The sequence below is a fragment of the Mustela erminea genome, chromosome 6 (assembly GCF_009829155.1).
Source record: "Mustela erminea isolate mMusErm1 chromosome 6, mMusErm1.Pri, whole genome shotgun sequence".
NCBI classification, from domain to species: Eukaryota; Metazoa; Chordata; class Mammalia; order Carnivora; family Mustelidae; genus Mustela; species Mustela erminea.
In genome coordinates, this window is record NC_045619.1 from 42,199,815 (window position 1) to 42,271,903 (window position 72,089).

At 40.8% G+C, this 72,089-nt stretch overlaps 1 long non-coding RNA gene and 1 pseudogene across 5 annotated transcripts; one reads left to right on the forward strand and one right to left on the reverse strand.

Annotated features, from left to right (window-relative positions):
* Positions 1–4,780: 4,780 nt before the first annotated feature.
* LOC116593465 lies at positions 4,781–6,214 on the forward strand (annotated as a pseudogene).
* Positions 6,215–8,665: 2,451 nt separating this feature from the next.
* LOC116593112 lies at positions 8,666–32,158 on the reverse strand. 5 transcript variants are annotated; one of them, XR_004286755.1, is made up of 6 exons: positions 32,038–32,158; positions 29,592–29,723; positions 28,422–28,465; positions 28,005–28,133; positions 21,167–21,287; positions 8,666–8,831 (listed from the first exon to the last, which is right to left on the reverse strand). It is a non-coding gene; the product is annotated as an uncharacterized LOC116593112 (long non-coding RNA). The 5 variants fall into 5 exon arrangements; XR_004286756.1 differs by lacking the exons at positions 28,422–28,465; positions 29,592–29,723 and adding an exon at positions 20,075–20,178; XR_004286754.1 differs by lacking the exon at positions 29,592–29,723.
* Positions 32,159–72,089: the final 39,931 nt, after the last annotated feature.

Consider the following 72,089-nt stretch of genomic DNA (forward strand, 5'->3'; position numbering starts at 1 on the left):
TTTCATTTATTCATTCGATCATAATAAGGATTATTCAGTATTTCATTATTTCATTTATTCAACAAATATTTATTGAACATTTCCTACTTGCCAGGAACTTTGATAAGGTCTGTGTTAAAAACTTGAGTAAGACACAATTCTCTGCTCCAGATGAACTCACTGATAGATAGATAGATGGATGGATATGTGTGTGTAGTGTATGTGTGTGTGGTGTGTGTGTGTTTGTGTATGTTACTAGAGGAGTCTTCAGAGGATTTTCAGATAATTAGTTCTCTACCTGTCAGCAGAGAGCATGAAATTCAGTTAATAGCAAACCATGGATTTTTGCCCCCAAGTTAGACATAGACACATAATATAAATATAATATATAAAATATAAAATACAAAATATATAATACAATACAATACAAAATATAAAGTACAAATGCTGTTGAAACAATGGGTTGAAAAGCATTCAGGATACTGTGTGTAACAGGTTTCTGTGTATGTAATCAGTGTGCCTGAAAAATGACTGACTTGAATCCATCTGATTTAAATACAGGACAGTGGGGGTGAATATGGGTGGACAGTGAGCAGTGGAAGAGGCTAGAGTGGAAGACAGACCTCCCACTTGGCCTTGTATGGCATCAGTTCTCCCTTGGGAGGGTAGCTCCCAGGGAACACTTCCCTCCTGCCGGACTCTATATAATATCCTTTTGTGGTGTTGGCACCAATTTCCTTCAAATAAAAAAAACACATAATTTGCTATAAAGTAGTTTCTAAGGATTTTTTAATCAACAGATCACTGTATTAATCTGTTGCCTGAGGAGTGCTCCTGTCTCATTATAGCCATTCCCCTAGGAGAAAGGAAATAAGAAGCCTTGGAACCTCTCAGATGGTGTAACATGTGTGGGATTTGCCCAGGTTGGTGAAATTCAAGCTTGTTATTTATTTTATAGAAAAGTAGTACTAAGTTTAGTGGAAGATGAAGAGATAGATTAACCCACTGAATAATTAGCTCTGACAGTAAGATGCAAATAAAGTCTTCCCTCCAGACTCTTGGGTTCTCACGAAGACTCCCAGCTGACTTCTGGACCCTCCGGGGGAGTGGGAGAACGGACAGGCTCTGGAAGGTCTTGGGTGCCAAGCACAGCAGCCCCTCTTCCTGGCAGTGTGTCCTCAGACATACTTTGGTCTTCTTAGTCTTGGTTTCTCATCTGCAAAATGAGGATAAGACCCATCTCCTAGATTCAGCTGTTGAAAGAGCCAAATGAGATCTTACCTACAGTTATGTAATCTTGGGCAAGTTATTTAAATGCTTTTATGCCTCAGTTTATCCACCTGTGAAATGTGGATAATGTAGCTAATTCACCTAACAGAGATCAGAGAATTAAAATTAGTTAATATACACAATATACATGAAGTGCTCAGAGCAGTCACTGATTGGCACATGATCAACATTATGACGATGATGGTGACCATCATCACCACATCAGAAAGCATCTGATGGTCCTCCATAAGTGGAAGTTCTTATTTTATTATTTTTTTCTTTAATCCCCAGCATGTCATTTTGTTAGAGCCCTGCTTTTATCCCACAGCTTTCTAACTAGATTACCTAGGATTATTATTTTAAACTGTGGTAACAAAAAAAACCTAAAAGTGTCAGCACAATGATTTTTTTTCTGGAATGGTCCAGGATGCATCAAGATGGGAGGCAGGGGTCTGCTTCCCGAAGTCACCAAGGGATCCATGTTCCTCCCCACCAGACTCTCCACATGTTTGCTCCAGATTCAGATTCAGCTAACACTGGTGGGCCTATTAGATGCCAGACACGTTTACAATCACATTTACAACAATCCTGTGAGGGGAGCATTAGTATATCCATGTTAGAGATGAGCAGTCTGAACTCAGAGAGGGGAAATCATTTGCTTACAGTCAATTCGCCCACTACCCTTCTCTTTCTTCCAGTAGCATTTAGAGTCTCTACCAAATCCGTTAGTATTCAGTCTCCCCTGAGTTTATTAGAACCCCTCTTGCTTCCCCAATAAAAATGGAGTTAAAGCTTCTAGGTCAAGCATGGGGACTCTATATGTTTTTCAGATCCCTGGAAGATTCATACACAGGATGGTGAATGCCAGGATTACTTGAACCTGAACGTAAGGAAAGTCTCACTGATGAATTTACTAATGGATCTTCATAACTTAGGCATTAGACTTCATTTCAGACCAAGCCCAAGACCGTTCGGACTCGAAGTTACCTACAAATGTTTTTCTTTTTCTTCCTCTTAGTGCATGTTGAAAGAAATGCTGTCTCCTGAGGAAGTATACGTGCACTTTGCCCCAAGTTTTCCACCCCTGTTCCCCGCCCCCTATTACATGGTACATTCGTTTTGCTCTTGAAAAATGAACCTTAAGCAGAAATTCACAGCTGTGATTTTTTGTTTCCAACTTCCCGTGTTTGACATGCGGTGTAAAGACTGGAAACGCTAGCTGCCTGGCCACTGAAAGGTACTTGCAGTCTTCCCTTTGTGATCCCTTTGGGTGCCGGAAAGTCCTCAGAGCCAGCAGCTGAGGAAAGAAAACCAATGGAACCTCAGATGGTAATGACCCCAAGGGCCAGGTCAAGAGCAAGGAAATGGCAGTGGCAAACTTTCTGGCTTTGTTGTGCCCCCACCCCTTCAGGGATTTTTATTATAATTCTTTAAAGCTGGTTATGATAAAACAAACATTATGAATGTTAGGAAGATTCTATTGCACTGGGGTTCCTTTTGGTTCCCTCTCTCTCACAGCTGCAAGTGCTGCCTCTTCCATGTTATTAATTTAGAGGTAATCAGGTTTACATTTGCAGCTGTGCAGCATATGTTTTCCTCAAACAGTCATGGCCATGGGCTCCAGGACAATTAAGACTGGAAAAAATGCCAGAGGCTTCTTCCCCCCTTCCTGTGATGAATTAATAATGTTTCTTCTAATGATTAGTTTTGTGTAATTTTATCCCTAGACTATGGCAAACATGTTGTGAGCACCTCCCATGTGTCTGAGCTATAGGCTTTTTAATAAATGTGATCACTTTGAAATATACCATCTTGGTTTTAAAAAAATGGTTTCTAACTTAGTTAGTGGAGAGAGAGCTGAGGGAAATACTACATGGTATGAGCCAAGATATGAAGTTAGACACAGTAAGATGCCTGTAATGCTCTAGTTGGACGGTTGCATCATGAAAAAGCTGATTAGGTATTTCCAGTTGGAAGTTGCTATTTCTTTTTCCAGTTTGAACTGAACTCCAAATCATTAGGTTACTTTGATAGAAAAGCCTGTGCTGCTATAATCCGGTTTCTGACTCAAACACAAAACCCGTCTTTACTTTTTTGGATAATCTTGTACAATTTAACAGACTACAGATTCCTTTGAAAGAGACTTTAACTGAATTATGGTGTGCAGATGACAGATAAGCCAGGAACAAGGTTTGCATCAGAGAAATTCTGAACCGCAGGATGTCCTTTTGGTGTCTAAACTCCCTTATTTCTTTCCCCATGCAGTGCAACCTGTTCTTTCTCTCCTATTAAATAAGACTATCAATATAAATTCCTTTGAAGAGTTACCTAGCTAAATTAACCCGTGAATGAAATGATACTTATTCAGCAAATATGCAATTTCATTTGACTATCTATCTATCTATCTATCTATCTATTTTTATTAGCTCTCACTAGCTTTCTGAACATCAGGGAGCAGGCCTTCCTGCTAAAAGATGATCTAGCTCAGGGGTGGGCAGACTAGAGCCCTTGAGCAGCTCCTGCCACCACCTGCCCATTTGTGTACTTGTCTGCAGCTGCTTCTGCTTACCGATGGTGCGGACACATAGTTGTCGAGTTGGAATTGCTACAGATGGGGCTGCTTCGTGGGGCATGACTTGTGTGGTGGCAAGGAGTCCCGGGCTCAGCAGGGTCGTGTGCTGATTTAATACTCTGCTGTGGCCCTCTTGAAGTCAATAATTTTTGAACAATTTTTGAGCAGTTTTTTACTGGGTCTCACAAAGTAGGTAGCTGGTGTAGATGACGGAGACTGTATGGCCTAAAAAGCCTAAAATATTCATTGTCTAGCCTTTTACAGAAAAGTCTGCTGATCCTTGATTTAGCTGATCTTCTGTTTTTATATTTATAATTATTTAAATCATTTAATGCATATAAGAATGAACTGGAGAGCATGCTTAAAATGTAATGACTCAGAGATTCTGGTTCCACCACTGTCTCTTGTGTGGCCCAAGTATCTACAATTTTAAAAAGCCCAGCACCCCTCAATAGACAGCCATTTAGCTTATCATTCCAGCTAGAAATGAACTTCTTGAAAGCAGAAGATTTGGATAACTCACGGTGCCTCAAACCAAGAATCTTGGATACCACACACTGCTTGCACCAATAATCTTGGCTATCTCAGGATGTCTTTTATCAGGAATTTTCCAAGTACCTCATCATCCTCAGATTTCTAGGGCTCCCAGGTTCATGTTGCTTGGGCTTGGAACAGGATCTCTGGCCTTACTAGAATTAGAGACATTGTTTCTAGTGCGGGAAGGAGTATTAGCAGTTGGCTTCTTGGATGGTTTCCCAGAGAAGCACACATTGCAATCTGACTTCTAGACTGCCATTCAGCAATTATACTTTTAAAAATTGTTGTTAATACACATAGCAGGAGGCTTGTATTTCCTTTTTTTGTCCTTGTCATCCTCTTGCCACCTCCAGGGCCATGACCACCACTCTCTGACTTATCTTGCTTCTGCTGCTTGAACCACTGCTGCTGGAAGAACTGTGAACTCCCTGTATCAACCAGAGTGGGGAAAAAAAGAAAAAAAGAGAGGGACCAGACGCTGCCAGCAAGGTGCCTCTGGTGACACCTCACATTCAGTGCCGGTTATAATTATTGAAGTTAGAGAGAATTAAAGACTCTCTTCTCATTGAGGAAGAATTCATTAGAAATCAAGAACAAATGAAGACTTTAGAAGAAAAGCAAGAGGAGGAAAGATCTAAGGTGTACGATCTGAGGGGGACCCCAATATCAGGAGGAACTTTGGAAAAGATCATTGATGACAATCATGCCATTGTGTTTACATCTATAGGCTCAGAACACTACGTCAGCATTCTTTCCTTTGTAGACAAGTATCTGTTTGAAACAGATTAGTCTGTCTTGCTCAGCCACAAGGAGCATGCTGTCATGGGGTGCTCATGGGTGACAGCAGATCCCTTGGTCACAGTGATGAAGGTAGAAAAGATGACCCAGGAAACCTATGCTGATATCAGGCGGTTAGACAACCAAATCCAGGAAATTAAGTAATCTGTGGAGCTTTCTCTCATTCACCCTGAATATTATAAAGAGATGTGTATAAAACCCCAAAGGAGGTCATTCTCTGTGGTCCATCTGGCACAGGTAAAACCTTATTAGCCAAAACAGTAACAAACCAAACCTTAGCCACTTTCTTGAGAGTGACTGGCACTGAACTTATTAAGAATTACCGAGGTGATGGGCCCAAACTTGTTTGGGAATTTTTTCAAGTTATGGAAGAATACGCACCATTCATTGTGTTTATTGATGAAATTGATGCCAATGGAACAAAAAGTTATGACTCAGATTCCGGTGGTGAGAGAGAAATTCAATGACCAATGTTGGAACTATTGAACCTGTTGGTTGGATTTGATTCAAGGGATGACATGAAAATTATCATGGCCTCAAACTGAATAGGAACTTTGGATCCAGCACTTATCAGACCAGGCCATATTGACAGGAAGATTGAGCTCCCCCTGCCTAATGACAAGACTAAGAAGTGCATCTTTCAGATCCATGCAAGCAGGATGATCTGGATGATGGTGTGACCCCGGACGACTTGATCATGGCTAAAGATGACCTCTGTGTGCCGATGTTGAGGCAATCTGTCCAGAAGCTCGTCTGATGGCTTTGAGAAAATGCAGAATGAAAGTAACAAATAAAGACTTCAAGAAATCTAAAGAAAATATTCTGTATAAAAACCAAGAAGATACTCCTGAGGACTGTATCTCTAGTGGACCACAGCTGCCTTCAAGGAAATAGTCAGGGGTGTCCCAACCCTGTGAAGGGATGAGGTTGGGGAAGTTGCCCAGAGGAACCCATGTTCCCATTGATCTTTCTTAGCAAACCCTCCTGCGTACCTTTTTGAGCAGCCCCCCAGGCTGCCTTCATTTGTCGGTCATGTGCAATGCTCCCTCCCCAATAAAGAGTGCTCCTTCTCAAATAAAAAACACATGACATAAAATTTACCACCTTAGCCATTTTTATAAGTGTACACTTTTGTACTCTTAAGTATATTCACTGTTGTGAAGTAGATCACACCCATACATTTTTTTTAGCCTCTAAAAACACATCAGATAACCAAAATAGGTGACAAACTGTTACTACTTAACAATAAAAGAAAAAAAAATAAGGTCGTTCAATAAAAAAATGGGCTCAAGACTTAAACTGACCTTTCATCAATGAAAATATACATATGACAGATAAGCACATGAAAAGATATTCAATGTCATGAATAATCAGGGAAATGAAAATTAAAACCTCGCCAAGATACCAAAGTTGAAGATACCAAATGCTGTCAAGAATGTTGAAGTAGGGGCACCTGGGTGGCTTAAGCGTCTGCCTTCAGCTTCAGGTCATGATCCCAGGGCCCTGGGATCGAGCCCCACATCGGGCTCCCTGCTCAATGGGGAGTCTCTGCTTCTCCCTCTGCTTCTCTCCCTGTGTGTGCTTTCTCTCTCAAATAAATAAATAAAATCTTTAAAATATTGTGGGGTTAATAGAACATCATCCATTGCTGGCAGGAATGCAAAAAATGACAACCACTTTGGAAAACTTATTGGCAGTTTCTTGTAAATTAAACTCATATTTACAATATAATCCAGCATTTTTACTCTTAGGTATTTACACAAGTGTTGACATATGTCCACGCAAAAACCTGCACGTGAATGTTTACAAGGCAGATTTATTCGTAAGTGCTCCAAACTGGAAACAACCGAATGTCTATCCATGGATGAATAGTGAACAAATTGAAGCATATTTATCCTATGGAAACCACTCAAGAAAAGAGAATGGGCTCCTGATCCACAAAAAAGCATGGATGCATCCCAAATGTCTTACACTAACTGACAGAAGCCAAGTTCGAAAACAACATTATGTAATTCCTTTAATATAACACATGGAGAAAGCAATGCTACAGGGACATAATAGGGTCCAGGAGAGGATTAACTAGAAATTCTGTAGTGAAATCTTCCATGTCTTGACTATGATGGCAGTTGAAAGAGCTTGGACAGCTTGTCATGACTGTCCAAATTCATAGAACTGGATACCTAAATAAAGTCAATTTTTACTGTATGTAAATTATAGTTCAGTTAACCTCACTGTAAAGATATATTTTTTAAAGATTTTATTTACTTATTTGACAGACAGAGATCACAGTTAGGCAGAGAGGCAGGCAGAGAGAGAGGAGGAAGCAGGCTTCCCATTGAGCAGAGAGCCCAATGCGGGGCTCCATCCCGGGACCCTGGGATCATGACCTGAGCTGAAGGCAGAAGCTTTAACCCACTGAGCTCCCCAGGCGCCCCTCACTGTAAAAATATTTTAATATTTCAAATAGTTGGCCGCTTAATTTGCCACGTTGCTATCAAAACCCAATATGTAAGTAGATCTTAGTTTTCTCGGGGCCATCCCAGTTAATGCTTGTTTACCTGGTGACCCGGTTGCTTTAACATTTGTCCCAGGTAAAAGAAACATGCTTCGAATGATACCCTAGATAATTATGGTATGGTTAAGTGGTATTCTCATAGTACTTCACATGAACTTTTGGGAGACCAGGCCATTAAGCAGAGTGGTCTGGGATATTAGATCAGCACTAATCTTTTTTCCGAGGAAAAGTATAAATTAGAGCACATTCTCACTGCCCCCTCAGGCTTAGACTGACTGATAAAATATATGGCACAGATTATGGAGTCCAGGGGATTTAGGATTAAATAAATAAGTGGCTATGGTGTTTAATTGAAATGACCTCACATGTAAAATAGACATTATAATAGCTGACTTGCAGAGGTGTTTGACAAAAGCGACTTCGCGAATTGTTGGTACAAAGTCAGTGTTCATTAGTTGCTATGATCGCTATTGTCACCTGTTGTCATTGTTGTTATCATCGTCATTCCCTGTGAGTAAGGAGAGTTTTCCATTTACGATGCCCCCCCCCCCCCCCCCAGCAAGGGCAGGTAGATCACGCCATGGAGGTGGACACCATTTCCGTTCACTTAAGTCTTTGTGCTTTGGCATCTGTGGCCTCTTTCCTTGCTCTTGAAGTGGACTTACCGAAAACTTGTTTCTTACTCACAATTGGGTCCCTCCCTGAAGAATGACTTGTTGTACCTTCAAGTACCTCCCCTGTCCATGGCTGCCCACTTGCTGGGTGCTTGTTGCCTGGCGTTTCTAAGACAGCGTGAAATCTATTTAAGTAATTTTAGGAATGCAGCACACCCAAGGTGTGAGACAGCAAGAAGCATGCTTTACCCGTGCCCTTGCTTTGTTACTAAGTGTGGTCAGATCGATGGTTAGCTATTTGAGTTAGTGAGTCAGGATATCTGAAGAAAGTGTAAAATTCAAGTATGATTCATTTGAGCCCACGGAGAAAGAGATTCTTGCTTAATGTTTTATTGAGAACCCACAATGTGAGCCGCTGTGAACCTCAGGCAATTAAGGAGTCAGACGGTATTTTCTTTGGGCCAACAAACGAGTCCTGTGTTATGGTATAGACCGGGCATAAAAAGAAACAAGATCCAGAACGTGCTTTGAAGCATTTATACTGGAGCTGGGAAGACAAAATGAAAAGACAAATCAAGGAAATAATAATACAGAATAGAATTTAATGCTGCTTGCCATGGAAAGCCCTAAAGTACTAGTAATAATAATAATGATAATGACACAAAGATGTGAGTTAAAGGAGGGATGAATATGAATGAGAAGTGATCAGGGCAGGTACTGAAAAGCTCCCTCCATAGGACGTTAGTGTCTCTTTACATGTGACTTAAGAGTTTAATTTCTAGGGATACTTGGGATCCCTAGAAATTGTTTAATTTCTAGGGATACTTGGGTGGCTCAGTCCTTAAGTGTCTGCCTTCAGCTCAGGTTATGATCCCAGGGTACTGGGACTGAGCCCTGTGTCAGGTTCCCTGCTCAGCGGGGAGTCTGCTTCTCCCTCTGTCCTTTACCCCCGTTATGATCTCTCTCTTTCTCTCTCTCAAACTCTCTCTCTCTCTCAAATAAATAATCTTTAAAAAATTAATTTCTATCATCAGCAAAGGAGATTTCAGAAAATCCAGTCTTATACCCAAGTTGAGTGAGAAGCAGTCAGGGCAGCTGGGATTGAAAACTGAATTCAGTTCATTGTTAACAAATGTAAGATTGATCAGGGTAGGAGATAGCTGGGATTGGGAAATCAAATAGTCTCCAAATGTTCAAAAGACCTATTTGTGAACTTTAAATAGCAAGCTGCTATGGAAACTTGTGCATGTGTGTGTTTTAATAAATTATGGGACTTCTACTTTGCCATGAGGGAGATGGGAAGAAGAGGTTAAGAAGCTTCAAAGGGCAAGTAAGCCCTTTTCTTTGATGGTTTGTTCATCGATGGATAAACAAAATGTGGTGTATACACACAATGGAATATTCTTCAGCCTTAAGGAAGGAAATTCTTATACATGCTATAAAATGGATGAAACTTGGAGATGTATGCTAAGTGAAATGAACCAGACACAGGAGGACAAATACACATGGTCCCATTTATATGAGGTACCCAGAACAGTCACATTCATAGAGACTGAAGGAAGGTTTATTTATTTACTTAAGGGGCCAGGGTGGGGGGTGGCAGAGGGAGAAGGAGATTGAGTCCCAAGCAGACTCTGACACAGAGCCCCAAACTGTCTTGAGCTCCATCTCAAGACCCTGAGATTACGACCTGAGCTGAAACCAAGAGTCCGATGCTTAACTGACTCTGCCACCCAGGCGCCCAAGAGTTTCTGTTTGAGATGAGAAAGTTTGACATGAGAATGTTCTGGAGATGAATGGTGATAATGGTTTCAGTATGACTGTACTTAATGCCACTGAACTGAACCGTTAGACACAGTTAAAATGATACATTTTGTGTTAATGTATCTTATTACAATTTAAAAACCCCAGACATTTCCTTAAAAAATTACATGTGTATGCAGCTAGCCTTTCCTTGAAATATCCCCTTTCCTTATACAGAGCGATTGAGAATAAAAAGTGCCTCTTCTACTTCAGTGAAACATTCCTGCATGAATCCTAGCTAATTAGATTACAGTGTCAAGCCAGGCAATGGTTACTGTGATGGGGACAAACGGGTCTTGGGAATTTTAGCCTCGCAAACCCAAGCCTAGAAGTGATAAGGTATAAAGTGAATACCTTCGCTGATACTTATGAGTTGACCTGAGCATTGAGGGTATTCCAGGTGTGTGGAAAACAATGGGTAATGGCATACAGGCAGGACTACGTATGTGAATGGAGCGAAGGGATTAGGTGAGGGGTAGTAGAGAAACCATCCTGATTGGAGGGAAGATTATATGAAAGCAAGTAGTGAGACAGAATGATGGGTTGTATGAGGTCAGACTTTGGAGGGAGTTCAGGTTTGGTGTATAAGTAATAGGCATCCATGGCAGATTCTTATTCTGGTTTCGTGTGCATTGTGTATGTCAAAATATAAATCCTTTCCAGTGGTGAGACTGTATTCTTGAGAAAAGATGGAAAAATATGTCCTTGAGCCTTCAGAATTCTTCATCCCTCTTCTCAGGGCTCTGCTATGTGCAAAGATCCTTTAAAATGCAAAGCTTTGTGCATGAAAAAAATGAAGCCATTGCAAAGAAGGCAAATTATATTTGCACAGTGCACAATGACTACACTCCAGTGATCTCGCTAAATGACAAAACTGATAGCTGAATTCTTGAAATCCATTCTTGTGACAAACTGTGCCTTCGTTAGTTTTCTGATCTGCTTTCCCTGAAGCCTGAGGCGAGGGTCACAATGTGTTGACTTGTGGCATAAATATAAATGTTACCTTCACTTTTTTCTTCTGACATCATCTACTAGCTGGAGAACATGGAGAGCTTTTGTTTGATTTGGAGAAGGCAGTGTATTTACCAATGGCTGAAGGGTGATTAAGAAATAATGTAACTTCAAAGAGTGTGTGGAGAGAGGCCTAGGTAAAGATTGCCTGGATCTCTTCTAGATATTATGGGAAGTTGACCTGGGTTAAATTTGAACAAGTCCTGTTGCCTAGGTCATTGAAAGTTAAGATTAAGCTTAACTTATTGTAAAAACATTAAGTTGTAAAAGCATTGTCTACAGTGGTAGTCCCTTGGACTGTTTAAGAGGCTATGTTGTCAGGATATTGTAATAAAATTGCAAAATCCCAGTATATGACAGCTAACAAAAGTAGAGAGAGCCATTCCAGTGTAATCAACAAATGCTACTAACCAGGGGAAAGACAGTGTTAAAACAACTGTGTCTACATGGATAGGTCATATGTTGGAGACAAGTGCTATCAGTTTTCAGGGGTAACTAAGAACCAGGCTGAGTCAGAATCATTCTTTTTGCCTAATGAAAAGCAAACATGAATTATACTAGTGCAGAAAAGGGCCAAACTGGAGCTTCCATTTCCAGCAAAGCTGCGCAAAAAATTTAAAGGGTAGAAAGTACTCAGCATGGGTCATTTGTCACCAAGCCCGCATTCTGTTTAGCACAACTAAAGGTGCTTTGCCAAAAAGTAAAGACCAAAAGGGAAAATACTCACTTTAATTTTCAGGCTATTGTGTTGGCTAGAGACCTACCCTCTCTAGTACCTACTCACATGGGGCTATTGAGCTCTGAAATGGGGCTAGCCTGCATTGAGACATGCTGTACATATAAAATACATATGGGATTCTCTATTTTTTAATACAAAAAAAATGTAGAGAATTTTATTGATGATTTTTGATATGATTTAATTGAAGTAATAGTATTTTGACTATATTTGGTTAAAGCTAAATAAATTAGAAAAGTTAATTTCACCTGTCCCTGTTTACTTTTTTTGTTTGTTTATTTACTTTTTAATACATCTGCCAGGAAATTCGCATTACATAAGTGGCTTCCATTATATTTCTATTGGATAGCACTGGTGTAGATGGTACCACATTGAGTTTAAGCACTAATATTTTTTATTGATGCATTTCATTTTGTTAGCATAGACATAATAAGTTGAAACTCAGTTAAGAAAGAGGAGTCAGGTTGTTTCTCTCTCTCTCTCTCTCAAATAAATAAATAAAATCTTTTAAAAAAAAGGTTGCCTGGATGGCTCAGTCAGTTAAGCGTCTGCCTTTGGCTCAGGTCATGATCCAGGGTCTTGGGATCAAGTCTCACATAGGACTCCCTGCTCAGCTGGGAGCCTGCTGCTCCCTCTCCCTCTGGCCATTCCCCACCTCTCTCTCTCTCATAAATAAATGAAAATCTTTAAAAAAAGAGAAATCAGGCTTTAACCCCTAAATTACTATCTTTCAAAAAATGAACTGTTTTATCTTACAGAGGCTTTAAAAAATACCCAATGTGGTTACGCTTCATACAGTTTCTTTCTCATTTATTTGTTTAATGATTTTTTTTCATTGTGCTGTCATAATGATAACTTTCTATTCTTTGGAAGAATTAGATCAGATGATTAAATCCCCTTCTGAGTATTTAGAAGGGGGCAGCCAAAGAAAGCTGATTTGAATACAGGGAATAAACAGTAATTAAACCGTAAATGTTGATTTTCTTTTGAAGTCCACTGGCGTGTTTGGTGTGAATAAAGAGCACATTGTCAGTTATTTCTACTGCCACAGTTAATGCACGTGAGAGTCGTTGAAAGGCTACGTTAAATTGGGGAGTTTCCCAGGGCTGCTGAACTGAAACTTCTCTTGTTTATATTAAAGCCTGGATAATTTTTTTTTCCCCTCAAACAGTACACATTGATTTTAGATAAAATCAGAGCAGCTTTCCCCCACTCCTTCAAACTCATTTACTTCACTATAATCTGGAGATGAGCTTTTGAAACCTGGAAATGTGGTGTCTCACTGAAAACCAAAAAGGGCTTCTTTCCACCGTGCAATTTTTGGGAAACTTTAAATCGTAGTTCTCAAACTTGGCTCTTTCCTAGACTCACCTAGGGAGCTTTTCAAACTCCCAGGATCCAGGCTTCTGGCCAGATCAATTAGATTCTCTGGGGTAGGATTGAAGGATCAGTAAGTGATTGTTAACACTCTCCACGTGACTTGAATGTGTAGCTGAGGCTAGGAACCACCGCCGCAGGAAGGCTAAGACACAACTGTGTCCCCTAGTTTGTTCAGAAACACTCAAGGAGAATGGTTTGGGGGTATGCGAATCAGAGATGTGCCTCAATGCCTTTTCCCCCTCCAGTTGAAAATTAAGAGCAGCTGCACATTGCTCGTTCTGAAAGATATAGCAATAGATACTTTTCTCATGCTCTAATGTAAACACCGAAGAAACTTTGATGATCATAACACCTTCATATGTTTAATGATTAATTGGGCTAGCATTATTCAGGAGAGGTGATGCAGGTTATTAATTTCTTAAAACCACACACACACACACACACACACACACACACAACCACATATATGACATATACATACATACAAAGTCAAGGTGTTATCTACTGCAAATATGTTTTCATAAGTTATTTGTTACAGCATTAACAGTTTCAACTGGATTCGAAAGAGAACATTTTCAGCAGGGTGAGTACGGCAGAAATTGGGCTGAATTATTTTGGGTTGGATTGAGTATTGTCTTTGCGAATGTAATTGCTATGATGAAAACCAAATTTTCCTCTTGTGAAAATAATTGGTCTTTATGAATCTGATTCTCTTGTATTTAAGGCCTTTCAAAGGAGTTCACGAGGTGAAGGTGTTTTGTGAGCTGTAAAGCACAGCAAAGTAAGTTAATGCATTATCTATATTTTATGACGTTTGGCATTTTCTTTAAAATCGGTATCAAACAAGACGATCTGTTTTGTGGGTAGCTGAGAAAGGTGATTCATTCTGGGGTGGCACTGTTGGAAACGGATGGGGTGGGCTTCTTTAGGAATCTCAACATGGATGGAAGGAGGAGTCTAAAAATCCTTGAATCAGTGGCAATTTGTTGTCGGCTGCTTTATTATGAACAGCTTTAAGAGGTTTGTTCATTCATTCAACAAACATTCATCAATGGTCTACTAGGTGTCAGGTACTGTTCTAGGTGCTAGAGACAGAGCAGTGATCCAGGCAGAAAAACAAACAAACAAGACACCCACCTTGCCCTCATTGAGTTTACATTTCAGTTGGTGGAGTAAATTATGTAAATTATGTTTTAGAGAAAAATAAAGAGAAAAAAGGGGATAGGAAGAACCCGAGTATGGTTTCTCATGTGACTGGGGCCAGCCTCCCCAAAGTGATGTCTGAGCGAAAGACTGAAGTAGGTGAAAGAGCGAGCCACAGAAATCTCAGAGGAAGGGTGTTCCGGGCGCGGGGACAAGTAGTACAAAGGGCTCATGGTGGGGGTGTCCCTGGGCTCACCAGAGAAAATACAGGAAGTATGAATTTCCGATGAACAACCCTACCTTTTTTTTTTTTTTTTTTTAAAGATTTCACCAATTTATTTGACAGAGAGATCACAATTGGGCAGAGAGGCAGGCAGAGAGAGAGGGAAGCAGGCTCCCCACCAAACAGAGAGCCCGATGCGGGGCTCGATCCCAGGACCCTGAGATCATGACCTGAGCTGAAGGCAGAGGCTGAACCCACTGAGCCACCCAAGCGCCCCTATTATGTTTTAAATAGAAGTATGTGCCATAAAATATTTGGGGGACACTTGTACTAAAAAATCACACTGTCCAGTTTTTTATTTACTAAATCTAGGAACTCTAGGTATACTTAGTATACCTAGTGAACGGGGGCCAGTGGGTGGCCTGGAGTGAGGAAAGGGGACAGTAGAAATAGATAAAGTAAAAGAGGCACTGGGGGTCAGAGTGTGTAGTGCCCTTTCGGTCACGGTAAGAACGTTCGCTTTTACTCCAGCTGCGACTGGACATCACTGGAAGGTCTGAGTAGAGAGGCGCCATGACCTGTGTCAGTTGGCCCACCATGTCACAGGACGGAGGACAAGGGCAGAAAAGCAGGGACCTGTTAGGAGGCTACAGCAACTCTCCTGGTGAGGGATAATGGAGGTGCTGTGAAGTGCTGAGAGTCTGGGTATATTCTGGTGGTGAACTGGTAGTGTTTGCTGATGGACCGGATGCGGGGTGCCAGTGAAAGAGAAGGGACTGAAGAAGATGCCATTGCCATCCAGTGAAAGGGGGACACTTCGGGAGGATCAAGAGTTCATGTTTGATGTCTTTAATAGGAGATATCCAGGTGGAGGTGTCAAGCTGGCAGTTAGAAGTGTCTTTTCAAATACCAAAATCTGGAATTGTTTCCTTTCACCCAAGTGAAAAGGGAAATGAAAACAAGGGTGAGGAATGGGTAAGAGCCTGCTTAGAATAAGATGAGGTTCATAGCCTTGCTTTGGGAGACTTTACTGGGGCACGTGACTGTCTTAGGGAGCTGAGAAGTATGGGAAGCTGCCAGTGTGTGGTAATCTCTTGAATCTCAGGGGAAGACAGGTCACCAGAGCCCTCAGACAACAGATGGACCAGCTGAGCTGCATATCACATCTCCAGGCTTCCAGCTGCCACAACCTAGCTGACTCAGCTGAGGGGGGGCCCCACTACCTCTCAGTCACCCCCTCCATGTTCTATTGCTATGACCAGGTTAACCCATTCATGTCATTTCCCTGCGGATAAGAGCAGCTGTGAAAGAAATATGTGGGAGTTATTCTCCACACAGATTACCTCAGAAGGGGAAAAAAAAAAACCCACCTCTATGCAGGGGTGAGACAAGCCTTTATTATTATTATGTTGTTCACAACTACAGTCTGTAGCCCACTGCTGTGATGAGTGAGGCTCTTCCCACCTGAAGCTCACACGGCGTGGCCTCTGCCCCATTTCCGGGAGCCCTCTCCTTTCTTCAAAGGTCTTCAGGAGACTCTTGATTCTTCCCTTCAGAGCTTAGGCGGCAACAGATGTTATCATTTCATCTCTCCCACCCACTAAAACTTGGCTCCTCCTCAAGGCACTTTCACATTTTCCCACACTCTCCTTCTTGAATCTTTTCCTGTCAGCTTCTATGTTTGCTCCTCCCCTTCTCTGTAGATGCTGTGAGAACTTGGCAATTGTCTCTTTGGCTCATTTTGTTCCTTATTCTTCTCCTTTCTCCTCCCCCATTTTATTTCTTTTGACTTGTATACTGAGATTTGGTTTACATTTTTGTTTTATCTGACTCTAATCAATAAGACTCAGAATGGAGTTTTTAGTGCTTTTGCTTTTTTCCTTAACCTTCATTATGTTACTTGTGGGTATCTCAGTTTCATTAGGAAATCAATTATACATCCCTAATAATGAAACTTAATTTGGGCAAGTTTTGGTGATTCTCCCCATGCCAAGTCCACGATACGATTGACAGCTGGGATAAAACATGTAACAATTGCCATTAATGTTTTGTTTTGAGATTATCAAACTCTTCTTGAAAGTTTCCCACCGGCTTTATTTTGGGAAGAAGTTATTTGATCCAGAGATCTGGATGTAAGCGATCTCCATGGTTCAAGTCTTTTGGTTTAAGTTGTTTAATGAATCTGGGTTAACTGGAACTCAGATTCCAGTTCCACATGGAACCCCGGCTCCCTTTGTCTGACCTGCTCTTTTCCGCCAATTAGCTGGGTTTGAATTCAAAAGGCTTTTTCTCTGAGCCAGTTATTGTTGATTATCTTGGTGAATTCTCACTCTGCCACAGTTAAGGGCAAGTTTTCCATCTTCATCCATCGGTGTCTCAAATGGGTTTCCCCTTTCAGGTCCATGGGGAGTGTGAGATGGGTGAAATTCCTTGGAAAGAAATGCCTCCTCCTTCCTTTAGTAAAATCTGCCAGGGTTTTGGTGGTGAGTCTTTATTGTGCGGCCTTATCTTGCACAGGCCGTTGCATCTTTGGCATCTAGTTTTCAAACTGGTTGACTGGAAAAATGCAGTGTGAATGTCAGTTTTTTTAAGTTGCCATATAGTGAGTTCTCATTCTGTGCTGGTCTTTTACATAGAAGATGCATTCTGTTCTCACAACCCATTTTATAGATGGAGACGGCTACTCAGGTTAAAAAACTTGCCCAAGTTAGAGATAGTAAGTGTGGGAAATCAGGGCTTGCACCAGATCTGTCTGATTCTAAAACATGTGTTGCTAAGGACAAAAATTCCTGATATGATATGGGGTTTAAACCAAATCAGCCGACGAGAATCAAGACGATTCCTTTCCCTTCTCCCAAAGATTTTAGTTTTCCCTGGAAGATTTCCAACTACTGCGATACTCATTTAAAAGCTAAACATTGAGTTGTCTTTGGAATGTCCTTTCTCCAATCCTGTAGCCAGAACCCTGATTAGTCAAAGGAAATCCTGAGTCACTAATCTGCTAATTTCTAAAAAATGTTGTTTTGAATATAGTGGGTTCTGGAATCAGAAACCAACTGTTCTATACTTTATGTCATCAATAGATGAAACCAGCTCCCAAGTGCCAAGCTGTGGGGAACACGTATTCATTAAAGACAGACTGTTTAATTCTTCCATGATTGCTACCCAATGACTGCTCTAATCCCAATGCATATGACAGATGCTCTGTACATTGTTGATAGGTTAGTTCAGGTTAAAAATGGAGGTAGAAGCTGAGAGAGTAATTTGTATTATCTTTACTGTTGTTCCCAGCAGAAGGTCAGAAGATGAATTCCAAATGAGAGGCTGAACTCAATTGGTCTCTTTCAACGTGTGCTTGATGAGGTGTTTCTGATGGGGCTTTTATTGGTCAAGCTTGAAAGATACTCTTTCCAGAAAGGTCAAATTCCCCATTATCCAGGAAGAGGGAAGTCAGGCTGCTACCACTTCTGATGCTAGGTTTCTTCCTTTCTCATTTTTTACACATAAGAAAGAAATATAGAAAATGTGCAGATGACAGGTAGGATGTCCGCGTGGAAATAAGACTTTATTATGTTTCCCCTCTACTGCCTATTATGATTACATACCTGAGTGTAAGGAAAAGGTGACCCAAGGCAGTGTGGCAACAAATACAGTTCACTTGTTTCTTCTCCTGCCCCCGGCCTTAGAGGACCCATACAGTGTGATAGTGAAGAGCTTAGATTGTAAAGTGGAAGAGCCCTAGGCTTAAATCTTGGTTCCTTTACCAGCTGGCTTCATTTTGGGCAAGTGACACAATTTCTCTAACTTATAGTCCCCACTTATAAGGTAGTGATAGAAATAGTACCTCTATGCTATGGTTACTATGAAGATTAACAGGATTAATGTCTATAAAACCGTTAGCAGAGTGCCTAGCTTACAGTCAGTATTGAATAGATGGCAGCTGTTTTAAAAAAAAATTATTACTGTAGTTACAGAAAATATACTAGCTCATTAGCTGAAAATACTGCTAGGATGGAAGTTCATAAAGGAAGTGGGAAGAGGATAGCAGGACTCCCTGATACCAATTGTATGTAAATCATTTAGCAGCCCTCAAAGGCTCATAGATCATACTGCGCCTCTGTGCTGTGAGAGAAGACTGAATCACTTCCATTTTCATCAGTAAATGCTCAGGGCAATAATAGGGTGCGGACCAAGGAATCCTGCCTGCCTACCTGGAAATGACTAAACTCCTTTCTCTAATTTAATGAAGTGGGCTAATGTTGGTGAGGATAAGAGGAGAGAATACAAAAGTGGCCAGAGAGGGAAGTGAGGGTGGAAGGGAAAGGAAAGGGTCTAAGGTTTGCCCCAACCTGCATTCTTGAGCTCAGACCTGAACACCATTTGTGTCCTAATGTCCTCTACAGTTTGAGTTCCCAGGCACAGATCAGAGCTCTGAGTTAAGCTATGTGGCATGTGAGCACCTAATTCCCACTCTCCTAACCAGCAAGGGCAAGGTTTCTTAGCCAAATTCACTCCAAGGGCAAAGGCCTGGGTAATTTCTTGGAGGAATGGTATATTATTTTATAATAAGGTATCTAAGACCCCAATCTATTTGTAGACCCATATAAGGCAATAAATTGCATTAAAAAGCTCACCTTGGAGAGAGGGAAATGCCTTTGACAGCGGCAGCTCACCAGGTGGTCACCAATATCCTGGCTATTGATTGGTGAGGAGAGAGGCTGTCGCAGAAGCACTTGTGCTCATAACCCTAAGCAAGGAGAGCTTTTCCTTCTCCTCCTGGGTGTTGGCTTTCTACTCTGTACACGTTTTTGGATGAACTATATTTGGCTTTTGGATTAGCATTCTGAAGGCGTGCTGAGTTTGTTTAAAACTACAATCACACCTGAATGTTGGACTGTGGCTGTGGATAATTCTTCGGATTGCATTAGGGCTCCTCCACCACTTATTGTAAACTCTACCTTTCTGGAGCAGACATTTAGCTCGCATCTGCTTCAGTGTAAATGAGTCTGTCAAATTCATCACAATTGGGGTGCCTGGGTGGCTCAGTGGGTTAAGCCTCTGCCTTCGGCTCAGGTCATGATCTCAGGATCCTGGGATCGAATCCCGCATTGGGCTTTCTGCTCAGCAGGGAGCCTGCTTCCCCCACTCTCTCTGCCTGCCTCTCTGCCTATAAATAAATAAAATCTTAAAAAAAAATTCATTACAACTTTCCTACTTGTATGAGTTTGGTCTACTTCCTTGAAGCAAGCCAAGCAAATTCTCTAAATACCAAACATAGGATGGGGATTCCAAGGGGGCACTGGGTCATTGATCCCCTCTATGGTGCTTTTCCACCCCCATCCCAGCTAATGGTGGAAGATGTTCAGATAACTGCTTAAGACAACATGCCAGTGGATACTGCCAGATCGTCTGTGATGGTAGTTCAACTTCTAAGTTTTCTCAGAAAATCAATTCTTACTCTGTATTCTCAGCCCCTCAGCTGCATTCTCCTGACCTGATTATCTTGCTTTCTTCTGCCAATGGATTTGCATCATTTTTTGTATGCCTTGTTTGACTGCCCTGTCTCCAGCCTGTTGAGACTGTCTGTGGGTGGTTTCCCTGTAGCGAGATGACAAGGGCAAAGGTCAGACGCTTCCATGATTCATTTCCTCTTTGCTGCATGCAGTGGATGGTTTTCTGGGTGAGTCACTCAGATGCCAAACACAGGAAGGATTTTCTTCACATGCAGGCCCCCAGGCCCCGCTATGCCCTGAATCGGAGCAGCTGAGTTCTTAGTAACTCCTTAAAATTTTTGTGTGTTTTTTTTTTTCTGATGATTTCATAAGCCCATTTGTATCCACTGTCTTTGTGCCTGATGACTCTGACTTGTGAATACTGCCTACCTCTTGGAGAACTTTCTAGTATCTTATGGAGCCTCACTGAATTCTAACTCTAGAATAATTGGACTTTAAAAAACCTATCCCAAACATACTCTAGTACTAAAACTGTCTGTGGTAAGTCATCTATTCTGGAGTGTTAATGGCAGTCTACTTGTGACTCCTCAAAAATCCACCTCTTCTTTCTCTTCCAGAAAACCACCTATGGGAGGAAAATGGATGTCAGCTGAGGAAGATGTTGAAATTACCTAGTGCTAAGCTCTGCAGTAAACTGGTTTTTTCCCCCCTTAATGATGGGAGGGGTATTATTTTCCTTCTTTTTTTAACCTTTTAAAAATTATGAAACAGAACATGCAAACAGAAAACATAAACGTATAGTATAATGAATAATTATAAAATGAACACCCGTCAATCAAGAAATGGACCATGGCAAGCCCAGAAGCCCCTCCTTTGTTTACCTTCTAGACCACACCCCGCCCCCTTATAGGTAACAGCTATTGTGACTTTTGTGGCAATCATTTCCTTGCTTTTCTTACCGCCTATGTTTTGCAAGGTCACTATTTTCTACTAAGGTCATATCTCTTCTATCTTCTGCTGGTGGCACTCTATAATTCATCTGTATTAAATAATGACCATGGGATGACACTGGGCTACAGCTGTGTACATGTCCTGTTCTCTCCCTCACTCTCAAATTCTGCAGAACTGCTCACCTGTGTTTACTGTGTCGTGAACTGTCAATATTCCTACTACGACACGTGTTTACAGTAAAGACAGTGAAAAGGTGAAACAGCATGAAATTTTCAGTGGTCTCTCTTCTGTGTTCTGGGTTTCCTGAGTTGCAAGTGAAATTAAACAATTTTGTAACTGGAGTGGGAACATTCCTCTTCTCCCCATACTCCACCCCCCTATAACTTTCCTGAGAAATAGCCAGGCAAGGTCTAAAATCTACAGAACTTGGGCATGAAAAGGACCCATTTACTGGCCCTGAATTCTCCCCCGCGTTGCCTACTCCTTTGAGAACATGCGTGCCATTTAGAATATTTCATCACACTCTTCATTGCAATTCCACATAAGGATTCTTTGACCTTCTTTGGTCTGTCATAGTTTCTGCTGAACTAGGAAAAAAAGAGAAGTGGGAATGGGACTTAAAACCTAATTCTTAACCATTTTTACTTCTTATTTTCCTTTTCTTCCTTGATCTGCTCAGATAGGTTTGTGGACAAGGGAAGGAAAATCAACATTTGTTGCACCCCTAATTTTGAATCCATTATCTTATTAAATGTTAATAACACTATGGGATAATAATGATGATGATTACTGTTTAACCTATTGACCCCCTTCACTTAGGGGTACTAGGCATCAAGTCACAGAGGTGGCCAGAAGTGTGATGTCAGAAAGCACAATAGGGATCAGGAGCCTGTGGTCAGCACCGTAAGCGCAGTGGGAGAGAAGCCAGTCGGAAGACGGTGAAGACTACGTGGTGTCCGATCGCCCCAGACACATCCCCTGCGTTGTAGTGCGACTCGTGCTGTGTGACGCTGCTTGCTGCCCGTTCAGCCTGGACCTGATGCAAGAGGTGGTTCAGCAGCACCACCAGGACTTCACATGTTGCCTGTAAGGCAGTTCCCCAGTGTGGCTCCTGTAGCTGGAGTTTCTCCATGAGAGGAGAGTAGGTTAAATGCTTGTGTGAAACAGTTTGGTCAGTCAGGGAGCAGGTGTTGGGAAAACAAACAAGGCAGGATTTAATTTTGGAGTATGTCTGGAGGTGGTATTAATGGAGCATGTTGAAGTTATTTTCAGAGGTGCTTATGAATGGTTCAAATCCATGTCCTTAACTTTGGGAGGGAGTAACATCTGAGTCACACTAAATGTGGAACCTGAACAAGGCCCAGAGCCTGTGACAGATGCCATTGACCGTGGGCCAATGGTTTTCATTCATCCCACGAGGTTTGTTGCCTGGTGTTAAAGGGTATTTTTTCCAAAGAGGAAGCTGGAGAGAGAACAGTGGTAGCAGCAACCCCCTCTACATGACTCTGGAACCTTTTAACCTATGTGAGATGAGGAACAATTTTTCACCTTCACCCTGGCCTGGTTCTATTCTGTAACTCCTTTTGGGTGATTATATTGTTGCTATCCTTTAATGAAATGCTTTTCCTTCTTTTGTAATGCATATGTTGAATGATTTGTTCATTCTTGATTCATTCATTTAATCAGCAAATATTTTGAAAAGCCTGGGTGGCTCAGCTGGTTAAGGTCTGCCTTCTGCTCAGGTAATGCTTCAAGGGTCCTGGGACCAAATCCCTCATCGGGCTCCTTGCTCAGTGGGGAGCCTGCTTCTCCCTCTGCCTGCTTCTCCCCTGCTTGTGTGCACTCTCTCGCTGGCATATCAATCAATCAATCAATCAATCAATCTTTTAAAAAAAAATCAACATTTTTTTGAGCTCACACTAAGTGACCTGCACTGTCACAGACCCTGGTGATATACAAATGAACGATACACCCAAACAACACAATTTATTTCACTTAAAAAAAGTTTTCATTTTTTTTCATAAACACAATTATGTAATTACAAGAAAAAAGTTGCTTATCTTTGTAATCCAAAGGAATGACACAAAAAAATCCTAAACAAAACAAAAAAAAAACTCTACAATTCCACATGTAACACTCAAATGCAGGGAAATCATGAGAGTTTTACTAGGAGATGGAAACACTAGCCTGACAAGAAAATAGCCAGATATGTCATTTTCCTTACTTTTTCTCATTTCTGTTTCTATTCTGGCCAAAAATTCGTACATTATGCTTTTGTGAAAGTCCCTTCTTCAAGTCATTGTAGGAGCATTATTGATTTGTTCCCTGACTTAGTGGGAGTTACCAAATTTTTCCATATATCTAAGACAGGTTAGTGTCACACAATGTTAGAGTCGGACAGACCTCCAATGTATATCCACAAGAAACAGTATTCCAGATGGGGACATGATTTGCCCAATATTGGTGGAGCAGCTGTCCTGTGCCTCCCGCTCCCCAATGGAATTCCTGCCTGATTTGTCTTCCTGACATCTGTTCCACAACTGACAACACTTCACTGTGCCACTGGCTCCTGTTTGTATCTGACACACATATTCATGTGCTGATCGTACTGACATTATGGCGAATATACATTGAGTCCACTGGAGGCTAAGTAATAAGCTGAGGGCTTTATATGCATGACATTATTAATCTTTACAAAGACCTTTTAAAAAAGAAAGATTTATTTATTTGAGAGAGAGGGAGAGAGGAGACACAAATGGAGGCGGGGCCAGAGGGAGAGGGAGAGAAATCCCCAAGCAGACTCCCTTCCAAGCAGAACTGAGTGTGGGGCCCAATCCAGGACCCCGAGATCACAACCTAAGCGAAATCAAGAATTGGACATTCAACCAACTGAGCCACCCAGGCACCGCTCTTTACAACAACCTTTGAAGAACAGCATGATTATTATTATTATCTTCACCTTACAGATGAGGAAAAAGAGTTAGAATGGCCAAGCTAATGGTTCCCTTACCAACGTTAAAAAAAATTTAGGTTATCTTGAAAAACAAAATAAATAATGATAGCATTAGATTAAAGTCAGAGGAAAATATCCATGAATCCATAATAATATTGATAAATAATTGAATAAATGAATTGAGGAAAAGGAACAATTCTTCCTTACAGAGGATTCCAATTAGCAGAAGGGATGAGGGAAAAGGAAAATCACCATTAGAAAACTATAGTAATAATTGTGGCAGGTATTGGTGCATGGAAGTTGGAGAAGAGTATTTGCAGTTTCAAAGTACCTCCCTCAAGATATTTACTAATTTAAAAAGGAAAACTAGGGGTGTCTTGGTGTCTCAGTCAGTTAAGTGTCGGACTCTAGATCTTGGCTTAGGTCTTGATCTCACTTGAAACTGCATAAAAAGAGGTAAATCAAAGTGTAAATGCAAGGCCCGTTTTAATGTGTCTATCTTCTTTTATATTTGCCACAGCTCATCTTTCCAATTGCTTCAGGGTCTGGCAAGTAGAAGGTCCCAGCAGGCTGGAATTTCCCACATTTGGGGAACTGGTTGCCAAAGAGGAGTGATAGGGAGATTGTCAAAAGGGCTCAGAGCCCACATCCTCTTCCTCTTCGTGACTTTTTGCATCAGGCAGCATAGTGGTCCCCAGAAGTGTAAAGGTGGATGTGGTGCAGTCCTTGCCTTTAAGTAACTGCTGGCGTAGTTTGGATGCAGACCCACGCACGATTCGAACTGGGGATTGAACAAAGCTGGGATAAAGGGAGAGGAGCATTGCTATTGGAACAAAAAATGAATGTCACCATTTTCACACGTGGGGACCTTTTGACATAATTTACCGAGGTGTGATGGCTCTATTCTTAGAAATTGGAATTGAACTCCTCCTTTGGACAGTGGACCTCCTCCCCTCCAAGAATGGGGCTGTGGTCTGGAAATTTAGAGAGATTTTTGCTCTGCATAATCAAGTTATGGGAATTGGGGACAGTTACTCAGTGGTTCAAAGACAACTGTAAACAAGCAGGAATGTGGAAGTGGGGTGCAGCCTGTGCCCCAGATTTCCCCAGATAAATCAGAGGAAGGAGGAGCTTGGAAGGGTTAGGGTGGGCGCGTGCTTTGTTGAGTATGGAGTGGAGAAGTGTGATAGTAACAATACACTGCAGTGGGGTCTGGTGCTGGTTGTAATGGGACCACAGAGGAGAGGCTCTGGCTATTTGATGGGGCAAGGACAAGGGGCTAGAGGAATGAAAACCTCACAGGGTATACTATATGTGAAATTAAAATATGAGTAAGAGTTCATCAAATGTCTGAGGTTAAAAGAGCTTTCTAGAAAGAGGGCTCATACAACATAAGTGAGTAACAGTCCCACCTCCCGAGAACTTTTGAAAATTTTTTGAGTGAGATATGGTGTCAGTATAGGGCTTCTGCCAAAATACAGATACATTTCCTGGGAGGGTATTATGATTATGTAATAGCGAGTGAGTTTTGTTAAAGGAAAAGAAAAAACTACGGCACTCAGCTCTGGCAGGTCAGGTGCTATCCCTACTTCTAACCCTATTAGGGGGTGAAATGGGGGTCCTGGGCATCCAGGGAGATACAGAACAGTTGCGCTTGTCTAAGTGCATGCACGCGTGTGTGTTGTGGGACACAGGTTCCAAACATTTCCTCGTGAACCATGCTGGCTTTGACAAAATGGCTGTTCCCTCATTTAGATGGGATATGACTAACCCTTCAAACCATTACTCTGTTTGAAATGAACAGCATGCAGAATAAAAAATGTGATGGTAATAATGAAATGGCTAGTGGTTTTTGAGAATTCATTGCGTACTTTATATGTAGTTTCTTATTTCAACCTTCCTGCCATGTGGTAAAGTAGATACTATCATAGCATCTTCACTTTGCAGAGGAAGGGACAGAGAAGGGGTGAACTAACATGGCCATGGTCAAAGAGCCATTAAGGGGCAGATCCTAAGTCCCAGAGCAGCCTCTTAACCACTAGCTGTGCTGCACTGCTGCTGCTGAAAGATTCAAGCCAAGATTTGAGCATCAGCTTAGCGATCACATGTACACCAAATGCCTTCTGTGAGTTTCCCTTCAATGGCATTTTGGGTGAGACAATACTGTGCTGGACTGTCCTGTGCAGGAGCCATTACAAGTCCTGTACCCCAACCGCCAGGTACTCCCCATCACTGTGACCACTCAACATGTCTACGCATGTCCATTCCCCCATGCTCTACTGCTAAGAATGATAGTAGGCACACAAGGCAGGATCTGAGCGAATTAAACCTGAAAATCCGACCATGGGCAAGAGCTTGGGATAACTTGGTGACTCTGGGCAAGCTCTTCAAGTTCCCCAAGCCCCAGTTTTCCTCCAGGATAATAAGATTGGTTCTGCAGATCCCACAGGACTGTGGTGAGGAACCTCTAATATCAAGAGTGCTTCAAAATAATTAAAGTAGAATGTTGTGCAAGGTAAAAAGATAAATAAGGAGGAGGTGTTGCCCACTCACAGCCTGGCAAGTTGAGTGGGGTGCTAACCAACCCTTTTAACCAATGGAGTGATACGGAGCTTTGCTCTACTCAGTGTAGTCCCTGGGCAAGAATCTCATCCCTGGGTTGTTAAAAATGTAGAATCTCAGCCCTCATCCCAACCCCACTGAATCAGAATTTATCTCGTAACAGTATCCCCAGGTAGTTTGGACGCACATGAACTTTTGAAGAGCTCTGGCTGTAGAGCACACAGGAGGGAATGAGAAAGTCTGTGCACTGCAGTGATCAGGGATGTCTTCCAGAGAAGGGAATGCCAGGCTTTGAAACAACAAGTGGGCTTCCAACAGGCACGGAGAATAGAGAGTAAATAAAAGCCTGCTACGTAGGAGCATAGAATTTCTCTCCGTGTAATTATTTCTTCGTTTGAGACATTGCAGCTCCAAAATGAATGACAATTTATGTGTAATCAGGAAACAAGAGGGTCTTTGAGTATCAAGGTTCATATTTGATAATGTCAACTAGTTCAACAAACATTATTGGACATCAATTGTTGATTATCCTTCAACACATATGTGCTCCTTATGTGAAGGAAGAGTGCATGAAACAGGTGTGTTCTTTCCCTAAGTTCTGAACCCATAAAAGCCCAGGTTAGAATCCTGGAAAAACCATATTCCATATGTCTAAATGTGGGAAATTTTTAAGCTTTGCCATTCCTCAGTTTCCAAATATGTAAATGAGATCATGATGGTGCCCATTTGTTGGGTTAAGAGAAGCTTACATGAATAATATGTTTAGAGCACTGGGAATAGTAATAGGAACATAGAACAAGTTTATTGGCACTTTCTGTAATTAGTGGTTAGTGTGGGCAGAGTAATTGGAAATTTCGGAATAGGTTTAACACTTCTAAAGACCTTTTAAGATTCCTGGATGGCCAAATCACCTGTGTTTCTTACTACCTGACTACAGACAACACTGAACAAGAGGGTAGTTAACATTCCCCATGGTACACAGTTATAAGCTTGTCCAAAGACTTCCGTCTTTTGCTATTTCATCCTGGCTCATTCCTTGTTCATTGTGTGAACTTCACTCCCAGACCTCAGGATTCTCATACCAATAATGGTGATAACCATTATACCTGCACATAGGGTTGTTATCAGGATTAAATAAATTACTATAAGTAAAATGCTTAGAACAGTGCCTGATTCGTTTAAGGCAATTGATAAATCCTAGCTATTATCATTATCATCACTCTTCTTTCTGTTACTTTCCTTAATTAAAGAACTCTCTGGGGGCACCTGAGTGGCTCAGTCGGTTGAGCATCCAACTAGTGATTTCAGCTCAGGTTATGAACTCCTGGGTCATGGGATGGAGTCCCAAGTCAGGTTGTGCTCAGTGGGGAGTATGTTTGAAGATTTTCTCTCTCTGCCCCTCCCCACACTTTCCTTTTCTCTTTCTCTCTAACATAAATAAATAAAAATCTTAAAGAAAAAAAAGAACTCTCTAAAAATTAAGCACAGTATAGGGTATCACTCACCTATTCTCAAGGTTGGTTCTAACATATAGTGTCCTTTATGCTCAAATCCTTGGTTTTGCCACTGCTCTTGTTTGAGAGGAACTTGATTTGTTTGGTCATTAGGCCTCACAGAGTATTCTTAGTTCATACCTGCCATGTGAGCAGAAAGGGAAATATGATATACAAGCTTAAAATAGGCTATGGTTAAGAATTTCCTTGCCATCACCACCCCCAAGCCCTGTCACACACACTCTCTCTCCAATTTGAGAAAGTGGACATTCATTTTCAAGTCTGTGTCCTTATCATTGGTAATTTCTTTAAAGGGGACAGACAGACTGAGTGCGTCTATAAAGATGCAGAACATGGCAGCTGCTCTAAAGCTGAGCAGCCGCATCTCGTATTTTCTGTCCTGCTATGTTGGGTAGTTCATTATCTTACCTTTTTCGTTTGCTTCTCATCATTACACAATGTACTACTTCACTCTGAGGAGAAAATGGAACACCTGTTGTAACTCTTTGAGGATTTTGTTCTGTGTTTTCTTGTAAAACCAAACCAGAAACCCCCACTGGCAAAACCAGCTGTGCCTCATATTTAAACACAAACTATAAAGTGTTGAGGGAAAGAAAAAGTGAGTTAGCCAATGAAAACAGAATGCAGGGGGCCAGAAGTGGTTTTCAAGATTTATGAGCCGAAAGCAAGTCACACTTTAATGAATATTAAGTGAAACCCATTTTATTTGTGGAAGACAGGCTATATTTTCTTATGGACTCTTATATAGAATGCCTCTTTTGTGAAACTTGAGTTGTCTCCTTAAAATGATATGCATGTCAGAATGTCACAATAAATATTCTGAAAACTAGAAAAATAACTGATGGTTTGGTACCATGGAAATTATATATTTCTCCTCTAAAATGTGTCAGATTTTTATCTGCTGGTACGTGTGGTGAGTGAAGTGTAAGGACATAAAATAGGGTCTTATATTTCAATTTGTTACCCTTGGTTTGAGGCTCTTGTAATTTTGAAAATGAGGCCCAAATTTGGTATAGGGAGTAAGATGTGGACAGGGTCTGTCTTCAGTGTTTTTCTCCCTATGTTCCAAATTCTCCTTCAATTCTGGCCGCCACAAGGAACTCTACCCCCACTTCCCTACTACTCCCACCCTCAAATGGCACCAGGAAAAGATGGGCTCTTAGTGTGAACATGGCCTTTTAGAAGAGTATTTACATTTAAAATATCTTCACTAAGGGTGGAAGGAAACACTGATGCATCTGGGGTATGTAAGGAATTACTACGGTTTTGTAGGGGAGTTTCCCATCCTAGGGGCACCTGTCAAATTATAGTCTCTATGTTCCTAATGATGTGCAGAGCAGAGGCCCTAGAGGAAGAGATAGTAGTTAGCTTCTCAGTGTTTCTAAAATCATACTAAAATACTAAGTAGGAGCCTCCCTGTCTGGCCTGGCTGGGGATGGGAGAGACAGATACAGAAACAATTTTAGAAGTGAGGCAAAGAAATTAACTGAATTATCTGCTAGAAATGCCTTCCATCAGGTAGGATGGACCCTTGTGCTGGAAAAGGAGGGTGGTCAACTGTGAGTGGCTGATACTTACAGATCTTGACTTTTTCCACTGTACTCAAATCGAGTAGAGCTTGAATGTTTTTCCTTTGAAGAGCTTGAACTCCCTTCTAGGAGTTCTTCCTTTAGCTTACGAAGGGTGATGATTTGGAACCTCAGGCTATCTCTAGGTAAGTCAAATTATGAGTCCTTTCAAGGTTAGTGTATATTCTACAATGCCAGGACACCTCTTTAGACTCTACTTTGGGAGACAGTACACTTAGTGGTTAAGAAACAGGATTTGGTGGGGCGCCTGGGTGGCACAGTGGGTTAAGCGTCTGGTCTGCCTTTGGCTCAGGTCATGATCCCAGGTCCTGAGAGCCCTACATTGGGCTCTCTGCTCAGAGGAGAGCCTGCTTCTCCCTCTGCCTCTGCCTGCTGCTCTGCCTGCTAATGCTCTCCATCTCTCTGTCAAATAAATAAATAAATCTTAAAAAAAAAAAAAAAGAATCAGGACTTGGTGTCAGACTGAAGACAAATCCCTCTAGGGCAGGAGTGGCATCCATCTCATTTGTTGATATACTTGGTTCTGCCTGACACAGAGTATATACTCAATAACTATCTGTTGAATGTTGAGGGAATGAATAGATGGATATATGAATGAATAACCTGTTTGTGCAGTCCCGGAGCTGCAATATTCTAGCTTTACAGCCTTGGGCAGGCTACCCAAACTTGGTATCAATTTTCTCATTTGCAAAACTGGAAAAATAACACTTACTTTATAGTTGGAAGAAATAAAAATCTAATGTATTGATAGCCCTTAGCACAATGCTTTCATAAAGATAAGCTTTCATTATAATGGTAGCAGAAGCAATAATATTAATAGCTTTCATATTCACAGTATGGGTTTGTTCTTCCACGGGGGAGTAAGTAAAATACCAGGTACAGATTCCTGTGGCAGTCCCTGAGAGGACGGACCGAGCAGAACTGCACTGCAGTGGAGTCTTGAAGTATTTTAAAAGGTTTAGGTGAGAGACCATACATGCCTTGACAAAGATGGTAGAAAAGGCTGGGTTGGGTCTTAGAAAAGCTGCTTCAGTCTGAAAGGAAGATTGGTTTTTAGGAAGTCATTAATTGTGTCTAGCTTCAAAGTTCAGGCCATTTCTACCACATTGTGCCACATACGACTACCTATATAAAGAAGAGGGGGGCTAGACCCAAGAATGCAGGTGTGTATGTGTGTGTGCATGTGTGAAAGACCTGGTTGGTAATGAAGACAAAGTCATAGGGGGAGTTAGTGGGAATAAGGGAAGGATGTGTGTTAATTAAAATAAATTCCTGGGGCACCTGGATGGCTCAGTTGGTTGAATGTGTGACTCTTGGCTTAGGCCAGGTCATGATCTCATGGGTCATGGGATCGAGCCCCACATTGGGCTCTGCGTTCAGTGGGGAGTCTGCCTGAGATTCCTTCTACCCCTCCCCTCACTGGTACACACGTGTGCACTCTCTCAAATAAATAAATCAGTCTTTAAAAAAGCCAGTTCATGCTATGTTTCCATTCTGGCTGGGACTGGACTTACCTGTGATCTTACCTGTCAGAAGCATGGTTGATATGCTGACACACTGGGTTCTCTAATAATTATGTGCACTCATTCTTTCTGGTGAAAAATGATGTTTGTTAGCATGTGACCCTATGCTACTTTTACAGCTAGTTTTCAAGGCCTTTGCTATTTTACAAAGCACTTGCTAAAAGGGAATCTATAAATGGCACAAAGAAGAACCAACAGAGAAAGCTGGAGCTGTGATGTATCTTACTAGCCTGGGTACACCAGGCATCGGACTAGGTATTTTTTATACATTATGTCTAATTTTTACAATCCTTCTCTCCATTTTATAGATGGCAAAACTGAGACAGACGTTGAGTAACTTGAGTATGTTGTGAAGTCAGGATTCAAACTCAGGTCTATCTGAATTCCAAAGCAATGCTCTTTCCAGTACTCCGTACTGTACTGTGCAAGGATGCAAAGTTAAGCAAGATCCTCACCCTCTGCCTTCTCTTATCTGCAGTTCTCTTTCATTATGTGGGTGGGCTCAATGATAGGAATAGATATGCTGATGAAAAATAATCACTTGCTATTCCAGGGGCAATACCTATGTATGTATGTATGTATGTATGTATTTTGTTTATTTATTTTTTTAAAAGTAGTCTCCACACTGGGTGTGAAGCCAATACGGGCTTGAACTCACGACCCCAAGATCAAGACCTGAGCCAAGATCAAGAGTCGATAATGTTCAACCCACGGAGCCACCCGGTTGCACCAGACAATGCTTATATCTCAATAAGAACTGTGGACATTGAGTCCTTAATATGTGTCCATCAGTCTGCAAAGAGCGTCACGTTCACGATCTCATCTAATCGTCGTTAGCCCGTGAGCTGAGCACGGTGTCTGCCGTGGGTTGGGATGAGTAGGAGCACCTTCCAGCTCTCTGCGGCGACTCACCGGGGTGGGGTCTGCGACACTGGCTTCCCCGCGAGAAGTCGTACGAAAATTACACGGCGCGCTCGTGTTAGGGACGGTCACAGCCCTCTCGGCCGGACCACAAACAGCTGAGGCAGGCCCTTTCCCCTGCAAGCAGCGAGCGGGTTGTGAGTGCGGATCTAGCCCTCCTCCCTCATCCGCAGTTTCGCTTTCCACGCTGTCAACCGCAGGCGGGAAGCCGCCATCGTCCTTCTGACGAATCATCTGCAGGTCAGCAGTAGCTTGCGGGACGCCGCGGCGCCTGCGTCATTCACCGAGCTGCGCCTCGCCGGTGTCACGCGTCATTCACCGAGCTGCGCCTCGCGGGTGTTAGCATCTCACATCCTGAGTGGAAGGGTGAGTACAGTACAGTCAGATACTCTGAGAGAGAGAGAGAAGGAGAGAGAGGCCTTATTCACATAACGTTTATTACGGTATAAATCCCTCTCAGTGAGCCAACGGGATGGCTCTGATTCAAACCCAGAGAAGTCTGCTCTCAGAGGCCAGGTGCCTGACAGGGAGCTCTGTAGCTGGTACTCTCCACCAGACGGTAAATTCTTTGAGGAGTATTGCGTTTGGTCACCTTCATAACACCCTGACACATGTCGGTACAGAGCAGGGATTCCGGAACTCCGGTTACGGAGCACTGCCATGGAAAGGTGATCGCTTAGGGTGACTCGACGGAGTAAGACGGAAGATACGGGCTCCGTGCTTTTTAATCGACCTGCATTGAGGCCAGGGTTAGGTTTCTATTCTAGATCCGACCTCTGTGTGCTCCTGTTGGCCAGTCGTCTTCAGTTATTGTTGGTTGTTTCACGTCTACCTTTCCCAGCAGTTTACAGCCTTAGCATTCTGGCCACATTTCACTTTTACGTAAGCCTCCCTGCTCAGACCTGTTCGCTGTGTGAATAAGGTTTGATTTCCACTATTTCCAGTCAGAATTCCTCACTTGGCCATTGCTGAGCTGCGAAGATCTGACCTCGGTGGAGGAGACATTGTTTTTCAGAAAAGGACAGGGCTCAACGCTCTTGATTGGTCTCAGGGCCCCGCTCTCTTCGGCGCAGTTTTCATTAGAGAGATCCGGGCTGGTTCTCAGGAGCTTCCTGTGGGCCAGCTGCTCCGCTGGGGTTGGCAGGTACCAGGTGTGGCGGACAAACAGACTCACCTCAGAGGCCCGGGCCCTTTGAAGTGCCGCAAGAATGTCACACTTCAAAGAAACCTCACTGCAGCTGTCACCTGGCTATCTAGTGGAGGTCAGGGAGTTAATATGCAACCACAGACCCAGTCCGCCCACCTCTGACCCACACCTGGGAAGCCGAAGCACATTTTCCTCCAATGCAGGGGATTTGAAAGCATTGCTCCTAATTTATCTCAGCATTGTTCCTACTTTATCTCAGCAAGAGCTCGGTGCCCTGAGTTTTTAGATAAAAACCCATTGTGCATGTCTGTTCAACAATAAAATAAGTAGAGGAGCTGCATCTTTTTCTTTTCTGAATAGGAATTATTTTGTAATGAAGTAAGTATTTGCAATTACTACTAGCAGGAGTTTAATTATGGGACTAATTTGTGAAAAAAAAATTCCTGAGGCTTCCTACAAATGTGGCATCTTTTATCTGAGGATCACAATGCACTGTATGCAAATTAATGAATGCTCCTGGGCTTGGTGTGCATTCAGTTACTGTTTTAAATTTTCCTTGGGCATCCAGTACTCTGGGGCTGAGGTGAGAGGCTAAAGTTTATTTATAAATTGCAACACGGGTGGGTGCAGATTAGATCTAAAAAAGGACTTCCTGCTTGTGATGTTACTAAACGCTGGCCTGAATCACTGTTTCAGTTTTTAAAGACTTGCATCATGAGGACTTCCTGTCACTTCCCTGGTGCCCTTTTACCAAAAAACCAAACGCTCCTCCAGTAGAACAAGCTGAGTCTTTGACTTAAGCATGAATAGTAAAATATCAAAGGAAAGAAAAATAGGATTGTAGTTGGTGACAGAGGAAAACCCCAATTCTGGACTTTGTGAAGACCAGGGCTGCAAGGTGTTGATGCGTCAATTAACATCCTAAAGAACACATTTTTCATGGAGTAGTTTTGCTGCTGTTCTCACCTTGCAAATTCAGACTTTAACTCTCTTCCCCTCTACCCTTACGTACACAGTCCATTAAAGATTATAGGTTCTGTGTTTTTAAGAAATAGGATGGACAAATATCTGCATATGTGTGTTTAGGGTAGAGTTTCATTTCAGATTTCTGTCCAGTGTCTGACAGATAAACCAGCCCTGCTGTTCTAATATTCCTTCTGACCTTGGTCAGAAGGCTTCGTGTTTCTTCCACCTACTTTCCTTGGGAAGGGAGAGAAAAGATTTGGGAACACAACAGGCTCTTTCTAAACAGTTTCCAACTACTCTAAGGGCGGAAACTAGGTCACCTCTCACTGTTCCCCAATCTCCTTCTGCCTGTGTTTTATGACCAATTAAAATCATCAAGTTTCTTTCTCCCAGTGTCTTACAACTTATTAGAACCATCAGATGTTTCTGTAGCTTTGGCGCTAACCTTTGCAGATAGTTTTCTTCTACCCTTAGGAGTCAGTGTCTCTAGACTTGTATCCAGCTGCAGCAGAGTGAGTGGAAGAGTTGAAGATAAAGGTTTCTAGGATTGGGCTGCTTAGTTCAAAATGTGGTCCTATCATGTACTAGCCATGGGAACCTGAGCAAATTTCTTGATCTCTCTTCCTCTGTTTCCTCATCTGTCAAATGGATACGGTAATAATCCCTGCCTTACTGAAAACACTGGAGGGTTTGCATGCAAAACACTTCATAAGCACATAATAAGCACTCAAGAATGCTATGATAATAATAATCATTATTGTTAATTAATTAGACTCCAAAAATATTAGTGTGAGTCTTCTAGGGGAAGACTCATGCTTATATCTCTTCCTAGATCCAAAGCACCTTCAATTATTATAGTGTTTCTCCAGTTGTGGGTTGGATCTTATTAATGGTTCATGGAATCAATTTAGTTCAGTCTCAATTAGCCTGAGAAGAAAGGAAGAAGAGCAGTAGACAGGTGGGTATTAAGGATAGTATTATTTTATAAAACTTTCATTTCTATTATACATGTTTACTTATATGTTATATATGTTTACTTAACATACAGGAGGAGTATTGAATGTGATGTAAAATATCTTATTTCACCTGTAGTCAAAAAAGTGAAAACCATGAGGCTAAAATATACAACTTGAAAAGAAATGCTTTTTGCAACCCTATGAGTCCTCTATGTCATGGGTTATATACTGAACTTTTTCAAGATGGTAGGGTGTTTTAGAAATAGGATTAGGAAAGTCATCAGTGCAGCCAGTGAGGGAAGAAAGGAATCATTTGAATGACTTACAGGGCAAAGAGGAAAAAAACCATTACATATGTAGTATGTACATTATAAAAGTTCATTCTTTGCAAAGTAGATAAATGCAAAGGGTTAATATCCTTAGTGCATAAAGAATGCTGGAAAAGTATTCACAAAAGAATATAGCAAATAAGCATATAAAAATATCTTTGTCCTCATTAATAATGAAGGAATACAAAGGAAAACCGTAGAATTGTTTTCTTGCAAATCAAATCAATTTTGTTTTATGGTATTACCAAATGTAGAAAAAGTTATAGAGAAGTAAATACCTCCACACAGGACTAGTGAGAATAAAGATGGGTAAAACTTCTTTGAGGGAGGAATTTGGTATTTTCATTTCAAAAGTCATTAAGATTGTATATACCTTTTGGAGTTGACAACTCTACTTGAAAGAGTCTATCCTAAGGCCATAATAAACCAATTGAACAAACATTTGCCAACCGGATGTTCATTGCAGGAATGTTATATAGTAAAACACTGGAAGATAAAACATTGAAAAAAAGATGGTTGATAGACTTTGGTATGCCGATAGAACTGAATAAAAGATAGTCATTAAAAATGATGCCATGGTTGGCTTCTGGAATAATTCCTCTTTGTGTGGGGACTGGTGCCCACAGGTAAATCCCACCTTTTTTTTTTTTTTTTTTTAAAGATTTTATTTATCTATTTGACAGGGAGAGATCACAAGTAGGCAAAGAGGCAGGCAGAGAGAGAGGAGGAAGCAGGCTCCCTACTGAGCAGAGAGCCCGATGCGGGATTCGATCCCAGGACCCTGAGATCATGACCTGAGCCGAAGGCAGTGGCTTAACCTACCGAGCCACCCAGGCGCCCGGGTAAATCCCACCTTAAAGGAGACTTCTTTCCTTGGACACCAGACTTCTCTGAAATTATTAAAGACTTAGACCTTAAGTTTTGCAGTTTTTCCAATGTGTGCCAGATTGAATGTAGGCATCAGTGCTAAGATAAATAACAAGAATGTGATTGACTTTTAGTAACATATAATGTGGAAGAAAAATTGCAGGTTACTTATGCATGGGCCAGATAGCCCAAACTTGCCCTGCTGTTCCCTGTAAGAGCCCTGACCACACCCAGTTCCCCTTTGGCCTCCCTCCCAGGAGCCTGATGCAAGTGTTAAGTATTCTGGACTGTGTGTTATTACACCCACTAATGGAACTGCTCTCCCTCCCCTGCCTGACCCAGGAGAAGACAGGGCTATAAACTAGGGCCTTTAGTGCTTGCCACTCTCACAGTGCTGCCCACCTGCCTCCCTGTGGTCAGCTGGGAGCTGTGGTAGCCATAGCACTTACTCTCCCAGCTAGCAGACTTGGGGAAGCCTTTAGTCTTCCTTTTTGTTTTCCTCTTGTCTGCTGAGGCTAGCCCACTGGCTAGGATTTGTAAAACAACGCTCCTAGCTCTACTTTTGAAATGTGGAAATTAGCCGTTAATCAGAGGGTAACCTGTAGGATGATGGCTAATAATATGGCAGGTGAAAAAAGCAGTTATGATACAATATAATGTCAGTATACTATCATTTTAGGAAAAATAGTGTGAATTTATACATGCTAAAAATAGGTCTAAAGGGAGAATATAATATTGGTATTATATATTATATATTTTGTTATATATAATGCACATTAATTATATGTAATATATATATAAGTTTATGGGAAGTATATACACCATAAAATTAACAATTTTTTTTTTTTTCTGTTTGGGAGTATTCAGGTGATTTCTCCTTTCAGTTTTTTCCCCTTTTGTTATTTTTCTCTAATAAGCAAATATTACTTTAATAAGGAAGACAAGCCTTTTGTTCATTGCTGTTGTCTTATTCACTGATGCGTGGACCCTATAATGATATCTATTGGAAAGCAGCCTCTCAGTAAACATCACGGATAGAGGAATGACTGGAAATGCTGAGCGTCATTGCTTCTATTGGGAATGGAGAGCAGTAAAGAAAGCTTTTGATTCATTGTTCCCATCACTGTCTCAGCTTTTTAGGTTCACCAGTTAGAGTTTGGTTGGTATGTGTTCAAAAACATAACTTCCTTTCTGCTACAAAATCACTCATGCCTTTGGGCTCCCTGGTGTATGCTCTTTCTTCCCGTGCAGGGGATTCCTGTCTGCTGACCCCAGAGGTCTGGCTACTGCACCCCAGTTAACCTGCCAGCTGAGGTTACCTGACGGGGGTCAGATGACCTGCTGGGGTGAGATGATGACGAGCTTGGTCCCTGGTGTTCAACTCAAATTGAAGAGAAATGACACAGCGACTCCAGTGTTCTTGTTTCTTGTCCTTCTTCATGGGGTTGATGTGAAGCATAAATTAACTGAAGCACAGGTATGGGGATAGGAATGTGGTGCATGATCAGCACATGGAAGTTCCCTGTCCATGGCCCTCTCCCCCTTCACGGACTTCTACACTGGAGGTTTTCCTTTGGAGGCTCGGGGAGCTAATTATTTCAAGCTGGTGTGGGAATTTAGCTCCGGAGATTGACTGGTAGATCAAAACTGGGATTGTTCTGACCAAAAGGAGCTCGGCTCTGTACCTCATTAAGTGTCTTTTTGGCATTTTGTCTTTCTCTTTCTGGCTACTCTTCTGCTCACACCCCTTTTGGAGTCTGTGCTGATGAATCTAAAGTTTTCACGGTACCACGGGGTTTGTGGGAACTGAATCCACTTCTTCAAGATCTAACATAAAAATAAGTCCTGGCCTCATGCCTAAAAGAAGTCACTGGGAACCCAGTCAGAGCCGGGCAGCGAGCCCAGCCCCAGGCTAATGAGACATTTACATTCTAGGCCTTCCCTTTCACTTTGGTCTTCGTGGGATGCATTGTGAGTGTGTACAGCCGGCGCTTCCGAGTTTGGGGCCGTGCACTCCTGCAGCAGAGCAGGAGCGTTAGGAAAACACAGACAAATGCAATACATTTAACAAATGACAAATCCTTAGCTGAGAGCAAGTACTTGTTTTTATTTTTAACTACTTATTTTTCATTTAAATTCTCTTCTGAGTCTTCTTACCTTCTATCCATGTTGAACCTGTTCGTTGCTACAGTCTAATCATTTACTCTGACAGGAGGTAGAAATGGAAAGGGAAAATGTAATCTCATTTCTTTCAGTATTTGTGGGAACACCGGGCCCTCAGGTCAATATTTGTTGGGGTTTTAGGAATCTACCAGATTCAGGAATATTTAAAAAGCACCTAGAAGAGAATTTGGAATTGGAAAATAAGACCTAGGAGGAAGTGGAAGGCATGGTGATCATTTTGTTTGTAGAATAGCATTGGCTTTCTCATAGTCAGATGGTCACTAGTAGACCATAAAGACAAGAGGGAAAGTACTTAGGTTTAACTTAGGTTAAAAGAGGTATTTTTCTCTCAGGTAATGGATGCTAGTATGATAAAGTTTGGTAATTTTTTTTTTTTTCCTAAAATAGGAAAGCTAGTTGTGCAATTTGTGCCAGAAGAGGACCCAAAGGCTTTGCCGGTAAGCTTGCAGGCTTTTTCTAGGATGGGGAGAGACCAAAGGGAGGCAGACACAGTGACTCCTGAGTTAAAGAATCATTGTTTCAAATCAGGGGTGAGAAGAAAGGAAGTTAAAGTTCATTTCCAGAAATTGCAGGTTCTCAGATTTGGGAATTGCTTTTCAATAATGGCTCTTTGTGTAGTACATTTTGATTTGTTTTAAGCACAATTTCAGAGGTGTCAAGAAAAATAATCCCAAACGTGAAAGTAAAGAAAAAAGAGGACAGGGTGTTCTATCAGTATCACATTTGGAGAAATATTTAAAATGCCACCAAGGATTATATTAATTATTCAAGGAAAAATACCTTTTGTTTGACATATTATTTATCACCAACAAAGCCTAGACTCTTTGAGATTACATGATGATTTATAGATTTATGTCTCGTAGAAAAGATAACCCCAAAGATTATGTTTTCATTGTCCTGTAGGACATTAACCGATTTTGTATTTAACCTAGCACCTTTATTCCTACATTCTCTTTTACAAATTGAATACCAGGTCCCCAAATGCCCTTGGAAGCAGCTTCCATTCTGCAGGCTCCCCCACCAACAAGTTGAATATGAGTTAACATGTGTTCGTTCATTTGTGTGAGTCATGTTTTAGCTATTTAAGAATCAGGGCGCCTGGGTGGCTCAGAGAGTTAAGTGTCAGACTCTCAATTTCGGTGCAGGTCATGATCTCAGGGGTCGTGAGGTTGAGCCCGTTGAGGTGGAGCCCCACCTCGGCCTGTGTATGGAGTCTGCTTAAGATTCTCTCTCTCAAACAGAGGGATGATGAAGGGGAGGGGTGTGGGAGGGATGGAGTGGCTGCGTGATGGTCACTGGGGAGGGTATGTGCTATGGTGAGTGCTGTGAATTGTGTAAGACAGATGAATCACAGACCTGTACCCTTGAAGCAAATAATACATTATATGTTAATAAAAAGAAGATCCTTTCTTTCCCTCTTTCTCTGTCTCTTCCCACACCCTCTTAAAAAAAAATTAAAAATTTTTTTAACTATTTAAAAAATCACACTTTGACAGTAGAATTTGATCTCTTACTGTTTTCTGAGTAAGGGTTCTCATTATAACTTCTCTTTCCTTTGATTAGTGAGGAATGGGGTCATGATTTTACTAACATATATTTTTGTGGAAGCCATGTGTATAATTCTACCTGTATTCTTCCAAAGTGTTTTTAAGCCTCTGACAAAACTAGTTCCTGATTTAAATCAGTGTGAAAATCTGTCCTTGTTCTTAAAGGAAGTTAGGGTGAATGAGACTTTTTTATAGCAATCCAGGAATTTTATCTAAATAGAAAAATTCGTGTTTAATGTAGTTCAGTACTGTCAATGAACAGCTCTTGTATACATACAGTTTGTTGACTACTCTGTTAAAATTTAGACCTACCCGTGTAAAGGGGTTTGGGGTAAAAAAAACTGAATTGGTTTCCTAGAAAACCAGCTCTTTAAAAAAGAAAAAACACTGAATCATAAACAGTCAGAATTGTTTGTTCATTGCCTGAATGAATTTGACTCCTTGTCCTTAAATAATGAGCCACTTGAATTCAGCTGCTTTTTGGTGCAGTACAGTTGCATCTTTGAAATTTTGGAGCTGCAGAATGATCTCAAATAGTCTTAACTGGTTACAAAGAAAAACAGGCAAGAGAAACTGTGCCACTGTAAAAGCAAACAGATAAACATATCTGGGACTGTAGCAATTCTATCTGTCTCTTTCATTCAGACAGGTAAGATCCTTTTATAGAAATAAATACCTGATACCCAGAAAGGAAATACTTGTTATATGGACCTATCTGGCAGCTGGAAATAAAACCTGTGACAAAGGAACTCCAGATGTTTATCTTAGTGTTTCAATATTTAAAATCAGAATAGAAGTACCAGTTATCTTTAGAGACATAGATTTCTTTAGGATACTCTTTCTGTAGTTAAGTACTTAAATTCTTGAATAAAGGTGTGTGTAATGGACTGTCAGGAAATTTTTTCTTATTGAGAGCAGTGGGTAATGACAGAAAATAACGAGACAATTGTGTTTGTTTTAGAAAGCAGTATTCATCAATTCTGCTCTCCCATCTGTTTCATAAATATCGTTTGGCCTTTGTTTAAAATTGGGGTAAGCTTATACTCCTCATTGTACTAGTTCCTTTAGCAGCTTATTTCCAAGATGGAGTATCAATATTTGACAGGAGGGCATGCTTAATTTTCTTATGTCAATATATTAAAAATCTAAGAGCAAGAAGGAAATTCTACACTTCCGTGATTGATAATTTAGAAGTAGTTAAAAAATAAAAAGAATTAGATATGATTTTTTAAACACAATTTACTAACCGATGTGTCAGTTATTGATATTTTGAAGGCTGATGTTCTTGGTATGGCATATTTGCAGGCATCTAAGTTACAATAATTAAACATGGACAAACATAAACTCAGATTTACAAAACTGTTTTTAACTGTTGTTAAAAGCTCCCTGAAGATAAAGATGTTTATTATTTGTTTCCCTTTTGACTAGCAAGGCATTATCAATAAATGTAATGAAAAGCTTTGATTTTTTTTTTTTGAGGAAACTTTGTTCTTAATAAAATGTCTTGAAATAAAAAAAATTGTGATTTGAAATTGTTGAAATCAGTTTCTAGAACTACCTCTACCCCTTAGGCTGTCAATGTTTTCTTGGTCTTCAGTTGTTTGTATGTATGTTTTTATTTTTTTGGCTATCAGTTATCAAAACAATTGATAATGGTTGACTGCTGTCTTCTTTACCAGCCTTCAGAGCTATTTATGTCAATATGAAGTTTCCACTAATTCTCTAGTTCAGCAGGTCTTAGTTAATGTTGGCTTATCTTAAACAAACAATGTTTACATAATTCTTTACTGAGGCTTCTCATCCAGCTTTGATTAATTTGGCGAAAATAGAAATGATGATCCGAGAAGTACTGACCCCTAGGTACAAAATAGTTGGTCCAATTGTTTTATTTATTTATTTTTTTGACAACTACTATTTAAAAAGAACCAATTATAGTTAAAAAAAAAAAAAAAAGAGAACCAATATATTCTCCTGGCTGGATAAACAGAAAAGAATAAAGACTCATAGGGGCTCAAAGTTAATCTGCAAGAACTTCTAGGAGGGGGTGTCTGTTGCAGTAAAAAACAAACTGATAGGTATTCTTAAAATCCTTCCCCCCAGATTCTTTCTTTTTTTAATTAATAAAATGATATTCAGATGGGTTAAATTGGTAATGGGGATTAAAGAGTATAGTGATCATGATGAAAATAATAAAATACAGAATAAAATGATAATTGTAAATAGAAGAATAATGATAGAGATAAACCATAGTTCTCATTCTTTCAGAAATGTTGGCGTTTTGTTCATGTAATGGCATATGACCTATAAGTGGTACCTTTAAAAAATAAATCAACTGACTGCATTTTCCTGTGGATAGGCAGAATAAACCTAGAGCATTTTTTACTAAATGAAAAAAAAAATTAACTTTTCCTTGAAATCATTCTTTCACATTGTACACAAATTATTTAAAGATAACTTTCCCACAATACAACCAGACAGCTTGATTCCTCTAAGACATAGGAATGACTTAAGACTTTTTAATTTTCCTCAGAAAAGCAACTTTAGCAAGTACTGTGTCTGGAACTTGATGAATCTAATGTAATCATACTTATCGTGGAGCAACAATCCCCATGACCAGAAATTGCTTAAAATATGAAAGAATATAGTAGCCCTCAAAGGAAAAAACATTGCTCAAAACATTTGCAGAGGGGTCTGGACATTTCAGGAATTTTCAGCCTTTGGGATTTAATGGGTGGAACACAGAATAGTTTGTGTTGCTTGGTCTTTGTATACAGTAGAGAGGTTTGCAGTTCACTGCCAGCGCATACAGAATTGGTCAGAGACAAACCTGTGAGGCAAAGTTTGTTCCTATGCTTGTCCTGATTGGCAAGCATCTCAGATGATCTCATGGGCTCTGGAGTCAGATGGCCTGAGTTCAAATGCTGACTCTACACTTGCTAGCGCTATGACTTGGGGTAAATTGCTTAAGCTCTCTGTGTCTCAGTAAACCCATGTGTAAAATACAGATACCAGTGGAACCTACTATCATGTGAATATATTCACTTAACATGCATACGGAACTTAGAACAACTGTCTGGTTCAGGGTAAATGTTTGATAAATGTTAGCTGTTTATTTTGCAAAATTCTGCCTCTGGTATCCTAGGTCTCCCTTTTTATTTCAGTTGTTCCTATGTATTTGCTTTTTTTTTTTTCTTTTTTCTTTTTATATTTTAACACAAGGCTCGAACTCACCACCCTGAAATCAAGACATGAGCTGAGATCAAGAGTGGGATGCTCAACTGACAGCCGCCCAGGTGCCCCCTCCCCCAAATTTGCTTTAAAGTGTATAATGTTTTGTGTGTATAGTAATCACTTACCTAGTTTTAATAGTACATTAAGAAAAGTTAATGAGTGAGTCAGGAAGAATTCTAGGAATGGAGAAGCCTTTCCAATCCTCAGATATATATAATACCCAATTACTGTTTACTGCGGGCTCACAAGTTACCAGCTAAGTTACCAGATAAGCAAAGTGAAGGATTTTTCCTGTTCCAAAACAGGAAGGAAAATTCCTGTTTTAAGAGCAAAGGCTAGAGTTTTCCTTGTGATGCAGGAGGATTAATTGATAAAATGCTAAAAGAGAAAATGTCCTGTTCTTAAGTGACAGGGGTTTGTTTCTTTATGAGATAGAGCTAAGGCTTTACAAGTCCTTAGTATACCCAATCAAAACTACCTCTTTTTCTTGTATATCCCCTTTACTGTTACTCATCTTTTAGGTCTCAGCTTGGACATTATGTCGTCCCCTGAGAAGACTTCCTTCCCTCCTGGAGTTCCCATAAGAAACTTTCCCACCTTCTACATCCTAATTATAGCGCTTAGCATGCTGCATTGGAACCAACAGTCAACCTGTTGTCTCTCCTGTTAGATTGTAGATCCATGAGAACAGAGACATTATCTGTTTTACTTATTGTTGTAAACTTGGCCACTAGTACAGTGCTTAGTACATGGTGGATGCTCAGTAAAATTTTGTTCTTTTATTTATTTATTTATTTAAATTAATATTTAAAAAAATTTTTTTAAAGATTTTATTTATTTCAGAGAGAGAGATTGAGATCACAAGTAGGCAGAGAGGCAGGCAGAGAGAGAGGGGGGAGCAGGATCCCCGCTGAGCAGAGAGCCAGATGCGGGGCTCAATCCCAGGACCTTGAGATGATGACCTGAGCCAAAGGCAGAGGCTTAACCCATTGAGCCACCCAGGCGCCCCCCAAATTTTGTTCTTTTATGTAGGGCATCCCAAGACCTTTAAACTTTGGTGCTCGGGGCTGTCAGTTTTGAACATTAGTAAATGTGGGCACTGGAGGGGTTGGCTTGCTGGGCATACTCTCACATGCAGCGTATACAGGAAGGATGAATGAGGCCCCTGGGATTCCCCAGACAATAGGCATGTGCTTTAGCTTCTTGATTTCTTAACTCCATGCTTCACTCTTCAGTTAGAATCTTTAACTCCTGAACAATGAATTGCCCCTGAAAACCTATTTCCCCAGGCTGGAAAAGACTTGCAGTAGGCATTGGAATGGGGAAGAGGCCAGTCACTTTCCTGTTCACTGACCATCCCAGAATACAACTATATTTGGGCAGACCTCCCATCTGTGGATGTCCAGGTAGCTTGTTTCCATTTCCATTTCCTGGCCTTGGGCTGCTCTGAGACTTCCTCTAAAGGTTTATGAGTATCTTTCCTGGATAACTTAGGGTTAAACTTCCTTTTGTGGGAGATAAATCTTACCTGAGTCATTCAAAGGATTCTTATTATTCAGATTTCTTTGTTGGTGTCAGGTTAACCGGGCTGGACCTGTGGCTTTCCTGCTATCATCTCATCTGCGTGTTGATCTCACTTGCTCATTTCTTTCTGCTGAATGAGGATATTAACCAGTCAAATGGTGTGTATACTATATGCAAAATGATGTTGCTGTTTTGTAAAAAAGGAGGAGCTGGTTACCTTCTTGCCATTTGAACGAGAAGAAAAGATCTATTAAGGTTTGTGCTGGGTAATGATTATGTGCCTCTATCTCTTTTAATTCCCGCTTTAAAAAGGAAGTGACTCATACTGTAGATAAACTGGACTTGAAAGAATGTCTGGCTTATGCAAAGCTCTTATTTACATACTAGTCTCTTTCATTCAAAGAATAGGGACTCAAGGAACTCAAGAGTTCCTCCTTTTTTCTTCCTGTTCTTTGATAGCCTAAATGATCCCTGGGAGGATTTTCTCCACCCTTAACATGTCCCCCAAACCCCAGGCTTTGCTTTCTCTGTTGGAAATAGGAATTGCATGAATGTAAGATCAGAGACCAGAGAGATAATTGTAAGAAGTTCCTCTATCTACATACCTCACTCCTGAAAGGCTCAACCCTTCCACCACTAGTATTTCATGCCGTCTAGTCTGTCTAGATGAAGTTATATTTACACCCTGCAGTGTCTTCCCCAGGGTTTAATAAAGCAGTCTAGAGTACAGGTGAGGGCATATGTACCAGTGTGAGCTAGACCTGACTCCGTCTCTCTAGCTGTGTGGTCTTGGGCTAGTCATTTCATCTTTTAGCTGATTTCCTCACCTTTAAATGGGAATTCTTGTACTAGGTGAGTCACAGGACTGCTATGATGGTGACATGAAACTTTAGGTAAAGCATGTGGCCTAGTAACTGGCCAGTGGTAAGCTCATCCAGGGTTTGAAGTTATCATTAATAAGAATTTTATTTGTAACCCAACTTTGTCTCTATTTTTTTATTTTAGGTTTCTTTCTTTCTTTCTTTCTTTCTTTCTTTCTTTCTTTCTTTCTTTCTTTTGCCTTTTCTAAGTCACTTCTTCAATTTTATTTTGTTTCTCAGTATTTGTCGAATAAATGAATTTGATGAATGATTGAATGGTAGTGGTTTGTGTTCCCAATTATAAGAGCCTACCATAGTTTTAAAAACTCGAGTTTGTTCTTGAGAACAAGAACATCCTGAGCAGGCAGACCAGTTGCAGGGTGAAGAGTTGATTCTTCTCTATGATAGAGTTAAAAGGGGTTCCTAGAAGCCAGGTTTCCTTGCCCTGCCCACTGGCTTCTGAACCAGAGGTGACCTCAGGCTGGTGTGATCCAGAACAACACCCACTTAGGCCTGGCAAACAGCATCTGGACAGGGCAGTAGGCAAACAGACTTCTCTTGTTTTCCTCTTCCTTAAAATAACCTTCATACACTCAAAGACTGTTATTAACTCACTCGCAGTTCATACATTAGTTCAGGTATAAATGACTAATAAAGTGAACTCTTGAGTTTTTCTTGGAGTCTAATTCTTATTTACTTTTTATATTTCTTTTGCTCTATGAATCCTGCTTTGTTGTATATTCATTCATTTGTTCTCCGCATCCCTTTCTATCACTCCCAGCTAACCAACTAACCAATGGTAAATGGAGACTTGAGGGCTTGACATTAAGGCATTAGTGACATAGTCCTTCCATTCACCCATTCAACAACCATCTGGGAAATGTCTTCTGTGCCAAACAGTGTACTAGATGTTGCATGTATATTAAATAAAAAATGAGAGAGAGAAACATAATCCTTGTCTTTATGGAACTTAAAACCTAACCTCATCTTTATGGGAGATTTTAGGGCTTCATTAGGACCCATTCAGCATCCGACCCTCCCAATTCCATAGTTGTCTTAATTCTATTTGACTTTCACCTCCATTCCACTTCAGCCATCCTTTAACATAGGCACTTCACGGGCATTTACAATTACACTTGACCTTGTCATCACCCAGAACTGAAATCATACACTCCATAGACTGGCTTGCTGACTACAGCCTTCTGTCCTTCCAGCTTTTTTACCCCCATTTTCCAGCCATGCATTTTCTTTGAGACCTCCAGCTCCTTTTTCTCCTAGTCTTTCAGCCTCTGCTGTATGCTCATATCCCTTCCTGTCCAACCTAGACAGGATGATGGTTTCATGCTTCGTTTTGTCTCTAGCCAATACTGTCACATCCCTTGCCCCTCCTTCTGCTATCACATCCTTCAAGATCCTTTTCCCTGTACCAGTGTGCCTTCTTCACATCCACTTTTTCATCAAGCTTGTGAGTTCTTCTAGGAAAACAGTCATTCAGCTTTGTCACAACAAATGTATTGTCTTCAACTTTAGGCAGGCTTACAGTGCTATTTGGTTAACTTTCTATACCTCTGTGGTTACCTTTTTCTTTCATTCTCTATGACTGCTTACTTTTTTTCTTTAGGCTTAAAACATTTTTCTTTTGGGTGAAAAAAATTTTCATTATGGAAAATTTCATACATAAAAGTTGTATAATATCATAGACCTCCAAATATTTGTTACTTAGCTCACGACCAGTCTTGTTTCATTGCTTTCCTCTATTGCTCCCCTGGATTGTATTAAAGGAAACCCTTGGCATCATATGATTTCATCTGTGAATACTGTACATACTTTAAAAGTTAAGGACAGTTAAAAACTAATCAACCTCCTCTATTTGAAAGCCCTTCCTTCTCTTTGTTTAACTTAACCTTTGAGCCTTAGGTCTGGGGTCACCTCTTCTAGGAAGTCTTCTCTGACCTCCCAGTCCAAGTTAGGTATCCTTCTTACCTGTCTCCTTCAGAAATGTCTCTTGATAGACTCACTGTTCTGCCCTGTCCTCCTGGCCAGTGCTCACACAGGTGGTTCCCTAAGTCATGGTATGTTCCAGGATCACCCCCTGATTTTGTAGGTTGAGATTTGTCTGTATACACCTTGCTTTCTTGAAGAAGGGAACCCAAACTCCCCATGTTGGCCATTTAGAAACTGGTTACCAAGGATATGCCGAGGGCAAGCTCTATGTTAGACATCTTCAGGGTATAAAGATAGAAAGCTTTCCTCAGGTTGCTTAGTGAGATAGAGGAGATAAAATATCCACTTACTTAAGTAGAATACAGTCATAAAGGGGTTCAGATAAAATGCTGTGAGACTTCAGAAGAGGGTATGATAAAGGGCCCTGAAATTACCAAGGGATGGAGGAAAGCCCTGTGTGGGGCTAATGTTTGAGATGAGCCATGAACAAAGATAGGCAGGGGACAATTATGGGGGAAGAATATTTGAGGCAGAGAGGCCATGAGAGGGAAAGCAGAGATGAATTTGAATTTTAAACCATGGGCACAATTTGCTATGTATCTATCTGAGAATTAGGCTCTTTTCTTTTCTTTTTTTTAATTATAGAAATTATATAGCACTGAATCATGGATCTTCTAAAATTTGAAAACTATTTATATAGTATAGATATATTATTCTGTATTATCATGTTATTTTTGGCTGTCTGCTTTTTCTTATGTTCAAAGAGGCAAAAATTTGGTAACATTTGTTCATTCAATAATCAATTGATCTTTGCTAAGAGCTAGGTATAAGATAAGGAAGCATCTATAAGATAAGGAAGCTGAAATCACAGCTCCCAGGAAATCATAGTGTTGTGGGTGTGGTAAGAGATAGAAAGGTTATCGGTTGGTTAAAATACAACATGGCAATAAATTACTCTTGCTATAGAAGCTGAGCCAAAGGGAGCCCCTAACTCCATCTGGCTTGTGGGTAGGAGAAACCGCCAGAGAGGATGTGAAACCTGTCAAGCAGGTGGGAGTGGAAAAGCTCCCAGAGAGAGTCACAGTGTGTTAGGAGTGAATGGGAGGTGAGAAAACGGAACCAGAGTGTGTAGCATTTTGTACTTTCGCAGATTTGCAATAGGCATTGCAGGCAGTGTTTCCTTGCTGATCCATATTGTTTTTATAAGAAGAGGAGAAATAAGAAAGGGGAGAGCCTGGTTCTACATATCTGATTCTGTAATTCATGTGCTGTGTAATCGAGGAAAGTTATGTAATATCTCTGGGCATCTGTCAGTTTGGGCACAAGCCAGATGATGATTTTTTTTTTTTTTTCTTGAGAGAGTGCAAGCGGTGTGGAGGGGGAGGGACAGAGGGAAAGGAAGAGAGAGAATCTTAAGCAGTGTATGCTTGGCATGGAGCCCTAAGTGGGGCTCGATCCCACAACCCTGAGATCATGACCTGAGCCAAAAATCAAGAGTTGCCCACTTAACCTACTGAGCCACCCAGGCACTCCAAGCCAGATGATTTTTAAAGCCCTTTTCAGCTTAAGTGATCGAGAGCTCTATTTTCCATAACTTTTCCTTTGATGATGAAGTTGAACATCTGTGTATTGATAGACACTGGATCAAGATATTTGGCTCAGTGTATGCTGGGAAATAAACCCATTTTCATTTTTTTCTCCATGATAGAGCACTGTTAGGTTTACATCCGTCAGAGCTGTTCATCAGCTGTTTTTCTTAGAGGGAGGGAGAGAGAGAGGGAGGGAGGGAGGCAGGCATTATTTATTTATTTATTTTTAACATTCTAACACCTTTCCTTGCCTCAATATCAGCACTGCTCATGAACTACATAATATGGTGATAAGAACTGAAATTACTCATTGACATTATCATGGGGCTATTTTGAAAACATTATCTCATGTTCATTTCCTAGAATATCATCAAGTCTCTACAATATCAGTTCCTTAAAAGATCATGTTGTTTTTGTTCCAGCTGAAGCCAAAATATTTTCGTGGATTTTGTCTTTAGTGCTACCAACTTCCATCTCTGGTACTGTGGCCAAAAGCATAGCTTTCTGCAAACCAGAATCTGATAGAGCTTGCTGAATTTGAAGTTAGCTATTTTCAGTAGTTTGTTCATCTTTACTCTTCATGTAGATTATCTGCATTGTAGGTTACTTTTGGAGTGTCTCAAACCCTGGACTGAATGTCTTTCATCATTTCCTGTGCTTTTGCCTTGTCTTCCCTCAGCCCCACCCTCCGGCCAGTCCCTGTGTGTTCAGACAGAGAGAACTCATTAACCCAGTGTTAGACAAAGCACCATTTCACCCTGGAATCCATCACGAATTGGTATTTTATTTATTCCCAAAGGCAGAAAAAAGGCTTTCATATTATCTGAGAGTTTGGTTTGACTCCATTGATGTGGTAAAGTGGTTGTCTAAAACTCAGACGTTTCTCTTGTGTGACCTTGAAGTTTTATTCATGAGACCAGATGAAGTGAGAATTCATTAATATTCCTATAGGACTCTTAAAAACTTCAAACAAGTTCCAGTTTTCTTTGCCTCTTTGGATAATATTGTTAGATTCATGCCTTCACTTATACAAAGCATTTAATTCATTTTTAAAAATACTACAAAATTAATTTTAGACAGTATTCTTAAATGCATTTGAAGTGATAACAGTTGTGGGGTGGGGAGAGTCAGCAGTGTTTTGTGACATCCAAAGGCAGAGGCATACACAGGAAGAAAATGTGGAACTTCTGGGAGGCCCAGGGGCTTGATGGTTTAGATTTCAGTCACTGGAACTTGTTTCAGCAATGGTCTTGCCTTCACTTCATGAGTCATAAACATAAGAAGAGTTCATACCTTCAGCCAGAAGCAATGGAAAAGAATTTGTTAGCATGGAAAATATGGGATGGCTATAGCATTGCACCAGCATGACTCCCAGGACCGAGTCTTTTAGGCCAGCTAATTATTTTTTGAGTGAATTAACAGATATGAGTAAACACATGTTCGGATGTTGCTACAGCCTTATTAGCCAATGGGTAGAATTCCTTGCAAGGCGGCTTGAGACTGAGACTAGTTTGCTGATGAATTTACTCAAATGATAATTTGTAAGGGTGCTACACAGAGAATTCAGCAATAAACAATTCTGCCCACTATTGACCTTTTCAACTGTAGTCTTCCTTCCTAGTAACACCTGATACATAGCAATTAAGGCTTTTCTTGTCAGTTAATACAGCACATTTTTAAAAAAGTATCTTTGCATTTCAAGCAGTGCTTTTAAAGCTTATGCCAAGATAGTGTCTTGGGTGATACATTTCACTATTACTTTTCAGATCATCTTTCTGGATAGAGTAGTATCATGAAGGTAGGAAACAGTGTAGAAGGTAGAAATAAACACAAAGATTTTTACTGAACACTGCTTTGTTTTTAAGTAGGTTTCTTCTCCTCCTCCTCCTTCTTCTTCTTCTTCTTCTTCTTCTTCTTCTTCTTCTAGAAAGAGGGAAGAGTGGAGAGCTACAGGGAGAGGGAGAAAATCTTAAGCAGGATACATGCCCAGCGGGGGACCCAATGTGGGGCTTGATCTCACAACCCTGAGATCATGACCTGAGCCAAAATCAAGAGTCAGTTGCTTAACCAATTGAGCCACCCAGGTTCCCAGGTAGTTTTTAATATTTACTATATCATGTTTGCTAATTTAGGAAGGAGAAGTATTCTTTGAGTTCTTCTTTTGTATAGGTTGTTTTACTTGGCATTTTCTGGATCTGGAGGGTAGAAAATGATAAAATTAGTAAATAGCAATGAACGTGATTGTGGAAAAATGGAAGTTAATGGTGACATGAAAGTGTTAAATTCATGTCAGTCAATATGCATGATTTTAGTTTTACAGGAATTTGACAGTGAGTCTTCTGGCCTTTGGGCAGTCCCTTGGAAAGACTGCTATTATTGTGAAGGACCAAGGAGAAAAGTCAACCATTATAGAAGTCAACAGTGCTAGTTTAAGAAAAGAGAGCTTTGAAAAGGAATGAGAATGTATGAGAAGAGTTACTTCACGTAGGAAGTTGGTGGACAATGAACTAGAAAGTGTGGCCACCCTGGGATTAAGGTCCAGCATAAGCAAAGGGCAAAGGTGGCTAGGGGTCAGGCTGTTGTATTTACTGTGCATGCATTTCATGGAGTGTGGTGTGTGTGTGTGTGTGTGTGTGTGTGTGTGTGTGTGTGTGTTTAGGGGGCTAGAGGTTGAGGCAGACTGGAAAGGAGATGGTCTCCTTCTAATCAAATTAGCTGCTTGACCTTAGCTCCAGCTGATTGTTGCTCTGTGGACATAATGTTGCCAGGTCTTCTCAGTTTTCAAAAGACATGGGAAATCTGACATTTAGAGGAAATATGTATGATTTTAAATGTAACACCACATTAAAAAAATTGTGTGAGCCAAACTGACCATATCCATTGGCTGATAAAACCTGTTGGTCACCTGTATTCTAGGCTAAGTTCAGAATGACATAGCTACATGCCAAGATTTATGCTCCTTATTAATTGGGTAACCTAAGTGTCTCGATCTGAGTAACGGCTATGAGAAAATTTAGCCCATAGGGTTGTTGTGAGAATTTAGTAAGATGATTTATATAAAAACCCCTGAAAAATGGTTTGTTCCTTCTGTGTTGGGGAGAGATCTTGCTTACCTTTCAGAAAGATGCAGAGAGAGTCTATTTTTGCCTTTCTCACTTGACATTTCTTGCTAATTTCCCTCAAATGTTCCTCCCGCCATCTCCCTACTAAGACACATCTTAGAGGGTTATTTCTTTATGTACAGAAGGTGTCAAGAGGCTCTTAGGTCCAGATGGAGAAGCAGCTTCATCCTGCCAGCCAGCTCTAGGGGTTGGTCTGCCCAGCCCCTCACACTGAGAAGAGTCTGAAGGCTTACCAGGCTCAGTGTAGAATGATGTCCCTGTCCATTGATGATAACTTCCATAGGCCCGTAGGGAAGGAGTAGAAATACTTGCTAATTCTGTGCCTAGTAAATACAAATGCTCATTGAAATTGATTTGAGAATGAGGAAAGGGAAATAAATTTGCCTGTATCTGGCCCTGGATTTGTTTTAGGTCACAAACTAAGGTTTGAAGACTATATTTTTAATTGGCTTTACTTCATTGTTCTGTGTTGTTTTGACCAAAGATGATGAATCTTTGGTTTTAAAATGACAAATTCTCTAATACTGTCTTTTCTTCCCTCTCCCATTTCCCTCCCTTTGCTGTCATTACCCTCCCCTCACTTTTGTGTACAGAAAAGAAGAGGTGTCTTTTTGAATCCAGTAAGCCCATATTGTAAATAAAGGCTTGATTTTATCTATGAAGATTATTGAAATACTAAAAGATCTGGAAACTTTGGGTCCCAAGTTTTTCAAGTTCTTTCTGGTAACATTTTTCCAGAAAAAGTCTTGCTCTGCCTAGACTACATTTAATTTTCTGAGATAAATTAAAAAAATCCTTCCGTCATGGAGACTTGGGGTGGCAACTTGAAACGCCTTTAATGACCAGGTGGAGTACAAAGAAGGCTAGCTGTGAGAAGGTAGCAGCCCAAACGGAATAATCAATGGCACCTGCTCCTAGACTGGACATGGGGGTGAGCTGGGAGGCACATGCCCATTTATCCTCAGCTTCTATTGATTGTTGCAGGGAACTTGGTGCCCAAAGCTTCAATATATCTGGGTATATTTGTGGATATTAAAGCGTGGTGGGGGCAGATATAACATGTCTGTGGACTGGGTTGAGCTTCAAGACCTTCAATTCCTGATATGGAATTAGGGAGTGATCAATGATGTGAAGAGCAGGTTGTCTGAGATCTTTACTTACGGAATTAGAGATGTACATGTATGTGTGTGTGGGAGGGAGTGGGAATGGGCAGTCAGTGCAGAGAAGTTTTGGGAATAGTTACTACGATGTCTTGAGCCCAAGTCCATTGCATGAAAGCCTCCAAGAAGAGAAAATATGCAGGGACAACAGCAGTAGTGAACTTAATGCTATGCGTAGGATGTGCAAATGTAGGAGGAACATACAAAAGAAAGCAGACAGGAAACGAAGAGCATGGAACAAAGGAAAAGAGCTATCAAAATGTTGCAGCTGGCATAATGGAACCCTTTCAGGAAGATATTGAAGAGTGCAGTCACTGAATGACCTTTCAGATGCACAGGGGCATGACTGTTGCTGAACCAGGAAATAGGACAAGATGGAAAGAAAAACTGATTACCCCCAAATTGACTAGTGATCATTTACTTGCTCCAAAGAAGGTACTGATGCTCAAAGCCAGACTTGTAGGCAAAGTATGCTTGTAATTAGTTGCTTAGGATGGTATACTTATGTATTTCTGGACTATAAATAATTTTCTACAAGATTCCTTAGTAGGAAAAGCCCTACCGGGTGTATCAGTTGTATTGGTTAGAGCAAGCCTCCAGAGCATGGGGATATAAGGACCCACATAGATCATACATTACCTCCTTTTTATAGAAGAGGATCCTGCACAGAGAGGAGTAAAGACTTAACCAAGTGTCACAAAGCTTGTAATCCATCTGGGACTAGAACCTACTCTTTGGTTTGACTCAGATCTGATCTCTGTGTTCAGATCTAGAGAGCAGTTGCTATCCCCAGTGAGTCTCCCTGTCCCTGTCCCCCTATCTGCCCACCCACTGAGGAGGAAAGGAAGGCAGATCAGAAAAGGGACAGTTGGAATTAAAACTAGCATTTGAAAGAAGGGCATATTTATTGTGTCTTCCCTTTCCTCTTTTTTAAATTTAGTGATGCCCGTAAGTAAGATTCCTTGCTGAATTTATCCCTGGAGAATAAAGCAAAGTTCCTACATGTAGAGGGAATCTAAGAAAAAAACTTTTTATTCATCATATAAATTCATGTTGAGTTTCTTGACTTCTCAAATAGGAGGAGTCAATTTTCCTTACATGTAAAGACCTAAACACGGCATATATATTATATCGGAACATGATTATATTTGTGTGTGTGTGCGTGTGCGTGTGTGGTTTAACATCTAGACTTAGTTTTAATTAAAGTATTTTGGTTAGGATAGGTAGCAAGATAATTGGGGAGATGCGCTAATTTACTTTAGTTTTGTGCATTTGTGTTGTGGACAGTGACCTTCAAGCAGAGATCCTTAACCTGCCACACCACCTCAGCACACTCAGCTTAAACCCTAGGCTGCACCAGGGCAGGGGGTGCACATCCCAAAGGTGTATCTGAATCTGACTCATGGTGGTGGGCAGGGTGGTAGAAGGGTATGTAGTTTGGAAAAGCACCCCTCTAAGACTTTATGACATCCCTTAGTGAGAGATGTGTTACCTCCTAGGTCTGAGAGTGAAAGGATTCTTAGAAAATACCCCCTAGCCTCCTGGACAAAAGATGACGCCTGGGTGGCTCAGTTGGTTAAGCGGCTGCTTTCGGCTCAGGTCAGGATTCCAGGGTCTGGGGATCGAGACCCGCATTAGGCTCCCTGCTTAGCAGAGAGCCTGCTTCTTTCTCTCCCTCTGCCTGCTGCTCTGCTTACTTGCGCGCTCTCTCAAATAAATAAATAAAGTCTTAAAAAAAAAAAAAGAGCTTATGGAGGTTTATGAGGTAGAATAATATTATGTGTGGGAGGGTGGGGGCAAGGAATTGCTGAGAAGAATGACCCGAAATAGCCATTCTCTCCAAGAGCAGTCCTCAAGGTTAATAGTTGCTCCAGTGGCTGAAGGGAGTTTCCTTGCCCTGATTGTGAACCTCCATGTTTTACTAGCTGATCACCAGACTTTGAAAAACAGGGTGGTCTTATTTCTGTCTGCTCTGGTTCCTTAAGGGTTGGGGTGATGGGTTGGAAAGAAAGTAACAGATATATGTGAATTTCATCTGTTGAAAAAGTTAAGTATAATGATTTATCAGTGTAAGTTCCCTAACCATTTCCCACCTCCTTGCAGAGCTGCTGGTTTTGAAATCTGTTGCCTTCTCTCTATGAGGTTCACTTACACTCAGGACAAGTAGCAGATGTTCAATACATTTTATTGACTAGAAGGAAGGAATGAATGACCCTGGCTTGGAAGCCTTGCAGTGAAATTAACCTCTGTTTTATTTTATTTTATTTTTTAAAAAAGATTTTATTTATTTATTTGACAGAAATTACAAGTAGGCAGAGAGGCAGGTAGAGAGAGAGGGGGAAGCAGGCTCCCTGCTGAGCAGAGAGCCCGATGCGGGGCTCGATCCCAGGACTCTGGGATCATGACCTGAGCCAAAGGCAGAGGCTTTAACCCACTGAGCCACCCAGGAGCCCCTTAATCTCTGTTTTAAATGCAAGGGGCATTTGTTATGTGTTAGGGGGAACTCTGGTAATTTGGAGATTTTTAATCCCGTACATACTTGTCAGGGGTTAAACTGTCTCCAATGTTTAGAATAGAAGGTTATAAATGGAAATCAGTTTTAGAGAGCATCTAATCAAGTGCTGCCATTTTAAAAATAAGATTTCATGTGTGCGTGCTCCTGTGTGTTTGAGGAAACAGAGGGCAGGAATGGTTTGCCTGTTATGTGTTCAAGGTCATAAAGTTAGTAAGGAGCAAAGCTGGTGATTTGAAGCCCAGTTCTGCTGACTCCTAATAGCACATTTGTGATGTGGCTTTTCTCAGAGAAAACCTAACTTAGGAAGATACTCTGGGAGGTGAGAAATGCATGCTAGTGGTGTCTTTCTACGGCAATGTGGATGTCACTTACATATTTTCCTTATCATCAAGCTAATTTCCACCATAGAGAATGTTTTTACTTCTAGGGAGGGCTATGTGGCTTCATTTCCACCCCAAGCTGAAGTGTTGAATAAGACAGAGGCGCGTGCGCGCGCGCACACACACACACACACACACACACACACACAATTAATTTCACTTAGCTTGCTGACATCAGGGAATTCTGAATATGATCTTATGTAAATTTGGATTCCTGCTGAGAGAAGAAAATTCAATGAAGTGGGCCCTGCTGATCACCTATTAAATATTAAGTTATATCTGTAGGATCAAAACGGGGCGGGGTAGGGGGTGGGAGTATAACTCTTATCTTCGACTCATCTCAAGTTAAGCACTTCCTTCGTGATTGGCTTGAAAACATCGCCTGCCTGGTGGCGAGAGTCTGCTAACAAGCAAGCTGGCAACACGAACAGAGCAAGCAATCAGTTGAAGTGAGATCTTTGAGAGCATCAAGATGTCATTAAGAGAAAGTTTGAAGGCCTTTGGAATTAGATGGAGAGAGGTTGAGTTCACTTTAGGTTTAATTCTCTAGAAAATATTTGTAGTCTTTGCTTGCCATCCTGGCTTAATTACTGCTTTCCCGGCTGCCTCCTGGCCCTCCCACCCTCACCCCAAACATCACAGAGTCATTTTGGAAAAGAAATGATTAACTCTGATGTTAGCTGTGTGTGCATTAAGACATCTGGATCGATGGAAAGAAGAGGCAGAAACGAAGCCAATGGGGTGGGTGACCCATAAAAATGATTTAAGAAGTAGGAAGCCCAAAGGACCTCTTTGAAACTAAACACTAATGGGTCGGTGGTCTTGACACCTTTTTACTGATTACTTCTTATCACTTCTAGAAAGGCATTTTAGTATACATTAGTTTCACACACTTGTGTGATTTTTGTTGTTTTTATAAAGATCCGGCTAAGACTCCAAATACTTTTGGTCTCATGTGGCCTTGAAAGATTCACTGCAGGGACACCTGGGTGACTTAGTTAAGCATCTGCCTTTGGCTCAGGTCATGATCCCAGGGTCCTGGGACCCAGCCCCGTGTTGGGCTTCTTGATCAGTAGAAAGCCTGTTTCTCTCTCTGCCTGTCTTTCTGCCTGCTTGTGGGCATTCTCTCTCTCTCTCTCTGATAAATAAATAAATAAAATCTTAAAAAAAAAAAAGAAAAATTCACTGTAAAGATAATAAGGAAAAATTTTCAGAGTTTAGTTGAGTTGAGATATGATTAGATCCTAGCTTTGGTAGTCCTTCCCTCTTTCCTTCCTCCCCTACGCCTCATTTCTCATACTTTCTATATTTTATTGTTCCCTCCTTCCCTTTCTTCTCCCCTATGAAGAGAGGAATTGGAAGGAGAAAGGTAAGGCCGGAAAATGTGCTTTATAAACTCTTTATCCCTGCCAAGATATAAATATTAAACAATTAATAATGAAATTTAGACTGTTGAATATAAACAATTTCCCTTCTCTGCTTTTTGTCAGACGACTTGGGCTTGGCCAGAGAAATTTCATGGGGCTTTAGGCTCCTCTGACAGGGAAGGGGAGGGGAGCTCAGGTCTTTCTGCAGCAGCCCCAAAGGGTATGGGGTTTGCATTCTCCAGCATGAGAACGGAGAGGCACCCAGGTCTGGGCTGCTCCTTCTGCCCCCCACCCCACTCCACGGCGTGTATGTGTGTGGGGGGGTCTGTCCAGTGGGGAATATGCGAGCGGCAAAGAGTCCCACTACTGCAGCTCTAGCCTCCCCTCCACGGGCCTCCCAAGGCACCTGGTCCGTGGCAGGAACTCAGAGCCTGTTGATTGTATTTGGCATTATAAGGTAACTGTGGGGTAGTATTAGGGCCATTTCCTTAATCTCACTGAAAGTTTTCAGCTGATACTTTCTGGTGTGTACGATCTAAAAAAAAATTCTCCCCACTCATTACCCTTTCTCTCACCCTGAACTCATCCTGGATGATGCATTTCTGAGAATATATGGTTGTTTATGCTTTTAGTGAGAAAGCATTTGATGTTGTAGAAATAGAGAGGGGAGTGTTAGTATTGGTTTCTGGATCTAATTTAAAGCAGGGTTTTAAAAAAATGTTACTCTTCACCTGTTAGAGGTCCATCAACTCTATAGAGTGGGCTTCAATTTGCAGTAGCACTTTTTTTTTTTTTAAAGATTTTATTTATTTATTTGACAGAGAGAGATCACAAGTAGGCAGAGAGGCAGACAGAGAGAGAGAGGAGGAAGCAGGCTCCCCGCCGAGCAGAGAGCCCGATGCGGGACTCGATCCCAGGACCCTGAGATCATGACCCGAGCCGAAGGCAGTGGCTTAACCCACTGAGCCACCCAGGCGCCCACAGTAGCACTTTTTTTAAAAGGAAAAATTGAGTGGAAATTATCCAGGGTAAGCACTGTTTTGCAGCACTTCTGTTTCAGTCACACATCACTATGGGGGTGTGCACCAGGGTGTGGAGGGAAACCCTTTCTTATGGTGGGTCCACGGAGTTCTAAGCTATTGATGGCAGGCTTCCATACCTTCCTGGTTTAATTTAAAGAAGCAAATGTGGTCTTTAGATCTTAAATCGCTCAGTAATCACTGAGGTTGCATTCCCAGAGCAACTACTTTACTTGAGCAGAAGTAAAAACTTAACAGATAACAGGGCTAAAATTCATAGTTTAAATATGTTTGTACCAACTGTATTAACCTTGAGCCAGGACCTGATACAGTCAGCTCTCTACTGCTCTACCTCAACAGCTTGCTGACCACGTTTTGTAAAGACATCATCTGCTTCTTAAAAAACCCTTTTGTATTGTATTGGGAAGGTATGGGAACATACTGAAACGGTGGTCAGAGGAGGTGGAAGGGGCTTTTCCTCACCCCAAAGAACCTTCGACGAAACAAGGTTCTGTGCGGCTCAGGGTTTTCAGTTGTGTTGGATATGTGTGGTCAGTGGCAGAATAAAATTTAAAAGTACAAGAGGAAACCTCCTGGTGACACCCTCTGTTCCTTTTGCAGCCATTTGTCTTGTTTGCAGGGCACAGAGTGGGTGACTCCCAGATGTGCTGATCTGGTCATCTGGTTATCTCTGTAGGGTCTCTCCAGGACTCCTTGAACTCCCTGCAACATATTATAGTAAATGCCTCTGGGGATGGTGTTCACAGCTGGAGAGGAAGGCGGTAGAGGCCTGCCTGACTCTGCAGGGAAGCTCATCTCAAGTTGCTGCTGAGGACACAGAACTAGCCCTGATGGTTGAAAAGGCTGAGTGCCACACACGACTGTCCCTTTTCTGGTGTGTGCTGCCTGGACCCAAGCTGCTATTTAGTCTGACAAGGATGGAGGTTTTTTCCCCTTTGGGCAATCTGCCCTGTATTGTGCGGGGGAAGGCACAAAGGAGCCAATTGATTTATAGACTCCTTTTAGGGAAAACAAAACAAAGCAAAGCAAAACAAAACAAAACCCCAATGAAACTAAGGCTATTTTTCCATCTGACCCTGGGTTTTGCCTTTCCTGAAAATAGTGCCTCTTGTATGGATTTACAGCTTTGGAAATTCCACCTGTCATCGGAGGGCCCTTCTTTAGTCAGGTCAGTGAGGAAAGCTCATTTAAATTGTTTTTATTTTTGTTCTATTCTAGAAGTAGCCCACTTCTTCCTCTCAGACAATCTGATGGTTCCCCAGACTCAGGAGCTGGCAGGGGGCTTAAGAAAATATACTGATATTCCCTTTGGAAACAGACCTTTTAATTTTGTCCTTATTCTTGCTCCTCCCCCCATATCCTCCCCAGTCTGTTATTTGAGAGGGCAGGACAAAGAAATGCAAGAAGAGGGCCGTGACTTGCTAGTGATCACCCCCACCTCCAAGGAACAATAAGGCGTCCCTTTGCACTCAGTCTGGACCTTTAGAATATGTTGTCTGCCAGTCTAACTCCTTTTTTATGTTTGTAAATTTAAAAAAAAAAAAAAAACCAAAAACCTGATATATCATAATGGGAGCAATTCACCTCAGGTATGGATATCAGAGGTACAGCTTTAACAGGAAAATGCCTCCTGTCTTCTCTTCCCAGGATCTCAGCTTTTACTATAGACCTTTGAACTCTCATTGTTGCTGACTGTGATTAGTGAGAAAGTGGGAAATGAGGAGGCGCATTAAATGCTATGGATGGGCCCACAGCGCTTTCCATTCAGTAGAAGAAACTGGACACTTGTGAGGGAGAGGGGGACCGGTCAGCTATGTCTTGATTGTTGAGCTCCTGGAATATCTAGGCTTCTTGTTTTCTTATCATCCTGTTATTTGTTCATTAACCCTGCTGCCTGCCCAGCAACTGAGTGCTGGAAGGGCGAGGGGATAAAATTAAAACTAGTGAGGGTAAATGTAGTCAAAAGGTACAAACTTCCAGTTATAGGATAAATAAGTCCTGGATGTAACATATAGCATGGTAACTATAAAAAAAATACAACCCCCCCCCCAAAAAAAAAACCTCCACAAGTGAGCATTTCTGTTAGAGAGTAGATGAATCTGATTCTACTTTATAAAAGAGAGTTTAGCTCAATCTTTGTCCCTCCTGTGGTAAAAGGAGGGTGTCTCCTCAGTCTGTTCTTTATTTTCGAGCCACTACCTTTCAGTAATCTGATTTCTCAGGGTGTTTGACCAGTCAAGCATACCCGGACCCTAGTAACTGAAGCGGATTGAGAGTTAGCTGTACGTCTGCTCATGATTTTGTTTACTTCCTAAGTCCAAAAGCAAGAACCATTGCTCACACTCCACACTTGGGCCAGGACATAGAATCATACAGTGTGATTCCAGGTGGGATAGTCTCCCTCCCCACTAACTTTCCCACCACCCAGCTGTACAACCTTAAACTGTATTAGTAGAGAGTTTTTCACCTGGGCTAAAATATAGTTTTATTTCTTTCAGGGATAAGTGATACCATGTGTTTTTTTTGTTTGTTTGTTTTTGTTTTTTGTTTTTTTACTAACTTTCTCAGGGGCATCTGGATGGCTCAGTTGGTTAAGCACCTGCTTTCAGCTCAGGTCATGATCCCAGGGTCCTGTGGTTGAGTCCTGCAGTGGGCTCCTTGCTCAGCGGGGAGCGTGCTTTTCCTTCTCCCTGTTCATGCTCTCTCTTGCTATCTCTGTCTCTCTCTCTAAAATAAATAAATAAAATCTTTAAAAAAATTTAAAAAACTTTCTCACTTTTCTAGAATTTGATAAATTGGTATGCATTACAAGTGATGAATATATTATAGTATTTTTCCCCCTAAAAAGTTTTATTGAATTTATAACGAATTTTCAGTAGATGGTAGCTTAGAATATTATAAATATTATCTATTGAGCCATTATTAGTTAATCATATTGAAGTATGAATTATTTTAGAATTTTTGTTTCTGGAAAGCCACCTGAAAAAAGGCCTTTTTAGAATTAGGAATGCTAATGTATTTTTTAAGTTCATATTTATGGGTCATCTTACAATATGCCAGGCTCTGCTTTTGTGGACATGATTTAACTTATCTTTAAAATAGTCCAAAAGAACAAGTATTTTCTTTTATTATTATTACTATTATTATTTTTATAGAACTCTGACTCAAATAATTTAAATGCCTTTCAATTATTTACATGACAAATACTTATTGATATCTATTATCTACTAGGTACCAAATTTTCTTTTTAAGTACCAAGGTCTCAGAGATGAATAAGGCAGTTTTAGTCCCTGTTCTCAGGAAGCCAGCTGTGATAAACAAGCAAAAATAAGTGAGATAATTCAAATATTAAATGCTCTAAGGAAAATAAAACACAGTGCACCTGTGAATTACTGATTGTTGCTGGGCTTGCAATGACATAGGTGGAGGGAAGAGCAGGTGCAAACCACTAAGGCTTTAGTTAAGGCTTCGAGACTTTTCAAGGTCACCCAACTAGTGAGTGGATCTGGGTTTTAATCCATTTCTGGAATAGTAAGTGGCAGTGGCATGCGTGGAAAGTTTTGCTTTTTCAAGGTGAAGCCATGGGTGTTAACGGAGCATGTTATTTTCAGATCTTTGCTGAACTGGAAAGGTGCCAGGACACCTGGGCTGCAAGGTCCACCCCCTACCCTTGGAACACCAGGGACTGCAGAGGAAGTATTTGTTTTAATCATTTCTGGAAATGGGATTGTTCTTTGATGTTTTCTCATTCTGTTTGCCGGATGACCACACCAGAATCAGACTTTATAAAGGCCTCTCTTGCCTAATGAACTGGATGCTTTGGAAAAATCTGCCAAATAATAGAAATATTTCTCTTTCAGCTTAACTGCTGACCCAGACTAGTCAGAGAAATGGCCTTTCAAAGGATAAATCTATGAAATTCCATTTCTGGGGGCAAGTGCCTTGATTTGCATTGAGCATTGTTGTAAATGTCAACTGTCCAGCTCCCACTGTCAGCTTGAATGGCCAGCAGTGTTTATCCTCCCAAGAAAATTGCACTAACTTATTCAGTGCATGGTGGGAGCTGTGAGACGGTACTGTTTCTTGTTAACCTCAACCATACCCCTCTTATCTGTCCTCCTTCCTTCTTCTTCTGTGAGTCACATCCAAATATTCCAAAGTTATGATGAAATGCTGATTTCTTCGCTTTGCTGGGCTGTTGGTTTTCCTGGGCTGCTCTGCTGAGCTGGCATATCCCTGACCGATCCTATGGATGTTGCTGGGAGGGTAGGAAAATGTGAGCTGGTGGGAGAATGTGAACCAGTTGAAGAGATTGAAAAAAGGGACAATATGTGGCCCTTTCTCTCCCTACAACTGGAAATAGATTGAAGAGCCCAGGGTACAAATTATTCCAAATCCAAAATTCCAGAATGTGTGTGCTGTCCTGTTTACCACCATATTCCCAAGACCTAGAACATAGTAGGTGTTAAATAAATACTTAGTGAATGGCTATCATGGCAAGTTATCTGCCAGCTTAACCACGCTCCCCATAGCCTCCTCTGTCCCTTTCTCACAGACACTGCTGGGCTTTTACCGGTTTGCTGGTGAGGAAGGGGTTGAGACTAGAAAGGGAAGCTTGGTCCTATTGCTGGGCTTGATTGGCTGCAGCTATCATGACTCTTTTTCCAGCTGCAGAGCAATTTGTGTGTGATAAATGGTACAGAAACAAGTCCTTGGCAGCCAACTGGCCCCTCACCAGTTCTTTGTAAATACCAGCCAGAGGCGGCTCTGGTCTTGTGCCAGGCTGGAGACAATAAGAGCAAACCTTTCAGGTTCTTAATCCTCACAGGGGGCTCTCATACCTCCACAGCTGTTGTCTCAGCTCCAGAACCTGCTTGATGAATTCCTTGTAATTTTCTTTTGGAGAATCTATGAAGGAACTCTCATTCTCCCACTTCCCTCTGCCTGGAAATGTCTGCTTTGGCAGGAAATACCTTTGCTTTTTTTCCTTCTCCACTCTCATCTTTTTGATTCTGAATGTTCTCTCTCACTGGTTAGTTCTTGTTCCTGAACGTACAAAACACAAGTTTTGTTTGATAGAAACATCAGGAGGATGTGTTCAGTCACATGAGGGATCTAGGGTAATGATTTGGAGTGTCTTGAAATCGATTTTACCAGTCCTTCCAACAAGCTGCAGTAGGCCGAGCCAGTGTAGGAAAGATAATTTATATAAATGAAATGTTTAGTCCAAGGACTGAGGGGTTATACTACCATGTTTTGTGTCTTTTGAGACTCAGACACTTTCATAATGGATACCTCAGAATTTGAGCGGTGTTTTTCTTATAATAACGTCACATATTAATTGGCAGTGTTACTTTCTTTTTTGGTAGTAGATAAAATAATGGTGTCTCTTACAATCGATGGAGTCCTAGATTTGATTAAATAGGCACTTAATTTTAGCCAGAAGTGTCTCAATTTTTAATAAGACCTTTTAAAAGAGAAGCTTTAGGTTTATAATGAGAGGGAGATACAGAGATTTTCTGTATACTCCCTTTCTTCACACGTGCATAGCTTCCCCCACTACCAACATCACTCACCAAAATGATACTTGTTTTTTTTAACCAAGTTTAAACCTACATTGACACATCATAATCACTCAAGGTCCAAAGTTTATCTTAGGGTTTGCTCTTGGTTTTGTACATTCTTTAGGTTTGGACAAATGCCTAATGACTATATCCACTATTAGAATTACACACAGAGCATTTTTTTTTTTTTTTTTTACTACCTTATTCTTCCCCCTCCCCCACTTCCTGGGGGCAACCAGTGATCTTTTTATTGTCTCCATAGTTTTACCTTTTCCAGAAAGTCATATAGTTGGATTCATACAGTATGTAGCATTTTTGGATTGGCTTCTTTCATTTAGTGGCATGGATTTACATTTCCTCCTTGTCTTTTCATGGCTTGATAGTTCCTTTCTTTATACCACTGAATACAATTCTGTTGTCTGGATGTAGCACGGTTTATTTATCCATTCACCTACTGAAGGATTTCTTAGTTGCTTTCAAGTTTTGTCAATTATGAATTAAACTGTTATAAACATCCACAGCAAGGTTTTTGCTCCTTTGGGTAAGTTTTCAGCTCCTTTGGGTAAATCCCAGAAAGTGTGATTGCTCTATTAAATGGTAAGAGTTTGTTTAGTTTTATAAGAAACCACCAAACTGTCTTCCAAAGTAGTGTAACCATTTTGCATGCCCATCAGCAATGAATGAGAGTTCCTATTGTTCCACGGACTTGCCAGTGTTTGATGTTGTCAGTGTTCCAGATTTTGGCCATTCTAATAGGTGGGTACTGGTATCTCATTGTTGTTTTAATTTGCATTTCCCTGATGACAAATGATGTAGAGCATCTTTTCATATGCTTATTTGCCATCTGTTTATCTTCTTTGATGAGGTGTCTATTAAGGTCTTTGGCCCATTTTTAAATTGGGTTTGTATTTTTATTGTTGAGTTTTAAGAGTTCTTTGTATATTTTGGATAACACTCCTTTATCAGATGCTTCTTTTGCAGACATTTTCTCCCTGTCTGTGGCTTATCTTCTAATTCTCTTGATAATATCTTTGACAGAACAGAAGTTTTAATTTTAATGAAATCCAGCTTACCAGTGATTTCTTTTATGGCTTGTGTCTTTGGTGCTATATCTAAAAAGGCAACATCACACCCAAGATTGTCTAGGTTTGCGCCTGTGTTATCCTCTAGGAGTTTTATAGCTTTGCATTTTACATTTAGAAATAGAATGTATTTTCAGTTAATTTTTGTGAATTGTATAAGTTCTGTGTGTACATGAATTTTTAAAAAATTTTTTGCACTTAGTTGTTCTAACACTGTCTGTTGAAGAGACTATCTTTGCTTTGTTGTATTGTCTCTGCTCCTTTGCCAAAGATCAGGTTACTATATTTATGGATCAGTTTGTTTTTCTTTATTTCTTTTTTTTTTTTCAGTTTGCTTTTCTAGTCAAATTTCCCCCCCCTCGATTTGGTGTTAGTCATTCAGACTAATCTAGAAGCAAAATATTCTACAATCAACCTATTTTTAAATGTCTTTATAATCATACTTATTATCTTGAATATATGTGGGTAGATTCGTATGAAGGAGGAAAGGATCCAGGAGTGAGAAATTTGGGGTTTAACTGAATTTGGCTTTAGCTAATTGGAAGATCTCATGTGGGTTCTTGCCTTTTAGCCTCTCTTTTCTTGGCTATAAAATACCATGTATGCAGTGATGGCAAAGGCTTTGATTTCATAACTGCCTTTCCTCCCTGTGGGTCATTATTCAGATTCAAAGGCATGAGGGGGCAGCAAGTCTGGTTAATATTTCCTCAGAGTGAGGTTATATCACAGTGGCCTGCCAGAACTTCTCATGCTAGACCAAATTAGTCTTTTCTGTAAGATAATGATCCCATAGCCTGAGCATATAAGAAGAATTCATAACTTTGAGTGCCAGTAGAGTACTGAGTATTGTGCTATCTGCTTGTTCTGAGTTGGATTGTGTCTTATCAGAAATTGTTGAAGTCTAACTCTTTGTACTTATGGATATAACCTTATTTAGAAATAGGATTTTTGCAGATGATCAAGGTAAGATGAGGTCATTGGAGTGGGCCCTAATCCAACATGATTGTATTCATATAAAGTGGGGAAGTTTGGACACAGAATTTGACACACACACAAAGAGAAAGCCATATGAAGAAAGCAGAGACTAGGGTAATGTGTCTACAAGCAGAGGAACCCAAGTGGGTCCCAGAAAACCACTGGAAACTAGGAGAGAGGCATGCAACAGATTCTTCCTCACAGCCCTTGGGAGGGACCAGTGGGTGATACGTTGGACTTCTGGGCTCTAGAACCATGAGACAGTGTCTTAAGCCACCTGGTCTGGCAGTTTATTACGGCACCTTTAGGAAATGAATACATTGCTATAGTTATTTGACCTTTACCATAATTTTATTTGTCTACCTTCCAAGGCTCTAGCACTAAAGCAGAGAACCAAATGAAAAAGTCCTGCTCTTGTGGAGGTTGCATTCTAGTGAGAGAGGCTAGATGAAAAATAATTAAATATGTCATACGACAGATAATGAGATACGCAACCAGAAGTTAGGTGGGAAAGGGGCGGCAGAGTGTGTGTAAGAGGACGGCAGGAGGTTACTGTTTTATGTAGGGGGGGTCTGCAACTTCCCCACAACCAACATGAAGGTGTAGTCCTGATGTAGTGTACTCACCAAGCAAGTGCCTTTATAAGTCTGTGGAAAGTGCAGTGAAGTTTAGACACATGGATATACTTGCCCCAGGTCATCCAGACAGCAAGCAGGTGGTTGGGATTTAAGACCAGAATATCTCACTGCAAGAGCTCACCCTCTTCATCACCACGGGAATCTTTTGGTCACTCTTACCTCTAGGGATATGATTTTATGTTCTGTTCAGCCAGAGTCCAGTTCCAGAGTTACTACATTTAGACAGGTGGAAAATTTACCTGAAGTTTCTCCCAGAAGCAGTTTCCAGTGATCTGGCATCAATGTGAAGGGTGTATGTCAAGGTATTTTATCACCCTAGAGTCATTGGTATCTTGATGAAAGGTGAGGCTATGTCCAGCAGACCAGTGTGGTATTATTGAATAGGAAACACAATCCTAGACAAGCAGACAATTATACAAGGGTGAGAGTAGGCATTTAGGAAACCAAGAACATCAAAATCGTTACAAGATTGGCTAGCTACCATCAGAATTTTAAAAGAGGGGGTGTCAGAGCTGATCATTGTATGAGTCATGTTATTGTGGAAACAGAGTGAAGATCAGCTAGGACAGATGGAGTCCTTCTTCTATGCTCTGAGTACCTCAAACACTTACCAGTGTATTACAAATAATATTGTCCCCTGAACTTAAAAAGAAGGTGGTTCAAATATTAGCATGTTAGTTTAGCCAATAAAATTGGAAAAGTTAAGAACAGATAAGATTCAGTGTTACTACCTGTTTGAAAAAAAGAGACACTTTCACATCATCCTAATAGGATTTTGAAAGATATCACCTTTCTGAAGTGCAGTTTAACAACATGTATTAAAACTTTTCAACAGGAGTGTTCTTAGAGCAATTCTAATTTCAGAATTTCCTCCATCCTACAGAAATTGTAGCTGGTTGAAAAGATTTAGTTACACAAGTGTTTCTTGCAGTATAATCTACAACAAGATTGGTTAATATGGTAGAATATTATGTCGCCTTTAAAAATCCTGTTGCTAAAGGAGAATTTTTAACTGGTTTTGGGTCACACACCCTTTGGGGGAATATGTTGAAGACAGACAAGTACCTTCTTCCCAAGGAATTTTGTGTATAATTTCATAGAAGTTAGGGACTAGGGGCGCCTGGGTGGCTCAGTGGGTTAAAGCCTCTGCCTTCGGCTTGGGTTGTGATCCCAGGGTCTTGGGATCGAGCCCCGCATCAGGCTCTCTGCTCAGCAGGGAGCCTGCTTCCTCCTCTCTCTCTCTCTGCCTGCTTCTCTGCCTACTTGTGATCTCTGTCTGTCAAATAAATAAATAAAATCTTTAAAAAAAAAAAAGAATTCATGGACTATGTGAAGTCCACGCACACAGACTTGGAACACGCACACAGGGGACAGTATTATTTGTAAAACACTGGTTAAGTGTTTGAGGTACTCGAAAGGTACTCAAAGCATAGAGAAAGGACTTCATCTGTCCTAGCTGATCTTCACTCTGTTTCCACAATGACATGACTCATACAATGTTCAGCTCTGACCCACCCCTCTTTTAAAAAAGAGTAATAATTAGTGACAAGGGAAAATAGTTGCAAAGCATATATGTGCATTGGCACATGAGGGAATATATATCTATATCTATATCTATATCTATATATTTGGTTGTTAGCTCTGAGAGATTAGATGATGGATTTTTTTTTTTTTTAAGATTTTATTTATTTATTTGACACAGAAAGACACAGAGAGAGAGAGGGAACACAAACAGGGGGAGTGGGAGAGGGAGAAGCAGGCTTCCTGCTGAGCAGGGAGCCCAGTGTGGGCTTCGATCCCAGGACCCTGGGATCATGACCTGAGCCGAAGGCAGACACTTAATGGCTGAGCCACCCAGGCGCCCTAGATGATGGATTTTTAAGAAAATTTTTTAAATTGGGGCGCCTGGGTGGCTCAGTGGATTAAGCCGCTGCCTTCGGCTCAGGTCATGATCTCAGTGTCCTGGGATCGAGCCCCGCATCGGGCTCTTTGCTCAGCGGGAGCCTGCTTCTCTCTCTCTCTCTCTCTCTGCCTGACTCTCCGCCAACTTGTGATCTCTCTGTCAAATAAATAAATAAAATCTTAAAAAAAAAAAAAAAAAAAAAAAGAAAATTTTTTAAATTAAAAAAAATTAAAAAAAAATTCTTTTTAGGGGCTTTTTAATATTTCTTGAATTTTCCAGCAGTAGAATATATTATCTCAGTATCATTTAAAAAATTATCTTAGGGGCCTCCTGGGTGGCTCAGTTGGTTAAGTGTCTGCCTTCAACTCAGGTCATGATCCTAAGGTCTTGGGATTGAGCCCTGAATCGGGTTCCCTGCTCAGTGGGGAGTCTGCTTCTCCTTCTCCCTCTGCCGCTCTCCCTGGTTGTGCTCTCTGTATGTCGAATAAATAAAATCTTTAAAAAAAATTAAAAAAAAAAGATTGAATTATCTTAATATGGAGTAAAAAAAAATGCACAAGAGTCTTAGAGAAATCCCCCAGAAATTTAGCAAAAATGAAAAATGGTGAAGAGTGCAAAAGAATAATATGTTGCCTGTAGTAATAGGCATTCCTATGAAGGGGCACAAAACATTTTTCTATGTACAAGGAACATTCAAAGGAGATGAATTTAATTAATTAATTAATTTGAGAGAGAGAGAGAGAGAGAGAAAGGGAGAGCACAGAAGGAGAAGTAGACTCCCTCCTGAGCAGAGAAGCCCCATGCAGGGCTCAATCCCAGGAGCCTGAAATCATTACATGAGCAAGGGCAGACACTTAACCAACTGAGCCATGCAGAAGCCCCAGAATTGGATTTCATTGAAACTAAAGGTTATGCTTGGGCAGAAAATAGAATTTATTTTCTGTTAGTGCTGTAAAACACTTAGATGGGGCATCAGAGGACAGGTGGAAACTCTGTTCATGAAAATGCAAACGATGCAGTAAAAAATTCTTGATTTTTTTGGTTTAAGGCATGAAGGCATGAGGCAGAATGAGGTGATTTATCTGGAGCCCTTTTGCTCCATTTGTCTTGTTTTTGAAGTGGGATACACTAGTTCACAAGCACCACCGCTACTCAGCAGTCTGTTCCACGTCCACACACTTCAATGAGGCCCGTTCTCACACAGCCATCAGCTGAAATTCCTATTAGTAAATACTGGCTTCCAAGGAGATTGATGATCTACTTTCAACAAAGCCGAAATTCATTTTTATGCCATACTTTAACCCACATCACTAAGTGAAATATATAGGAGAGAAAGTAAGTTAGCTTCTTGCCGGAGATACCTGAAAAAGAGGTTCCATCTTAGTTCCAGTCTGAATACCACAGATTGTCTTGGAAGTAGAGAGTGTCTTTTCTGGTCCGTAACTTCAAAGTCTAGGAATCTAGTCTTGATCATCTATTATGTACTCTCTGACTTCCGATAGGCACCCTGAATTCCTCTTGGGATTCTTTTTCTCTGGAATCCCAGACTTTCTGACTTTCCTGGATGAGCCAGAGGGACTGATTATATTGAAATGTTGACAAAGCCAGCTCATAGAATCATGGGTGGGTATCTCCCTCCAGACTGAAATAAAATTTCTGAAGTTGCACATAAATAAACTTTTTGTAACTCAAATATAAACTTGTTGGAACCATGTCCTTTTTTGGGGGTAAAGATTCTGCTACACTCTGAAATTAATGTATCAAATAAACAGGAAATAATACTCTATCGCATAAGGGATTGTAAGAAATCTTGGAAGTTACTAAAAAAGGAGAAATTATGTTTGTTTTCATAGAGACTGTATGTTATGGGGAGTCAGGGAAAAACACAAGTTATATTTTTTCTCCAATGTATATGATCCTGTGGGGAGTAGAAATAGGCTACCACACTTTACAGTTTGAACTTCAGAGAGGCAAATATGAAATATTTTTGCCATTTTGATTTCCTGAAGACTGGGTATCCTAGATTTACTGGGACAGCATCTACTTTGTGTTACTTTGTTCTTTTTTTTTTAAATTTTTTTTTCATTGTTAATAATTTTTTATTTTTTATAAACATATATTTTTATCCCCAGGGGTACAGGTCTGTGAATCGCCAGGTTTACACACTTCACAGCACTCACCAAAGCACATACCCTCTTGTGTTACTTTATTCTAGTCAATAAAAGTGATTTATTAAATTTACGAGTGCAATTTACTAATCCTTCCACAACTTTTCATGCAAATCAAAACCAAAACAAGAACGTACCCTTGATGGACCTCAAGTTCTGATATTTGGTTCTAAAAATATGGTCTTTTGGACTTAGAGCCCAATTTGTTTTCATGGGTTTCTTGAAAGTGTTACTTAGAACAAGAGACCAGCATCGTTTGGATTCTGGCAGTCTGTTCCAAGGTGGTGACAGTGCTTTCCTATTCATGCAGGGCATCTTGGATTGAACAGCACCGTTGGCACAGTTCATCATGGTGCATTGTGACCTCTATACCATGCTTGTTGGCCTGTTGGCTTTTCCATCTGTCAGCAACGACCATGAGCAGTTGGAGTGATCCTGCCCTTGTTTATCCTTTCTTCCTCCTTCCTCTTTTCTCTGCTTGCCACAGTGGCTCCACTGTCTTCCACCTGGTTAGCTTCTCACCTGGGGACACTTTAAGTTCTTATTGAGTATCTGTCCTGAGTTAAAGAAAAACTCTTGTAAGCCTTTTTTTTCTTCTAAAGAAGATTGGAGAGGTCATCGTTGTGTGTAGGTCACAGTGTAGGTGTGGTATGTAGTGCTCCAACTGCCTAATCTGGGAAGTGAAGAGGTCATTATTCATCTTTTTTGTGTCTTTATCTGGCTTTGCCCCTAGGCTAGAAAAGTAAATGTTACAAAGGATATAATAGTGCAAATAATAACTTTAATGACGCACAGAAAGGTCACCTTGATGGCTGAATGAAAACCTATAGGGCCAACTTGATCCCTGAAGTTAAAGGGAGAGAAGAGATGAGGTGGCTCAAGTGTTTTTACTCTTTCCAGATCAGAGTTCTGGTTTACGAACCCTCGTATGGTTCATAAGCTGTATCTGCTGTAAAACAGTTTAGAAATCTTAGCACAAAAACTT